We start from the raw sequence: 61,246 nt of genomic DNA, 5'->3' as shown, positions 1-61,246 counted from the left end.
GCCGCACCGCGCGGTGAGAATGTTTACACCATGTGGACCGCGGGACGGCACGCGAGCGCCGCACCGCCGCTGGTAAGAATGCTTACAAAGACTGTTCAGGAATTATGAGCACGCCCGTGTGACCGAGAAATTCAGACAGAGCTCCAAAAAGCTACCTCTTACGACAACTTGTCAAGAAAGCCTGTCTTGTTTTGACCTCGATTTGCATTTGTTTAGTTTTAACTTCAATATCTCGCCAAGGTCAGTATAATCAATTGCAATCGTTAGTAAGCTGCCATTGCCTAACAAATCATCTCAAAATTTTATATTGAGTTATCTAATGCCGTTGTCGCATCTGCTTACAGTTTCCCTGATAAGTGTGTCGGCTCGTAGCCATGGCCTGACTTTAACCTGCTGCAGGTTAGCGATCTTAAGAGTTATGCCAATTTTATGTCAAATATCGTTCATCCAACTGCACACAGCTATGTAAAGTTTGGCGTGTCTGCGGTGCACTGTTCGGGAGTTACTCCGGAAAACCACCGGAGGGGGGGGGGGGGAGAGGCAAAGTGATTCCTTGCCTCGCCAAAGGTATACAATAAGTACGTGTGAGAATCAGGCGTATCTTCCGTTCCTTCGTGCCGGTTGCCGAGGCCGCTCTACAGTGTACAAATGAACAGCCAATCGGGCGGCACGCATCAACCACGTGACACGCGGTCATCAATTTGGCGGTTGACGTTTGGAACCCGTCGCAACGACGCGACCGGCCAGCGAGATGGCAGACACAACGTGCTGTGTCGGTAATTGTATTCAACGTCTAGACGAAGCCATGGTATTGCAGCGAGCAGTGTATGCACAGGTGTGAATGTTCCATGGCACGCCCATTGTGAAAAGAAAACAACTTGCAGGCAGAGCAGCAGCCCAACAAACCAGCGTGAGCGTGACGTGTGACTTTTGAGACGGATCGCTCGCCGCGTATGGGTCGCCAGTGCTCCAGCCATTCAGACCGACTCTGTGCGCTGCGCGCGCAGGGACGTGTCACATGCGGCGACCACCCAGCTAGGGGAGGAAGGCCTCCGCCGGCGGCGACACGCACGTGTACCGGTGGCTAGCGGAACAGAAGCTAACGCCCACCAGACCGGCCTGACTGTGCGTGGTGCAGGCGCCCAGACTGGTTATAACCGACGTTTCGACGCGCTTGACGGGCGTCCAGACCACCTCGCCGTCTGCCAGCAGCTGCGAGCCAGCTGGCGTGCCGCGTCCGCCTCCGCCTGCACGCTGAAGGCGCTGTCGTCAGCGGCGCTCAGGTTGAAGAGGCGCTGGCAGGCGGCGGCGTAGTCACCGCTCTCACCGCCGCCGCTCTCCTCCGAGATGGCCACAAAGCGCGAGCAGACGCGGAGCGCCAGCGACGGCACGGTGGCCGGCCACCAGCTGTACCAGAGCTGGCCCGGCTGGTCGGCGGCGAGCGGGCCGCTGCAGCCGCTGAGCTGGCAGCTGCCGTCCGGCCGCCAGCTCAGCGCCGTGCAGCTGGGCAGGTGGCCGCAGGCGGCAGCGCACGCCATCAGGCCCGGCCGCTGCTCACCGCTCCCGGCGGCACCACCGTCCGGCTGGCGGCGGTACAGCCGAGAGGTGACGCCTGGCTCCACCGCGTCCGGCAGCAGCAACAGCAGCAGCAGCGGCAGTCGGAGCAAGGTCAGCATTACCACCACCGTTCCAGGACGTGTCCGCCCAGCCTGAATCCTCCGACGCGACTCCGGGGCGCCTTCTTAAAGGCCGGGTGTGGGGCGGCGCTTGGTAATGGCAAACAGCGGTCCTCGGGGGTTGGGGGGGGGGGGGGGGGGCGTAAAGCTACCGACCTCTAAATATTGACTAAGAGGACAGCAGCAAAACGAGTATTTATTGAGATCCCGAGGGAGTTTTACTACCACGCAAGCACACATGCGTCGGAAAATGGCACAACAGCCGTGTTCCGAGCCCCATCCACTTGCGTACGGCAAAAGGCTAAATATTTGGCATAGACGTCCATTTCTCTGGGGATCCTTTGTTTTCGCCAGCAGCCGAGAGGCGTTCCTGAAGCATATTCCCGTGGGGAAATCACAAACGTAACGACGGCCACATCAATGTGACTGCCGCGCCGAAACATTGAATATGTTTGGCTGTTTTGAAGCACATTCATTGTGTGCCTCAAGGTCAGGTAGTCATACAGCAACCGAGATAGGTACGCCTGAATGGCGAAAACAGGAACCCAGCACCCCGAGATGCGGTTTATCGCCCTCATCTCTTATCATAAACGTTCAACTGGATTGAGCTTGACAGGCAGCCACCGCTTGCCCCCAGACCAGGGGCACAGCTAAAGCCTTGGTAAAGTGTGGGAGAGGCGAGGATTGACAAAAGGGCCCCTGATGATGACAGCTCCTCCCTTCTCTCCAAAGAGGAGAGGATCGCTAGATGCGGCTCACTTCATTTCGAGGCTGCACTATTTTCTATGTCTTATTTCTTTAATTTTTTAAACTGGTGCAGAAGCCAGAGGCCACCGCGAGTTGCAATTCTGTTCCTATCTTACAATCAGTAAACGATCTTACAACCAGCGCCAAAATGACGTCATGGAATTCACGGCCAGCGCTATGAATTTGCAATGGTTCAGTAACCTATTTTCCAACATATAACGCTCAGGAACTTTGCTATGATTTTTTTCTTGACTGCTGAGTTATTCACGACTTCGGGAAAGTATATCGTAGACAGAAGTGGGGCCACCAGTTTGTGTTAGTATGGCCAAATCATGCTCGTCTGGGTATGCTGGGCCTCATTCCAAATCAAGTGGCAAAATCTATATAACATAGTTTTGAACTTCGCGCTGGCGAGTCTAAGACATCAACCGACCCCCTGCGCTGCACCCTGCCGGACAGCCTGCGCGGCGCCGGCCCGCAGCTTACACCAGGCGACGGCCGGTGGGTAGACGAAAATGATGACGCTTCCGACAAAAACGCTTTGTTTGAACGCTTTAGAACATCAACCTGCACGTTCAGAAGATAGTCCGGGTGCATATTTTACCTGTACGGTCACGGGAGGATCAAGGACTTCGACAACGAGGGGGGGGGGGGGGGGCACGAGACATTGTGAGGGCCAACTGGAGTTTGGTGTCCACTCCCAAAAATAGCCTTGCATTTCGGTCATAACATTTCAAGACAAGTCGTATGTAATATACACATCAATATATATATATATATAATATATATATATATATATATATATATATATATATATATACTGATATAAGTTTATATTTACTTCCCCATTTATTTACTAAATACGGAAACCCGTCTTACTGTGCACAGCCCTATAAAGCGTAGGCGTGCCACATGCATACACATAGAGCTCACTCATGTTCTACAGATTATTTCAAATGCTGTGATTCTGAGGCAAGTGTTTCGGAACAGCAGGCAAAACAAACTTGAGTTGGCTGCTAACAACCATCAAACCAAGCATGGGCTTGATTTCTAGCTTACGTTTTTATGGCTAGCCGGCTGGGTGATGTAATCAGCTAATGGCTCATGACTAATGCAGCATTTATCCCTTGTTTTTAGGAGTACAACGTGTTAAAACATTTAAAATATGTTAATAACATGATGCGCTAGTAAAGTGAGTGGCACACACTAAACAGCCAATGGAAATGACACATACGACGTCGGCGGCATGTAAAACTACGTTCGGCAATCGCGCGTAAATAATTTATCGGCGCATATTCGACTGCTGCTCTAAGGCGAAGGCACCAATGCTAACAGGGACGGAACCTGAGCGATCATGGGTGCCGCAGGATGCCAACAAAGTGGCTCTCGTCAACAAGTATAGGGCCCTCAGAGCAAGCAAAAGGAACGCAAGACCAACGTGGTGGCCCCTAAACGATAGGTAGTCCCGGCAGGCTGACACATAAGGCCCTGGTCATAGCACAAGGACCCTCCGAGCAAAGGGGAATCAGTCAAGACCATAAATGAGTACCCCTGTGAGATCAAGAGTGCACGGGCAGGTTAGCAACACGAACCCCGATAGGAGGGGTGCCGGAAGTTAGTTTAGTGGTTAAAGCGTCTGCTTTGACCATTGCGCGTGGGAGAGACCAGAGGTACGGGGTTCGAATCCTCCCGGTGCCGTGCCCTTCCTGCCAGGGTGAGAGGCAGGCGATGCCATATAGCATCAGCAGCTAATTACGTCGTAAAAGTCCCAATGACGAGCAATGAGAATATCGCAGGTGTGTCGGCAGGTTGACCGGACGAGATCCACGAAAAGGACCCCTGAGCAACCGAGAATACCCCGGCAGGTTAAGATATGGGACCCGGCTATACCTCACGGAGCCCTTCTGGCGAATGGAAAGAATCCGTGGAAGGGCCCGCGATTGACAAGAGTGCCCCGGCACGTTCATAGGAAGGGCTCCAACAACAGCGCAGTGCCCTCCGAGCAAATGCAAAGAAATGAACGGCAATGTGGAATGCTCCTTTACGATTGAAATGATCCTACAAGGGGGCATATGGGTCTCCCGGAAAGGGCATGGGCCTCTAGACAGTGTAATGAAGCTTAAGATTTCCAATTTACAACTTTTACCAATCAGTGAATAGCTATTTTCCTTCTTCTCATACGGCCTTTACTTTCGCTTAGATTTGTTCTTGGTCGCATGGAAGTGCAGAGATACCCAATTTTGTTGTGTTTTGTGTTTAAAAGCTGCACCTGTTCCGCCAGCGATGGCCCCCTCGGAACCAATGGGCTCCTTCGGGGCCCAAAGGGGGCCATGACCCCGTGCCCCTTCCCTCCGGATCCGCCCCTGATGTAGTGCAAAAGTAAGCCAAAGACAGCTTTAATCTGAAAAGTGGGCCAGCCAGTTAACACTTCCCCCCCCCCCACCTTGAAAAGTGGGGGCATGGCCACCTGCTCCCCCTCCTGTTCCTACACCCATGCGACCACGGTATGAAATGACCACGGCGTGAAATGGATGCTCATTGTCGCACAATGAAGCCCTTACTCGTAGCAGTTTTGGCCCACCATTTTCCTCTGGTGTCGCGGGCAATAGAAGCTGCCATATCCATAAAGTCGCCGCAACAGCGACAAATAATGGTAGTGTTGAAAGTGCCTTCGAAATCGCATGCACTTCATGCCTGTTCTTCGCCTTGCTCCTAACATTTCGTTGCGATCAATGATTAAGGTGGGGTGGCGGTGGGATTGAAGTGCGGTGTTGTAAGATACATCAAACTTCATTCCACTGTAAGTGTTGGGCGTGCATAGAAGCGTAACTGTATGAAGTTGCCGTTTCATAAATAGCCATTACCTGTGCAAGTAAAGTACTGCAAATACCACGAAATTCCCAACATTGCGACCGCAAACAAGCATTGGCCGGCTGAGCCCGATGTTAAGTGATAGCCCACGTGATATTCAGTTACGCTGCACTTGGCATAGGGCAGTGGTTAGCATCAGCAAATGCTGAGAGAGGTTACGGTACACATTGGTACCTGATGTTACCAGCCTCCACCCCTCACTTAAGCTCCAACAACTCCAGACCTCTAAACTGTGAAGAAAGTGGGCAAAACTTAGGGAGACATATTTCCTGATGTATTTTATGGCCAGCTTGTCATCTTTCACTGTCCAGGCACCCAAATTTATTAATTGGAATTGTGCCCCTGCACTCTTTCATAACTGTCATGTAATCAGCATTTTTTGAAACTTTTGCCAGGTGATAAAACATGAAAAAGTACACTTTCCAGGAATCAGAAGTGATGCACATGAAAATGCTAAATTGCTATGCTTGACAGCCAGCAAATCTATGCAGGATCAGTTTTGATTCTTATTTGAAGGTGGAACCAGTATCAATTCTATAGTACAGCCACACAAAATGAGTGACATTTTGCCTTCTGTCCATGCATGTCCAGCTTAGGAGCATAGCTATGGTGAGATATGAACTATGCTATTAATCCAGTAACTTTCTGGTGAATGGTAAGTGGATATTTTGTTTTCACAAATAGGTTTCTGTTCTTTATCAGTGACCTTTTTTCAAGGATAACTTGAGTACCTTGAACCATGGACTACCCACAATTCCATGCACTAGGTAATTCATGCCCAAGCTGTGAACTGATCTGATGGGCAAATGACATTCTTCAGAGTCCTAATGAGTCTTTAAGGAGGCTAAGGAGACTCCCTTCTGTTTTTCTTCAGTGCCAGTGCCAACCATAACTGACATGAGGACCTTTTCACCAGCACTGGCATGGAGTTATGCAGCACAGTCATTAATGGCAGTCCTTTCCCCTGACAATGACCCAGTAGAAAAGTGATGATGCACATAAGAACTGTGTACTAGCAAACAATACTGTGTGTGTTTATGACAATCATTTCCATGAGGTCATTGTGATTGAGCCCCTCTGCAGACAGCTGGTCGCCTTACGCTGGTCCGTCTCAGATGCGCCGTCGGAATGCCAGTGGTCCAGCGCCTGAACACGCGGCCCAGTACCACCGGCTGACGGCCGTCGGCGACGGGCAGTTCTGCGACGAGCAGGTTGGAACAGCGAGTTATGGTCCGCTGGCCCAGCGGTCTGGTTTGCGGTACACTTTGTCCCAAAAAGACTCGTTGCGGCTATAAGAAATGGAACCACATCGGGAACGGCGTGAGAACACTGTGCTGTCTGCTATGGGTAGTTATGGCTCAGCTATGTCGAGGTCGTTCAGCCACTGTTCGGCATGGAGGCCCACCGGTCGTGCTCCGCTGGCCGTTCGAGCTGTGGCCTGCTGGCCATTCGACCTGCGTTCCGCTGGCCGTTCGAGCCGTGTCTGTCCGCTGGCCGTTCGAGCCGTGTCCCGCTGGCCGTTCGAGCTGTGCGTCGTCCGTCTCACGGACGCTGGCCGGCGTAGTTTCAGACAGTGCGGAAGCCGATCCCGTGGAAAAGCATCTTCCTGGCGTCATTCTTGTTCGCCGGCGGCACCACACTGCTCGTCATGGGCAGCTTGCTTGTATCCGGCTTTTTCGACGAGCGGGTAAGCGGGCGGGGGTCGGGACTCAACCCCGTCCGTGACGTCGGCGGACGGGCTGTTCACGGTCCACTGACCGTGAGCATCCGTTCGCGGACACGCAGCTGCGGTTGGTCGCCGCTTCCCCCGCCCTGATGATCAGCGAACTGTTAGTGCTGTCCATATGTGCGCCGAACACCGCGTGTTTTTATATTAGCGGCCTGTGGGGTTGTCGCAGCCGGTGTTCCGTACGTGTGCGGGCCACCCAGGTACAGTGACGCCATATGTTTCCGCAGTACGCCGACCGCACCTGGCCCCTGATCGTGCTGGGCCTCATCATGTTCGTGCCGGGCGCCTATCACGTGCGTATGGCATACCTGGCCTACATCGGCTACGACGGCTACTCATTCGAGGACATTCCCAGCTTCGACTGAGCCGTCCGGTGTAGCCGGCTCCGCTGGCCGGTGGCCGGCTGCCGGAGGGCACGCCACCGCTGGCCGGTGGCCGGCTGCCGGAAGACACGCCACCGCTGGCTGGTGGCCGGCTGCCGGAGGGCACGCCACCGCTGGCCGGTGGCCGGCTGCCGGAGGACACTCCACCGCTGGCCGGTGACCGGCTGCCGGAGGGCACGTCACCGCTGGCTGCATATAGCTGCGATGCAGCTCACCAGTGACATCCAATCATTCTGTAGGTACCGTTTTGTGCACGAGGCTGCTGCTGAGGCTGCTGAGGCTGCTGACAACTGGCTACGGTATGATGGTCTCCGTGTTTCTGTTCCATCAGACGGGCATGGACGATGTGCTGAAGTGTGCGCGCTCAGGCCCGTGTTGTGAGGTGCGCTCAGGCACGTGTTGTGAGGTGCGCTAAGGCACGTGTTGTGAGGTGCGCTCAGGCACGTGTTGTGAAGTGCGCTCAGGCACGTGTTGTGAGGTGCGCTCAGGCACGTGTTGTGAGGTGGGCGCGGGCCAGTGACGGAAGCGGGGCGGAGCGGTTATCGGCGGGCGGCGCTCCTGTCCATGTGGTACTCACGCCGCCCGCACCGCCTTACCCGTCGAGGCCCGTCTCTCGTGGCCCTGGTGATGGCGCCATCAGCTGCTGAGCTTGCGGTCGGCAGTTAACGGCCTTTTTATCGACGTCATGCTCGGTGCTTATTTTGTTTAGTGTGCTTGTCTGTAATGAATATGCGTATTGTGCCTCCTAGACCGTTTGTATTGTCATTCGACGGGGCCACACAGTACTGCATGTTCATTCTTCCCTTTCTCCGTTCGCACATTTCACTGACTGGCAAACGGAGCTGCCCAAATCAGTGGAACGTGGTCCGAGACGCCGGCGAAACGTACAATGTGTATTGGGTTTTACACTGGCAGTATGTAAGGTAGCGGTTTGATCGCAGGCTTGCAACGGTTGGACACGGCACTAGCACCGCCCAATTATGCACATGATCAAGTTTGGCCACAGCCATTCTGTTAACAAAAACATTGGTGTTTTCAAAACCGTGATTCATGGTTATTACTGGGAGCTATATGTGATCACACTGCACGTTGCCATTGTCCGCAAGCTCCTCCACACGTGATGTGAAGGACGTGCGCTGTCGCATCTGGGCGAAACGACCTGACAATGAATGAGCGGTCTTGCATTGGATCAGACAACAAGCTGACCAAGAACGCAGTTTGAGAGGCGGACGTGTCTAACGTCATCTTATAAGGGGTGTCCGTGACCTGAAGCGATCATGAACCTGGAACAGTCCCGTTAGCACAACACACGATATTAAGTCTCCAACAGACAAGGGATGAAGCATCAATTTTCGGGGACACGGGCGCTACAGGGTCTTTCTTGTACATAACACCGTTTCATTTCCTGGCGGTAATCTTTGGTGCACATACAGTGGGTAATATACATCCACAAAGCGGATTAATATATGCTGTAAGGGGGCCAAACTTCCTCATTTCACCGAATTAGAACAATATAAACACATGTATTCGGCATATACTTTGTCGCCACACGGTTTCTCTGACTGCAAACGAATAAGGATTACAATTTTGAGGCCATTTTATCGCCACCACCGCCTCTTCCCTTTCGGTTAAGCTTAACACATGATACAGTTCCTACTCCTAAAATACATCACCAGGTGCCAAAAAACGGCTGCCACGCCATAGTCGTGTACCACCGCTTGCCGGGCTTGTGGTAATTTTCCTGACATTTTGTCGTATTCACCGAGCCCTCCAACCCGAGCCAAGTCCTTACGGGAACGGTGCATGAAAATGCCTGGTCGATCGTCGAGAAAAGCCTCAGATGACCCCACATCTAGGATCCACGTGTTCTACAATAGAACCTAACGTGTTCCACGATAGGGCCTACCGTGTTCTACAATAGGGCCTACCGGTCACAGTTTATGAAAAATCACAGTTTGAATTCGTCTAGAAAGCGTGGCCGCGACCTGTCAGCGCGCCGCCGGCCACGCGGGCCTCCGTGCCGCTGGTGACGCTGCGTCACGCGCGGCGCCCAGCGGCGTGCGTCGCACGCATCGACCGTACATGGAAGTCACGCTTGAAGCGGACCGACATAATGCGAGCGCGCGCAGCCTCCGGCGCCCGCCGCCGTACAAATACAAAACAATGCGCTGCGGCCGCCGTCGGCGGAGGCGGCCTCACCCGGCGCCCGCCGGACGGCACGCACCTGACGCTGACGGGCCTGGCCGTCAGGCGGCTACGAGTCGGCCGGACCGGGCTTGGTCAGCCGCTTGGCGCCGCGGCTGGCCGGGCCCTTGGGCTTGGCGAACTTGGGCCGATGCAGCATCTTTTTGGGGTGGATCTCGTCCATCAGGAACTGCTCGGTCAGCTCGCTGGGGTCATCCACCTCGATCTGCCGATCAAACGGAAGGGTCCAGTCGCAGACGCCAGACTAAGGCATACGGCCAGCAGGTGCGCCGGCGGCGGGTCGTCCCAATGCGGCCATAAACGCGCCACTGTCTATTTCAGGAGGCGCTGGCGTGGCTGTTACCCCGCTGCGTGGGGGGACACAGTGGGAGCCTACCGATCCGGACTGGTCAGCCGTGTCTACCTCACACTGACCAGCCTGGACAGGGCGCGTGAGCCGAAGACAGCGCCCACCAGCCGAACACAGGACAGGCACATGACATCACGGCGGCCGGTTCACAGCTCTGGTCACTTACAGGGAGACCATGGCAACGTCCAGGTGGACCGATCCCGCCCACCTTTTTGGTGATGCTCAGCTGGCACTGGTTCTCTATGACGTCGATGACTGAGGACTTGCAGCTGGAGTACAGCATGCGCTCCCGGATGGAGCAGTTGTAGCCGGGCATGGAGTAGATGAACACTGGCGGGGCGGCACACAGGTCGGCACGCGTCCGTCTCAGGCCGACCGCGGCCGTCCGCCTCAGGCCGACGCGGCCGTCCGCCTCAGGCCGACCGCCGCCGTCCGCCTCAGGCCGACCGCGGCCGTCCGCCTCAGGCCGACCCGCCGTCCGCCTCAGGCCGACCGCCGCCGTCCGCCTCAGGCCGACCACCGCCGTCCGTCCCACACAGTCGGCATTCCTCCCCCACCCCCTCGCGTACGGAGTGGCTGCTCGGCGCCCACGACAGAGCTGTGGTGGTCTTCCTTTGGCATATAGCGGGCCTTACAGGCGCCAGTCCAATACACACTGCGTCAGGCACCGGCGCCCGCGTCCTCTAAAATTCCGCGCAGTTCAAGCGCAGCTCTCGCGGGCAGCAGGTTGAGCCTACCAAACATATTTCTAGCTTTGTGCTTGTCAACTTGAGGGAAAAATCACGAATGACGGCTTTTTCAGAAAATTTCAATGAAGAATGCGGCAAACCCCAGCACTTTTGTCCAAACGTCACATCACACGGTGGCTTTATGTCCGGCTACAACGCGGGTACCAAAGCCCCATAGTGCCCATACGCAAGCTTAAGATTTCAAAAGCATCGCAACGTAAAGACCACGAGACGAACACGAAAAAGCAGGAGATGTCGCGTCTCCGCCACTAAAACTAAATGACATTTTTTCAGTGAGCAAGATTTACTTTCACAACATCGCTTTAAAAGTATAAATTTCCACTCAGATGTCTCGACATCAGATTTAACAAGGCATACCTTGCTCTTTAAGCTGAGACGAATCGATCAGCATAGACGGCAACTCGGGGTGATCTACACCGCCGCAGCTTGCACCGTTGTGCAAATAGGATAGCATGTATGGCCTCAGAGCCTATGCGGCCGGCTCGTATCGCCGGCGAGTTCTGTGTTCAAACCTGGCAACTCCATGACGACGCCGGTCCCGCACAGTGGCCAGCACCCACTCACCGAGACTGTGGAACTGGTCACCCTCGTACTGGTGGCTGAACACGTACAGGTGATAGCGCGCGTGGTCGGTGGGCACGTGCCGTGCGAGCGCCGCCGCCGGCGTGGTGTCGGCCGCCGCCAGGTTAATGGTCTCCTTGTCCAAGTCTGCGGCAAGCGCGCCGGAGCCCGGTCACACGCGCCCGGCCCTGTCGGGACTGCGGTGAACCGCTCTCGACAGGGGCTGACAGCCAGGCGGCCCACAGGGGGGGGGGGGTCGTCAGCCCGGTCACAGGTCACCAGGCGGCTCACACGAGGGGTCGTCAGCCCGGTCACAGGTCACCAGGCGGCTCACACGAGGGGTCGTCAGCCCGGTCACAGGTCGCTGGCCGGCGCCGAAGACGACGGACGGCGTCATACGGAGTGGGCCGCGCTCCACAACACGCCCCGCCCACCACCAGAGCGCGTTTCCTTCATCCGGGGGAGGGGGGGGGGGGGAGGGCGGTCAGATGGCCGGGGACAGACTGCCTGCTACACAGCGGTACATCCGGTGGGCAAAATCTGCACAGTGCCTGTCCCAACGGGCCACTTGGCCGCGCTCGTTTCAGCCGGAGGCGTCCGCCGGAAGCGACACGCATCCAATATTGATGGGAGTTGTACTGTGATGTTGCAATGACACTGCGAATTGGAAATGGGGTCCTTCATGTGTATTCTGCTACAGAATTCAATTCATCGTTGTTCTTGGCGAAGGTTTGGTCAGTTCAACAAAAGGATGATATCTCAGCACAAAAGACTTGCTGAAGTTAGGTGCTGGCACTAGGCTGCACCACCATAATGGGAGCCAGGCTCATGTCGAAGGGAGCGCCCGTGACCCGGCGCCCCGGAACTGACCTATGCTCAGCTGTACGTAGTTCACCCTGCCCTGGGACAGACCGGCCACCTCGTCCAGCGCCTCGCGGCTGATCGGGAAGGACACGCTGCCCATCGTCTGCTGCTTGGTGTCCACCGACACGTCCACCCCCACCTGTCCGCAAGGTGGCACCGTATGTGGACACGGTGCACGGGCGGAGAACGGAGCAACGAGACAAAGAACGGAGCGACATCCCGCCGTCTCAGTGTACGCCTTCTGGCGGCCAGGCGCGCAGGGTACACGGCAAGGGGCGGAGAACGGAGCAACGAGACAAAGAACGGAGCGACATCCCGCCGTCTCAGTATACGCCTTCTGGCGGCCAGGCGCGCAGGGTACACGGCCAGGCAGACCCGCAGCACCTCAGCCCCTCCTTTAGCCATACTGATTTTCGAAGCATCTGGACGTTTGAACGTAACGTTGAGTCATTCCTGCGCCCATTCATGGGCGGGAAAACCTGTTGCAAATGACAGGACAGCATCAGAACACCTGTGGACTCGCTATCCTAACTAGGGCGCTCCTTCCAGGCTGCCGGCGCTCAGTTTCGAACCTCACCTCTGCCCTCTTGATCTCATCCCTCTCCTCCTCGGCCATGGAGCGAGGGGCGGGCGCCTTCTGGGCACGCAGATGGCGCCGGTAGCCGGTCAGCGTCACGTCCTCCTGACAGCACCAGTCACAACACCGTGTCACAACAGCGTGTCACAACACCGTGTTACAACAGCGTGTCACAATAGCGAGGCCAAACTTCAGATTGGCGTCCAAAGTGCCCCAGAACCCAGAAGTGTCCCAGAACCTAGACACCTTTTAAGCAAAAGATTATTGGTGCTTATTTAAGGTCAGGGATCTTTTTGACCTGTCAGAGGTCATGGCAATCAGAATCCTACAAGGCTTCTTTGAGTCTTGCATTTGAACAGAAGCATCAAAGTTTGAAGCCTACGTTCACAAAAACAAAAAGGTTTACCTGAGTCATTTTAGGTCAGTGACCTATCCTGAGATTTAAGAAGTCTATGGAAGATGTATGATATGGTTCCTGTTATCAACACATTTGAAATGAGTACCAGAAACTAAGTCGGAAACCATTCCGCACAGCACGCCCTAGAGTAACAAAACAGGTTGGTTTTGACCCTTGGTCTGAACTTCATACCTGATCCTATGTCAATGGAACTTGTTCATGCAATTTGTGTGTTCCCTAAGAAACTATCTCACAGATGTATGGCTTCATCTAACACTCTGTTGTTGCATCAGCTTGAAGAATTCCCTAGAAATCGTCTTCACTGCATTCATGGCCTGACCTTGGCCTGCCACAGGTCAGCAACCTTACAGGTACATGTGAATTTTGGATATCAAACGATCCATTATTCAATTATCTTCAGGAATATGGCGCGACCGCGCCGCGCTGTTCGGAAATCACGCCGGAAAAACCTCCGAGGGAGGCTAAACTAACGCCGCGAGCGCGTGTTAACAACTAAAGGAAAAACAAAACCTTCGAGGGAGGCTAAACTGACGCCGCGAGCGCGTGTTAACTAAAGGCAAAAACCTTCGAGGGAGGCTAAACTGACGCCGCGAGCACGTGTTAACAACTAAAGGCAAAAATCTTCGAGGGAGGCTAAACTGACGCCGCGAGCGCGTGTTAACAAGTAAAGGCAAAAACCTTCGAGGGAGGCTAAACTGACGCCGCGAGCGAGTGTTAACAACTTAAGGCAAAACCTTCGAGGGAGGCTAAACTGACGCCGCGAGCGCGTGTTAACAACTAAAGGCAAAAATCACCTTTGTTGTGCCAAAGACTTCATCCTTGATCTGGGCCCCACCAAATTCCTTCTTGAGTGTGGCCTTTGTAGAGGCATACAGCATCTTCTGCCTGACTGGCGAGTCATCCGGTGACCATGTGATCAGCAGCCACTCAAAGCCCATTGAATTCTTGGAGTCTAGCCTGCAACAGTGCCATTTATGTTACCTTTATGTGGGCATGTGCTATGTACACTGAAGTCACTTCAGCTACAACCATATGTTAATGCTTTTGCACATCAGTGAGTGCTGTAACATCACAGCCCACCATCACAGCCCTGTAATGGGCAATACTGTCCCCATGACAAGATGCATGGTTAACAAGGTTGAATAGAAATGGCAATGAATGGACTTGAGCTTCTCATTTTGCAGTATCATGAGTTACAAATTCTGACAATGACAGCTCCATATATCCAGTTTCAAAAAGCTGGGAGGTTGCTGGTTTAACAACTAGCAAACATGGGTAACACTACCCATTCCACAAGTTTCAGGCTATGCCCATGCATCATAGCAACACTCAACCTGCCATGCCAATGTTCAATGTGTCAAGCTATTTATGCAACACAAACACCACTTGAAATATGATTCAGGGGTGTCATTTACTTTTCAGTCAGGGTTCAAAGTGGGGTGGAGGCTATATTTATGCTCCAGCTTTCCCTGCACTTCAGGAAGAAAATGGCCAATGGAGCAAATCAGGAAAAAGCCATTTTTGGGCATATTTTGAGGGCAGGGTTTTATATTTTTTGCTGTCTCTCCCCCCCCCCCCCCCCCCCACTCATGTTGTGAAAGCATGCCCCTGTGCTGACTTGTTACAATATAGCATTTGAATTGAACATTTCATGGATAGTGTTGTTTGGCCGGCAACTCCTGTTATCTACAAAACACTTTTGCAGGTCTAGCCATTGATAAACAGACCTATACAGGATGTATGTCGGCTGCTTGTCATCTGTGAGATCTGGAACTGTGCTGTCCCAGTCAGTTTCCCAGGTAGACTCAGCAGGAACATGGGTGTGGAGGCTTAACTGCTCTGCAAGAACAATGATGGAGTTACACCACTTCAGCATACACACATGAAAAATGCAAACAGCAGCTCACTTTTTTGCACAATGGTGCAATGTGTCTCAAGACATTATCCTTGTGTCTGAGATGAGACTGCTTTCCAAAGTAGCTTTATGCTTCTCAAGCATCAAGATGCCAGTGGCTGTGAAAATGATAGTGATGAGTGTGGTCTTTACACAAAACTCAGCACACAAGTTGTACATGGTTGTTGTGATTACTTGGTGGTGTAGGAGAGTTGTGCAAGAAGTCATCCAATGTTCATCCACTTACAGGAATCACCTGATCCATGAACATTTAATGCATCCATGTTTCTTTTGCTTACCATCTTCAATGGATATTTTGATGGCCCTGACACTTCCATTTCTGCAGCTGCCAAAAAATGTCATCAACTCCTGGTTGGCTACAATCCCTGTTTGGTGGGACATCTTTCCTCTGTAAAGAATGAAGAAAGTGGTCATGAGGAGGATTTCCTTACATCATCATTCTCTGTTGGCAGTCAGCAGCAGCCACCAACCTGAAACCATATTGAGGCAATCACACCTCCCTCCTTCCTTGTTCTCCTCCTCTTCCCCGCTCCATGGCATGGTTCTAAAAATTATCAATGGTTGGTTTCTAGCATCAAATTTACAAAGCTTAATAATCTTTTCATCGAGACCTGCTGCAGAGAATAGCCAGGTCCCAGGTCACTCTGCCACCCAGCTGAGGTGTTATCCTTGAATGCTGGCGGAACATTTTTGTATGACAAATATTGGTTTGGCTTGATGGTGGAGCCAGACAGCACTGCAGCACGCAGTGGTGTCTTTAAGAACATCTATCATGCAGCAAGACAACTGGCATGCATGAGAAAACGACCCCCGTCGACAATGTTGCCTTAGTTCTGAACTGTCATTGTTCCAGACTACACCAAAGAACATCAGTCCATAACAATATCCCTTGATGTCAATACTTCTATACCCTGCCAGCTACTGTCTCTGAACATGGAATCCTAAAATGCTAATCAGGAGCCTAGGCTGGTAGTCATTGATCATAGGTTTTGGAAACCATATATTGAAATTAAACATTGTCATCATTACTGTAGTTTCAATTATCACCCACTTTCACCCCATTAGTCATTCCAGTGGCTCCATTGTAATAGCCCAGGTGGTTAGAGTGCCTGCCTCCTGATATTTATGTGCTTTCTCTTCAATTTCAGGCCCTCTGGCTGCTTGCTAGTTGCCCTTGACTGTGACAGCCTTTAACTGGTGACTTCAGCCACACTGGAGTTCAGATGATGTCAGAGGGCGGCAAATCCCCTTCTGTGTATTGCTGTATATCTCCAACTCTCTATACACCCCTCCCCTGCTACATGGCTCCATATGTCCAGAAGAAAGCAGGTCAGTTATATATTCACTTAAAAGCCACTGTGCCAATCCTTATGAGCAGGGTAGATCTGAGTACAGTTACATATATACTCAACATACTGAGTGTACTCATCATTTGTCAATCAGACTGAGATGGTGATCAGTCAGTGGCAGCAGCTGAGCTAGAAGTCAGGAGAATTCAGAGGGCAGGACAAGGCACCAAATATTGCAGCACATTTAGCTCTTTTCACAAAACTTTGCTGATGACCAGGAAATGTATTATTATTGGATAGGTCTGGGCTTAGGCAGCACACACTACTTAGCATGGGCTATGACCCCAGAAATCTAGCAATTGAAAATCTTGTCATGCAACATAAGTTTAATGTATTATGCAAGTTTGAATGGGCATTCACCATTGATTCTTCTGTTACCTGTGGACCCAGCAAAAATATTAAAGTCACATAATGTTGGCAACTGCTGTAAGGATATCTTTTATTGCAGTCCAGTTCTTTAGTTTGTTATTTTGTAGTCATTGAACTGAAAGGGCACATCCAGCACAGTTTTGGCAAGACATCCAAAGCCCCTATTAAGTAGTATGGTATTTACTGCTTCCTGATGGAATTGGACCAGGTTGGATCGGCCTGAGCTGAACTGAGATCAACTATACTGTGTTGGATTGCCCTGAGCTGATCTGAGATTAATTGGGCTGGGCCAGTGGCAGTCAGGTTATGCATGTTGGGTTAGTGTAGATTAGCTTAAAGGGACATGGGAGTTCAGGAGCAAGGACTGGTGCCTTAACTTGCCAGAAATATATTCCTGGACCTTTAGGGTGACCAGCATTCAACTGTTGATCATATTTTCATGGTTTCCTCATAACTATGTCCAAAAACAGACCTACACTTAATCATATGTTGTATTTTATTCACTGGCATTTTTTGAGAACACACATAGCAGACAGTTGAGGAATGGTTTGAAATCCTTTTGAATACTGAACTATCATATGCCAAAAAAATTAAACTCCATACACCATATCATCATGTAATGTCATTAGGGCTTTAAGACACTCCTCTGCTCAGGCTATATGGCATTGCCTGTCTCTCATCATAGGCCTTATAGTTGTCTGGATCTGTAACTGCACATGTATGTCAATATGTAGAATACACCATGACTGCTGGTATAGCAAAAACCACATAAAAGTAGCAGAGCCTAGCAGACACAACTTAATAGCAGCAATGTCACAATGAAAAAGGACAGATGAAGGTTATAGAAAAGACAATGGCACTAAGTTCATGTTTCATGCTGGCATTTCATGAAGGATTAGACTGGCTACATTCCAGTGAAATACCTCATTTTAGAAGACTACTTACTTTACTTCAGTTAACACCTACAAAAATATATGTCACACAGAGGACCATTAAACCAGGAAACACTGTCAATACTCTGAACAAAGGATCTTTACAGCAAACAAAATTGAGTGACCGTGATAGCCATGGTTAATTTAAGCCTCCAGGGCAGCCCATCCCCGCCCAGACTGATCGCCAGCTCGTCAATCACCCCTGGACGCTGGATCTCGCAAACCACATCGGAAGCATGAAGGTTAAAACAGCATGCCAACAACGCCTGGGGCATAAATTGCACTCCTCGCGTTGTTTTCCACTTGCCTATGTGTTCAGGTTTCACGAAGTACCACCACTGCCGAACCGCTCCAACGTTTGAAGCAATGCATATGCTATTATTTGTTGTATCGCCTTGTTACAGGCGTGTTACGGGCCTCACGCCTAATGCGCTGGAAACGTCACCGCTTGGCCGGCGCACAGGAGCTTCCATATCCATTTCGTGTTCCCAAATTCTGTCATTGCGCTGAGTTCGTCAAGTGCGTGGCCCAGCGAGCAGGCAAGAAGCTGCCCGGCCATCAATCGAGCAAGCAGGGTCTGTTTAAACAAACGATCATTTAAGTTCTTGCCCTGCTCCTCCCTTAATGTCGTGCTATTCCTGGTCCATGTAGGAATGTTGTGATCCATTCAGCTTCAGGCATTTACTGGCCTTTCCTGTTCACGCGGCCCCCACTCAATAAAATAGATATGATCCTTGAACGTACAATACAAGTGCCATTACTGCCATTCAGATCGCGGATGCTAGGGGTTGCTGAATGTTCCAGTCCCAAGTCATAAAAATTGCTGTCTAATTTGTACCCAGGGATGTGCAAAACTTCTGTATATTTTTTAAGTACCTGCCTATCTATTTTGACCATACTAGTCTGCTTGAAAATCACTTGGTGAGCTGTTGGCAGCATCATTTATGCGATAAATGTGATGCTCCAAAATAATCAAGAGTTATATTTTGATGTGTTGCATGTGCATGCCTTTGTGATTGTGCATGTACTGTTGGTGTCACATGTGGTAGTGGCTCGCATAGTGGTTGCTTGGTGCATGTGGTCGTGGATGATCTTGTTGCCGCAGGCTGCATGCCCTTGTGCTAGCTCCCAGGGCTGCATGTGGTGTATGGCCAGTTGCCATCTGGTGAGTCCCTTGCATGTGTTGCAGAATGGGTGTCTAGTTTGATGGTGTGCTACTTCCTGAATAACCTGCAGGTTGGCAGGCGTCACAGTATAGAAAAGGCAAAAAGGCCATGTTCTGCATTAAAGTGTATGCTTGAAAGGCACAAAATTAGGCATCAGTGTGCTCAAAATTAAGTAACATGTCTGTGTAAGTTTCATGTCACTGTGGGATAGTTTGGCAAATGCAAGCATGCAAACTGAAAACATTTGATGTTTGAAGGATTGTCTTTGGAAATGGCAGAGGTTTCAATTATTGGTTCAGAGGGATGAAATAAAACATGTAATACAAAATACTGGCCTAGGCACTTACCCATATCAGCAAGATCTCATTGGGCCCAGTTCATTCCTGTTGTTTTTTTTCAAAGGCCCAATAGTTCTTAGTATGGAAATAACAGGTGGTCACATCCCACTATCCAAGTTGTGAAAGGAGGCTTGGCAGAATGAGGATTAACATTTCAAGCTGTGCATGCCTCAGCAGTCTTATGTACTGCAGCATGCACCCAGCATGTGCAAGTATCAAAGTTGTGTGGTTAATGCAGGCCTCGACCACCCAGACCTCGCTCTGGAGCACACTGATGGCTGCTGTCGTCCGCAGGCAGGCAGCTGCGATGCGGGTGGTGTTCCTGCACCCGGATCTGGGCATCGGCGGCGCCGAGCGTCTGGTAGTGGACGCCGGCCTGGCGCTGCAGCGCCGCGGCCACCACGTCTCCTACGTCACGGCGCACCACGACCGGCGCCACTGCTTCCCCGAGACACTGGACAGGCTGCCGGTGCGCGTGTGCGGCGGCTGGCTGCCTGGCAGCGTGTGCGGCCGTCTGCGCGCCTTCTGCGTCTACCTGCGCATGGTGTACGCGGCGCTGTGCCTGCTGCTGGCGCCCGGGCCGCCGCCCGACCTTGTCTTCTGCGACCAGGTGTCGGCGTGTGTGCCGCTGCTGCGCTGGGCTGGCCTGCGCGTGCTCTTCTACTGCCACTTCCCGGACCAGCTGCTGACGCAGCGGCGTTCGCCGCTTAAGCGGCTGTACCGCGCGCCGCTCGACTGGCTGGAAGAGCGCTCGACAGGCGCCGCTCACCGCGTCCTGGTCAACAGCCGCTTCACCGGCCAGGTGTTCGCCGAGACGTTCCCGCGCCTGCGCCACCGCCGGCCGGACGTGCTGTACCCGTCGCTGGACCTGGCCGCGTTCGACGCGCCGTCGGACCTCTCGCTGGCTGAGGTGCTCGGCGCGCCGCCGCCGCCGCACATTTTGCTCTCGCTCAACCGGTTCGAGCGCAAGAAGAACCTGAGGCTGGCAGTGGACGCGCTAGCCCGGCTGCTGGAGCTGGCGGACGCGCCGGTCGGCCGCGCATGCCACCTCGTGCTGGCCGGTGGCTACGACCCGCGCAACGAGGAGAACGGCCAGCACCTGGCCGAGCTGCAGCGGCACGTGGCGTCTGCTGACCTGACCGAGCGCGTCACCTTCCTGCGCTCGCCCAGCGACGCGGCCAAGCGGGCGCTGCTGCGTGGCTGCGCGGCCGTGCTGTACACGCCGGACCGCGAGCACTTTGGCATCGTGCCGCTGGAGGCCATGTACTGCGGCGCACCGGTGGTGGCTGTGGCCAGCGGCGGCCCGCTCGAGACGGTGCTGAGCGGCGTCACCGGCTTCCTGTGCCCGCCGGCCGCCGAGCCGTTCGCTGCGGCGCTGCTGCGCGTGCTCCTCGAGCCTGAGCTGGCACGCGCCATGGGTGAGGCCGGTCGGCGCCGTGTCGTTGAGAGCTTCTCCTTTCAGGCGTTCGGTGACCGGCTTGAGAAGGTCGTGACCGAGGTGGTGCACGAGGCGGGCGGCTGAGGGCGCGCGTTGCGTTCGCGATCGAAGGGGGTGATACGGGGCTGCACACGTGGGTGGGGCTGTTCGCTGCAGGGCTGTTATGTAAGGTGCACAGTATGAGCAGGCTCTCGGCTGCACCCAAAAGGTGAAATCGGCACTGTGCCTGAGATGATCCGGTACACGATGAATGTTACATCAGGATGTGGCTAATGACGAGGGCCCAAGCGCACATCATCTGAGCTATCGCTTCGAGTTCTGAGATACCGCAATCACACGCTCTACGTGTTGTCATGTTTTTTCATGTTAAGGTGATATCCGGCATTTATCCTGGGTTGGTTAAGACGTTTGAAGTGATACACAGCATCAGGATTCCGGTGGACACATCACTCGTTGTGGCGGGCAAGTTTGCGTGTCATGCTGACGGAATGACACTGGGGCTGCGGTGATATACAGCGTGTTGTTTGTTTGACGTGTCATTTGTTGACACGTCGCAAGTTGTGTGTCAGACTGACAGGGTAACATTCGAGCCATGTTGAACGGGGCTTCAGTTCGTGAAGAAGTGATGGGGGATTCATAGCCCACAGAAGGGGCTCACACTACATACATTATCTTTGAAAGCTAATATAAATGGTCAAACTTTTGTTTTTATTTCTATTTCCTAACACGGAAACCGTGTGAAAAAACATTAAAGGTGAAGAGTTGGGCGTTTTGCGCCATGGTTACCGCTGTCATCAGTGGTTTCAAGTTTCACCATCACAGACTAATGGAAATAGAGGATGTTCGGAACTACGGGAAGTCTAGGCCGCAAACTGCGTGCGATTTTCGGAATGATGGAACGGATGAACTCGAGCATCATCACAGCCAGTCCGGGTTTCTGAGGTGGCGAGTGCGCCGCGCTGGCGCCAGGGGAGCCGTCTGGGGGTGGGCCGGCGGCGGTCGGGGCGGAGGTGACGCCGCTGTAGCGCGGCCGCCGCCGCCAGGCGTCAGGAGTGAGCCCCGAGGCGCAAGCGAGCTGGTTGAATGCGGTCAGGCGCGTTAGGATTTCGGCTTAATTTCCACTGTTCGTGCTCAATCCGTTCAGTCTTGGGGCTGTTCTCCCATTATGCGTGTTCGTTTCTGAGGGGATTGTGCGTCTCGTTGGCTGCCCTGCGGCGGCTGCCGGGCGCGGCTCAGCCCGGTTGCAGTGCTCGGCCTCGAGCCGGGCCGCCGGCCGCCGGCCGTGTCCTGCAGCAGACTACCCACCAGTGCAGTTAGGTCTTTTGGTAGTGGTTTCGGCCATCACTGTCTGGCCTCTGAGCGTTGGCTGCGGCGCCAACGCCCAGAGGCCGAGGCTGCATCGCCGGAGACTAGCGGTTTGGCGCCAGAAGATTTGTTTGGGGCATCACTAGACGCTGCACAATTTGATTACTTTGTTTTAAGTCACGGGAGCTAAATGGGTGCTGTTGGAGGTCCGGGGCCACCAAGTCACTATACCGTTATAAGTGTTAGCATGGTGTAACCGTCTTTAAGTGTAAGTGTTTTTGCACTGGCTGATCAGGATCATGTCATAGCCGAGCCAATGTGCATCCTGTATAAAAGAAGGAATGAACACGTTGCCGTCGGCGTAGCGTTTTGTAGCGGCTGCTATGGTGTCATCGTTCGAAGTCGGGTGCCGAGGGATTCGTCAGCGTTTGGAAACGGTGCGTCACTCAGACGCGTTAAATTGTTGAGCATGTGCAACTAATGCACGCCCGTGGTAAGTGCAGACGTGGGGGCGCTAGTTTTCGCAAGGAAAATATGAAATTCACAGTTTCAGTCATTAACAGCGGGCCGGACTCCAGGCCTCCATCTCGGCAAGGGATATCACAGTGAGTCCAAATTACCGCACCTATCACCATGCAGTTAAGTTTGTAAATCATGAACTACCAAACGAGTAAGAAAGGAACGGGCCATCGCACTGGCAATGGTGTAAATCGATGCGCGGAGCCGAGCGAGCACGTTCGCACTTTCGAGCACGCTCGCTCCAAGACCCCGGATTTGGCGGTTTTCAAGCACTTCAGCATTGCCGACACATTTCTGCGGCCCAGTCAGATGTTTGCCTGCAACCGCACTCGCAGGCACGTGCACTGCGCCGGCGCGGTGGACTGACTGGTGGCATTTGGTCAACTCCAAGCATATTCCAGCGCGTTACTGCTAACCCTATAATAGACTCCCTCGTCCACCCTATCTACAAATTCTGCGATCCTTCTGATCCTTACACTGGCCGTCATATCTCCATCGTTCCAGCCATCGTGGTATGTGCAGAGCGCACCATCCATCAGCAGCTCTACAATGACATACCACATCACCTTCCCTCTCCTAACTAGCAGTTTCCGTTCGACGGAAACCGGACTGATCACCACATTGGACCACATGGCTTCCCTGTGGCGGGGGGGAGGGGGGACAGCTGCTTTGATGTGATTGACCATTCAAAGCGTTTGTCAAAGTAGTCTCCTTGACCTCGGCACATCTTGGTACCCTGCGTACTTTTAAAATCACGCCAAAGGCTTTACTGGCAGTCTGATTGCTGTTAAAAGATGCACCCCTTTATCCAGCAACACCGGCGTCCTTGAAGGATCATCTCTCAAACATTTATTCTACTGCATGTTTGCCAACGACTTCAGCCAGTTGTTCGGTGCGCCGACAACACTTAAATTTTGGTCAGCGGCAAGAAGTCTGAAATTCGAAACGTTACCGTTCACATGGGAAAGTACCGGCCTCCCTCGACATTTAATTCTGGGCAAACGTACTGAAGGAAACGCTGCCAGTACCAAACTGACGTGTTGGGGTAGCCCTCAGAACTGGCCCGCCGTTCCGTGATCTTGATGTACTCCTCATTTGGAAAACCGTTAATCTGGAGCTCAACTTTGACTAAGTTGGGTCTTGCACGTTTCCATGACACGCGGAGCTGTTCTCGGATACTGAGTGTCCTGTCGCATGGAAGGGGCACCTATCACCCGCCATCATCCCCGTACTGGACAATGCCTTGGACATTTCGCAGGTGTGTCATTATATTTCAATATATATGGTAACAGTACGGGAAAGAGCCCATCACTCATTAAAGATAAATCAACAACTCGGTGAAAGTTATGCTCGGCCGCAAAGTTGTAACTATCAGGTCTGGTCAGGAGTCGGCGGCGGCTCGGTCCCGAGAACCTGGCCTGGAGTGTCGCGAGAACCTCGCCTGCAGTGTCACGAGAACCTGGCCTGGAGTGTCACGAGAACCTCGCCTGGAGTGTCCACGAGAACCTCGCCTGGAGTGTCACGAGAACCTGGCCTGGAGTGTCACGAGAACCTGACCTGGAGTGTCCCGAGAACCTGGCCTGGAGTGTCACGAGAACCTGGCCTGGAGTGTCACGAGAACCTGGCCTGAAGTGTCACGAGAACCTGGCCTGAAGTGTCACGAGAACCTGGCCTGGAGTGTCACGAGAACCTGGCCTGGAGTGTCACGAGAACCTGGCCTGGAGTGTCACGAGAACCTGGCCTGGAGTGTCACGAGAACCTGGTCCTGGAGTGTCACGAGAACCTGGCCTGGAGTGTCACGAGAACCTGACCTGGAGTGTCCCGAGAACCTGGCCTGGAGTGTCACGAGAACCTGGCCTGGAGTGTCACGAGAACCTGGCCTGAAGTGTCACGAGAACCTGGCCTGGAGTGTCACGAGAACCTGGCCCTGGAGTGTCACGAGAACCTGGCCTGGAGTGTCACGAGAACCTGGCCTGGAGTGTCACGAGAACCTGGCCTGGAGTGTCACGAGAACCTGGCCTGGAGTGTCACGAGAACCTGGCCTGGAGTGTCACGAGAACCTGGCCGATTGTCACGGGCGGTCAGAGCAGCTGGCTGCGTGTCTCACCACCGTTGCAGAAGTCCAGGGCCGGTCTTGACGGGCGGCCTATCACTGATGTGTGTCACGCCTCCAGGATATTTTGAAACGTGTCATGTTGGGGGAAATCATCCGCACTCGACCATATTCTCAACTCCCTCTCCCCCCCCCCCTCTCAGCCCCGTTTTTCCAACTGATCAGCTATTTTCCTCCACCACTTACGCACCGCAGCTGTGCTAGTCCCGTCTAAGCCCGCTTTCAGCCCCGTCGTATCTATGTATTGCAGTGAAGCTCAACCATTTTTGGAAAGTGCAAAGTACCTTCGTTACACAGTTTGCTTAATACCTGGTAATGGACATAGCGCGAATTTGAGGTAAATTTGACCAACGTAGGAAGGGCGCTTTGGAGCTAAACGAACCACTGCTCCTTATGTTAGACGCCGCAGTCTCCCGCGGTGCCGCGCCTTGTAATCCGTGCTTAACGCCAGGTGAAACCTGCCGCGTGGGAAAGGGGCCATAGTGACGGTGCTGTAAGCAGCGGCGAATCCAGGAAACCACCAGAAAGGGGAGCTCAAAGTCCTGCATGATCTAGCTCAATAAAGGGCTATATGGGCGCGACAAAGCCACATCACAACCACAATAGGTCTATGGGCTATGATCTGCTGTATACTATAACACAAAACAAAAAACCCTCAAACTCCGCCGGCATCATTTTCAGATGGTTTTAATTCCGAGTGTCTGTGGTAAGTAGTGTGCCTCTGAAGAGCGAAATATTGGTTGCAGTGAAGCAGTTTTGCCCTCGCTGTCTCCCGTGATACACTCACGGTCGCGTTGACCACGACTGGTTTCCGGATGTTTCGGTACCCAAACAACGCACGAGTTTGTCCGACAGGAAGCTCCTCCAGCAATGGGCCTGTTGGTTTCGCATGCTGCCTGGTGCGAGACGGTGCCAGTGTTGAGTTGCTCCTCACCGAACACGAATCGTGACGCCTCCGTGACGCGCTTCACGCGCTTTTCGCTGATCTGGGAGCAGCATGGGAAGTCAGGCTGTCATGGGCTGATGTCGGGCGCATCCTTCAGCGCAGTCTGATGTGTTCCGTCACTCACGGCTCAGTGGTTTGTCCTGTCCACGTGATCATGTCAGGGAAGGCCTCCCAGTGCTTCCCACGCCTCCCAGTGCAGCTCTGGAATACCAAGGCACGAATGTTACATAAGGCTCGTTTCCTAACTGAACGCTGTCCGCCGCCTGTTCCCGCGCCACCTTCTGTCCGCTATCATGGCCACGGGCGTAATGTCGGGCTGCGCGAAAATCGCGTTGTTTTGCGCAACCTAACAGGCTAGGTGCTCATCACCTTTGGCTACAGCCTCGACAGTCATGTTCTGCTAAAACAAGCTGATGTTACGCACAGTGGCACAGTGAACATGCTGACATTTGTGTTGGCTTGTTTGCATGTGTGCTACCCCATGTCTAATGCCGTCTGGCAAACAAATCAGTCATGAGTAATTTGGCCATGTTGCCCAAACCTTTAATTTGGCTCTAAGTTTAAATTAACACCCAGTTTGAGCGGGACACAAGCAGCTGTGTCATACACACCGCAGATACTAGCTGTTTTTATGGCAAAGTTTTCAAGCAACATGTCATACAGCGCTTGATGACATGACACCGGGCATTATTGAATCGCATGGACAAATACTCGCGCGATCACGTGTGTGCGTCTTATATTGCCCGCATATCAAATATGAATCGATTGCTACCGACAGCAAGTGATGTGGGCAACTGCTGGTGGGTCATACCTTTCTTGTTTGCAGTGAAAAAAATTCCCTTAATATTCTCACCATTTCCGTATGATTTTGAAGCGAAAGGGTTTTTCGCAGATAAGGTGCCTGAAATCTCGTTCTTATTTTCTAGTAAGACAGGTGTAGCCAGGTGGAGCAGCATAACCCGCCACCGGGCCAGATACCCCATCAATTTGAACGTCGCCCCTTGGCGATTTCTTGGACTCGCCACTGTCCACAGTGTCGTGACTATCGCCGCTTCCCGCACGGTGGGTTGGCCTGGTGCAATGCCAAGGTTGCAACGGCGCGTCACCGTCAGAAATGGCAACGCCTGACGCTGGCAACGGCACTTTACTTAGTGTCAAGGCACCCGTTCTTACGCTTGTAAGCCTAGTCCCAGTTTGTTGGTCATGTTCCTTGCTCAGTTTAGCGCCTTGGCCAACTTTTCCAACAGATGTAGGGGAGTTCCGACAGTTGCCGCAACAGATGGGTGGGAGGCTATTCCGCTGTCGGCATCCGAAATGCTGTACATCTGGCTGCCGCCTGAGCTGTACAGCTGGCTGCCGCCTGAGCTGTATATCTGGCTGCCTCCTGAGCTATACATCTGGCTGCCGCCTGAGCTGTACATCTGGCTGCCGCCTGAGCTGCACATCTGACTGCCGCCTGAGATGTACATCTGGCTGCCGCCTGAGCGATACAACTGGCTGCCGCCTGAGCTGCCGTGGCTTCCTGCGCCCCTGTTTTGTCGCTACATGAGGCGCCGCTCCGATGAGCGGACACCTCTCCGATGAGGCGACACGGGCCCGGTGAGGCGTCTGCGCCGGACTGACGTGGGCTCTTTCTCACCGTGCTGAATAGCGGGTGATTTGGAGTTGTATGCTACAGAGTGACTGCGGTGGGTGTATTTTGCTGGTGTGTTCTGCGGCTGGGTGTATTTTGCTGGTGTGTTCTGCGACAAGGGCAGGTGTAATGGCCGCAGGTCATTGGCGGATAGCCTTAGCATAAGTCTGTACTTATATCTGTATATGCTGTGGGCTGGGCATTCGGCAACCTGTGGTCGTAGGGAACCAAAAGATTTCGTCAGGGACAAGTGAATGCATTAGTATCGGCACATATGCTGCTGCCCTGTGTGCAGCTATCCTCCCGCGGGGGTTCCGAGAGTGTCAGCTCGTGCCGAGAGTCTCAGGTCAGGTCCCGCGGAACCCTCCCGCGGGGGTTCCGAGAGTGTCAGCTCGTGCCGAGAGTCTCAGGTCAGGTCCCGCGGAACCCTCCCGCGGGGGTTCCGAGAGTGTCAGCTCGTGCCGAGAGTCTCAGGTCAGGTCTTCTGCTCTCCACTGCCGGCCAGTGCGGACCACCCGGCGGCGGCACTCTGGTATAGTGCATACGTAATGGAACAAAGGCTCGACGCCCTCGGCCTAACAACAGACTGTGACGTTGCCATGGCAGATACAGCACAACGATAGTAGGGGTGATTAGAGCACAGCCCACTGCTGAGTGGGCTGTGCTCCGACGGCGCTGTTCCACCCGCTGAGCCCTGGCGTTAGGAACGCGGTGCCAGACACCGGGTACAGCTGGTCGTCGTCCCAATCCGTCCGATCTGTGTACGCATCGGGGAAGTGGTGACTGCACTGTTCATTTGTCATGCAGCCAGCCGCCGGGTTTGCAGCCCCCCCCCCCCCCCCACCCGATGCTTATCAGTTTTACGGCCTTATCCGAGCTTTTTGATTGAATTCATTTTTGGAATCAGCGTCCACCCTGAGCAGCGTTTGTTGCGTGAGCCCGGTCTCCTCCGACCGATAGCCCGGTCTCCTCCGACCGATAGCCTGGTCTCCTCCGACTGATAGCCCGGTCCCCTTCGACCGATAGCCCGGTCTCCTCTGACCGATAGCCCGGTCTCCTCCGACCGATAGCCCGGTCTCCTCCGACCGATAGCCTGGTCTCCTCCGACCGATGGCCCGGTCTCCTCTGACCGATAGCCTGGTCTCCTCCGACCGATAGTCCGGTCTTCTCCGACCGATAGCCTGGTCTCCTCCGACCGATAGCCCGGTCTCCTCCGACCGATAGCCTGGTCTCCGATAGCCTGGTCTCCTCCGACCGATAGCCCGGTCTCCTCCGACCGATAGCCTGGTCTCCTCCGACTGATAGCCCGGTCTCCTCCGACCGATAGCCCGGTCTCCTCCGACCGAGAGCCCGGTCTCCTCTGACCGATAGCCTGGTCTCCGCCGACCGATGGCCCGGTCTCCTCCGACCGATAGCCCGGTCTCCTCCGACCGATAGCCCGGTCTCCTCCGACCGATAGCCCGGTCTCCTCCGACCGATAACTCGGTCTCCTGACCGATAGCCTGGTCTCCGCCGACCGATAGCCTGGTCTCCTCCGACCGATAGCCTGGTCTCCTCCGACCGATAGCCCGGTCTCCTCCGACCGATAGCCTGGTCTCCTCCGACTGATAGCCCGGTCTCCTCCGACCGATAGCCCGGTCCTCCTCCGACCGATAGCCCGGTCTCCTCTGACCGATAGCCCGGTCTCCTCCGACCGATAGCCCGGTCTCCTCTGACCGATAGCCTGGTCTCCCGCCGACGATAGCGAACCTTCGGGTGAGCGGCATATTTTGGGAGCGAAGATGAACGTGTCACAATGTTCGTCACGGTCCGTCCTATCCTCAAACGTCATCTGACCTTTATCGTGATCGTCCACTACCGGCCGCAGACTCGGAAGACCGACGGGAATCGGAAGTCAGACGCTCTAACCCACCGAGTTATCGGGAGAGGCCATGCAGCTTAGCCAGCAGCTTAGGCCGCGGCCTGATGCAGACGGTGGGCGCGGTCCGACTGCAAGCTCAGCCGGCGCCAGGCCGTCAGAGGCGGCGGCCGCGGCTGGGTTATCGGCTTGGCCCATAGTGCGCTGCATGTGGCTCTGGGGCAGCCAGGATCAGTATCAAGAGGTTAACATATATGCACCGACAAAATGTGTCGCACGCCTGCTCCTGTATACCAGGTGAACCACGAGAGTTAAGTTTCTTATTTGGTATCGTATTTAAACGACAAGAGGTGTCTTAAGAACTGCACCCACAACCACACCAACTGGTGACTGGAGTCGATGCGTGCGCGGCTCAGAGTAAGGCGCCGGCCAGTCATGCCGAATGTCCTGGCGCCGCACCCTCGACGCCAGCGGTCAGCGGCTGGGACAGAGGAACAGTGAGTAGGCAGGAGCGGAGGCAACACTGAGACTAAGACTGAAACTAAGACTGAGACTGAGACCAAGAAAGAAAGCTACAGAGATAGGGCGGGGGGGGGGGAGAAGGGAGATATAAGTACATACACACGAAGTTGACTGTCTCGCATTGGCTTGAATGGGTGCCTGGCTGCGCCCCGGTATACCACGTCTGACAGGGCTGCTGTAAGCCACTCCAATTGCTGTGTCGCTCCGTTGTATACCATGTCTGACAACGCTTCTGTATGTCACTTAAAGTGCCGTGCCGCTCCGCTGCATACTCTGCTGAACGCACTCATGCATGCCTTGCCCGGCTACTGCCCTGTTTGCTCTGGTAATTGTCCACGAAGACTTGAGGCTTGCTTGAGCGCGTCCAGTCCCATCGCGATAAAAGTGCCCCTTACATACTGCGATTAGCGCGCCCGCGTATACCGCGCCGAGTGCCCCCCCCCCCCCTCCCCTCCGACCCTCCCTTCTGCTATGCACAGTGCGGCCCTGCATACCATGTCAGCGGTGCCAGTATACAGGCTGCGGGCCTCTTTGTGAGCTGCACGGCGGGCTGTCTGGGACGAGGCGCAGCTGGCCCTGTGGAGGCGTGTCCCAGCCCACCGTCCACCGCGGCTGGCCCTGTGGAGGCGTGTCCCAGCCCACCGTCCGCCGCGGCCGGCCCTGTGGAGGCGTGTCCCAGCTCGCCGTCCGCCGCGGCCCCCCGGCCGCCATGCCTGACTGCGCCCCTGCCGGCGGGCTGAACCTTGGCCGGCTCAGGTGATAGCGCCAGTGTGCCGTTGTCCGAGGCGGGCCGCCGTCCGGTCCCCAGCCGATCGATTGAGCGGGTGAGCTGTCCGTCCCTGGGGTGCGGCGCGCGCGCGGTGGATCAGCGTGCAGTGCGGTGCTGTGGCGCCCTTGATCGGATTAGCTGCGCGCAGTGCCTTTCAGCCGCAAGCCTCTGTTCGGAGACAGCTTAACTTGGCCGTAATTCCACTCAACGGAGTGTTTTTCCAAGATTCCACATAAAGAAATGCTGTGCATGTAGGCATGTCCTCATTCAGATAAAGAACGAGAAAAAAGAGAAGACAGAGAACAACAAGAACATTGAAGGAAAGAGGAAGTGTTAAGCCGAGCAAGAGAGATCAAGTGGAACTAGTGATAGCGTTGCTAGCGAGGTGAGAAGAAGGGAAGAAGGAACAGAACAGAGAATAGGAGGAGAAGAAGGAAGGTGAGGAAAGGAGAGAGCAGTGAGGGAAGCGAACAGAAAAAGAAAACAGGCGGGTGGGAGAGAAAAAGAGAGATGAGATAGAGAGAGAGAGAGATAGAGGTATGGAGGAAAGAAGACGAGGGAGAGAGAGAAAGACAGAGGGAGAAAGGGAAGAGGGAACAGATGAAATAGAGAGATGGAGACAGAGAGAGATGGAAGACAAGAGAGAGGGAAGAGATAGCACGATAGAGAGAGAGAAAGGATAGGAGAGTAGGAGACAGGGGAGACAGAGAGAGATAAGAGAGAGAGAGTGAGAGGAGAGAGATAAGAGGAATATAGAAGAGAGAGAGAGAGAATAGTAGAGAGAGAGAGAGAGAGATGAGAAGGAGAGAGAAGTATGCAAGCGAGAGCGGGGTATGTCATTGCGAAGTTAAACTTAGAGTGAGAGTGAGACTGAGACTTGGGGTGAAGAGTGAGGGTAAGGGTGAGAGTGAGAGTGGGCAGTGAGGGTGATGAACAGCTTGTAGAGAGAGGGGAGGGGAAGTTAGAGGAGCAGGAAAGAGTGGAAGGGGGAGAGGAGGCAAAATATTGATAGTGGTTCCATAGTTGGCAGAGGTAGCTGATGTTCCTAGCATTAATGGTTTTTATGCACCACCGCACCCGTCGAGCTTGCATTGGAGATGTAAACTGGGAAGCCGGTCCGGAGCGTGCAGTTACCATTGAGTAAGCTGGGAAGCCGGTCTGGAGCGTGCAGTTACCATTGAGTAAGCTGGGAAGCCGGTCTGGAGCGTGCAGTTACCATTGAGTAAGCTGGGAAGCCGGTCCGGAGCGTGCAGTTACCATTAAGCGGCGGTTTTTGAGCTTCGCCCGGCTATCATTTAGACCGTGTCCAGGCTGCGGCGATGCGGCGGAAACATGTCGCCTCGTTCCGCTTGATGTAGAATGGGTGCTGTAACAATTACAGCATTATATCTTTTGGCTACTTTAAGGTGCAAAACGCTGAAATTCCAGCCAAGAAAGGGTTTCGCGCGTCGAAGTTATTGCATGCAGCTAAGCCCATCACCTTTCGCGATCAAACGAAAACCGATTTTTGGATATCGGTGCTGCGAATGTATCTTTCAAGATTTGCATTTCAGATGCTTCGAGAACATACCTACGTGATTGCTTTGCTTTACTTACTACAGCGCACGTGCTGAGGATGACAGATGCACGTGTAAACGCAGCACAACTGTGAGTCGTGTCTAAAGACGTCTTGAGAAGACATGGAATCAGAAACCATGAGGAAAGCATGACAGAATGCATGAATCCATCCCGTAAATATCCAGTGCTTTTCAAATGTACATTCCGTTTATCCGCAGTCAGCACATTTATTGACAGACAGGCATTCCCGTTGGCTCATTTTTTCCTCGTGATCTTCGTGCTTTTTAACGCAGCGCCACCATCGGCCTGCAACCGCAAGAGGTTTGTCATCGCTTCGCCAAAGCGATGATTGGGAGCAGGCTTAACAAACCGTAATATGACCGACTTCAGCGCCCACCGCGACGGGAGGCGGCGCCCCCCGCGAGGGGAATCCTTATGTTAGGGATCAACAAGCAGGCTTAACATACCGTATATGACCGACTTCAGCGCCCACCGCGACGGGAGGCGGCGCCCGCGAGGGGAGCCCTTTGTTAGGGATCAAACCAAGCAGGCTTAACATACCGTAATATGGCCGACTTCAGCGCCCACCGCGACGGGAGGCGGCGCCCCGCGAGGGGAGCCCTTATGTTAGGATCAACCAAGCAGGCTTAACATACCGTAATATGGCCGACTTCAGCGCCCACCGCGACGGGAGGCGGCGCCCGCGAGGGGAACCCTTATGTTAGGGATCAACCAGAAGTCAGTTTGGCCCCAGGCGCGGGCAGTACGGAGGGTGCCTCACCAACTCGATGCCGCCGTCAGCTAGAGTGTCCGCCGCAACAGCGGCGTGATGGGGTGGAGAGTTGTCGCGTTGAATGAGTCGGCCGCCCGTCTTCCCTGGAAGGTGTTTGACGGAGGACACGTTTAAACGCATGACACTATGTTTAAATGAAATCCTTGCTAAAATGACGAAAACCAAGGAGGCCCCGTAGTGTTCAAAATATGTTTCCCTTTCCTTACCTTTTCCAGAAAGTTTGGCTTCGTGGATAGGACACGTGGGTGGCACGTTACCTTTGCCGGTCACGGCTGAGTGGCTCCTCCGTCACAGCCCGGGGTACCTTCGTGGATAGGACACTAGGTGGCACGTTACCTTTGCCGGTCACGGCGGAGTGACTCCTCCGTCACAGCCCGAGGTACACCTACCAGCTGTCGTCCTGGCGACACGGACAATATGGCGTCACGAGACGCGGATCCTGGTAGATCCGGGGTAGATCCGGAGGCCCCGTGGGATCCTCTGGTCGATCTGGACTCATCAGTCTCCTTACTGTCGTGGGTACCCTCTGGCTGCGGAAGTTGAATCCAGATCGACGCCGGGACCCTCACTGATGCCTCTGGCCGGTGCAGTTGGATCCGGATCGACGAATCAACGCAGGGACCCTCACTGATGCAAAAGTATTCCTTGTATTAAATAGGCTTTAAACTTGTATTGCATTGGTCAGCTTACCAAACGCGGCGTCACGCCAAACGTCCCCCGCAAAAAAAAAAAATAATGCTACCTGCATAAAGCGCGAAAATGTCTTAAATGGACTAGCGGCCATTAGGAAATTGTTGATCTCTTCCTGACAGTTTCGAGCGTCTTCGTGCGAGTAACCTCTGGCGTTGCCGGATTGGAGATAGGTGTCAGATCATGCAGGAACCGAGTGAACTGAAGGTGAAGATCTAAGTGCCTTGTGAAGAACATTGTATTGGCTACCAGATACATTGATTGACATTGGTGCCCACACCATCCTAAACGGGATCGGTTAATCCTGATCGTGTGTCTCCGGGACTACCTGAGTTAGGTCAGCCTAAAATACCTGATATGATCAGCGAACGAGGCATGGTGACGATGCCAAACATGATGTCGGACACTCGGGCGCCCGAGGCGTTCCACTAACGGGTGGTCGGCCCTGCCTTGGTGTCCGTGCGTCCCCCTCAGACCACAGCTGACGGTGTGTTGCAGCTCCCGCGAGAGCGTACCTCGTTCGCGCGAGGGATTATTTTGTCCCGAGCGACTGGCACGTGGATTTCGCTGCCACCAGCCGTTCGCCCGCCTTCCGCCGTCAGCGTCCTGACCTTTATAATTCACCTAGTCATTTACCTGTGATTTCGCTGCCACCAGCCGTCCGCCCGCCTTCCGCCGTCAGCGTCCTGACCTTTATAATTCACCTAGTCATTTACCTGTGATTTCGCTGCCACCAGCCGTCCGCCCGCCTTCCGCCGTCAGCGTCCTGACCTTTATAATTCACCTAGTCATTTACCTGTGATTGAGATAAACATACTTCGCCATTTTATCACCGAGCGTAACGTCGATGTGTTTGTACTTTCGCGTTTAATGCATGTAAGATTGCTGTCGTCCAAACCATGCTGTGGGGGATCGGGGATACAATCCATTTACCAGATATCAAACCTAATGTCAGCCTTGCTTGCATATTTAAAGACCGACCCGTAGTCGCGCTGGTGCTGGACCGGCAAGCGGCCAATGACGCCTCCTGCAAGGCTGATGCTGAACACAATATTGCATGGCCCGAACCGAGAGGGATCGACCAAGTGACCTGTGCGGGCACGTGGCGCTGTCAGTTGTGACCAATGTTAATTAGAAATGTATCTACTCTTGCAAGGCTTCGGTCCCAGCCCCCACACGTTGTGCACCACCGCAGACTGATGGGTTACGTCGGCCAAGTTACCTAGCCCCGGCCGAGCCCGGACACACAGGCAATGAATGCCCCGTCAATGTCACATGTCAAATGGCGTGCAAATACTACCCCATTAGCCCACGCCTGCTGCTCTCTTAAGAAGAGCGAGCTTTCCAAGGCATGGATCAAACCCATTGGTATGGGGCGCCAAAGTGGCAGCTTTGGGAACTTATCTACATGACGACGGCTGATACCTGCCCCCTCCGTTATCGTCTTGACCGTCGCGTGCCTCATACGGCGTCCCGTGCTGACGAGGAGACCGCAGATGTGCACTTCAAACTTCCCAGTACCAGCAGCAGCCGTGCGAGCAGCAACCGTTCCCAGTGTGCGAGCATCCAGCTGAAGTGTGCCGTGCACTGTGTGACGCTGTGTGTGCCGTCCGGCAGCCATGCTGCCGAGTGTGCTGGGCTGGACGGCCTGCCTACTGGGCTGGGCGGCCTGCCTGCTGAACTGGACGGCCTGCCTGCTGGGCTGGCTGCTGCTCCTGGTCATGACGCTCCGGGTGGCGCTCGGCCCCGACGGCGTCGACGCCCTGCGCGCCCGCCTGATGGCCTGGGCCATGAACCGGTTCAAGACACAGCAGGAGCAGCAGCTCGCTGCCATCAAGGCCGAGCTCTTTGAAGAGATGAAGCAGATGCAGTCGGCGGGACCGAACCTCAAGGGAGGCAGTCTGGACATCCTGGAGGTGAGATGTGCCGGGGAGCGGTGCCGGCGTCCGGATGTGCCGCAAGGACCAGTGCATCATCGGTATACGACTGTCTTCCACCTCGCTGTAGACCCGCCCAGCAGCCCTCAACCAGACACGCGTGCTGAAAGATGTTTACCACCGATGTTCCGCGCAGTTACAGACCTCGTTGCCAGGTCTGCAGCAATCACAACGTAGCTTGTGTATCATCTCAGATTGGCGTCGGCTGCGGCACGAACCTGCAGCACTACCCGGCTGGCTCTGTGCTGACCTGTGTCGATCCCAACATCCATTTTCAAGACTACTTCCGGCGAACGTGCGTCGAGCATGCTGCCCACCTCCACCCGGACATCCGGTTTGTTGTCGGTCATGGCGAGGATATGACGGCCGTGAAGGACGGATCGGTGGATGCTGTGGTACTCACCCTGGTCCTCTGCAGCGTGCGGGATCCCAGCAAGGTGGTGCACGAGGTCCAGCGCGTGCTCAGGCCGGTGAGACAGCGCTCCTGCCAACGGCTGGCAGCAGCCGCGGCTCAGGCGGGGATCTGGGCGCCGTTCGACTGCCTGCGTGACTTAATCGCCCGGCTCGTGTCTTACAGTCAGGCTCGTACTGCACGCAGCGCGACTTCCTTCATGCAATTGTCATGACGGCCTGCATTTTCGCTACCCGGATGGAACTGCATTGGCTAACTCAAACGCGTTGCATTATTGAGCTCTCCCCACCTCCCCCCATTATGTTGTGTCAAGAGCTACGTGATGAGACGTAAACCCGTAGGAATTAATGTCTTTTGTCCATACTCTTTTGACATGACTTTGAATATGTTGCCTTCAGGACCCGTCAGATTACTGAACTAGAGCGATTTAAATTTATCATGTCCTAAAAAGTATTCAGTGTCATCAATATCTGTTTCTACTGCAACGGCATAGACTGTCATGACTTGTGATTGTTATCCATGGCCTGAGCTACAAGACTTCTATGGCGTTCACAATATTTTAGTCAGACAATATCGCTGCGATTTGAGAGCTGTACTTCAGTTTTTTTGTGGGGGGGGGGGGCGTATGTGGCGTATGTTTCCTCTGGACATTATTTAGTTGGACTGCGGCAAACTGATATGAGAGGACCCGACCTTACTTCGTTTCATCTGCTCAGCTGGGCTTTTTAGTTAGATGGGCTCGTACAACCAGAAGTTGCACTTTCGTCTGTCTTTCGTCAAAGTCCTTCGCGTAAAAGCTCCGCGTGGCAGCACATTATACCCCTTTAAGGCGAGCGAACATCAGTTGGGGCCAAGTAAGCAACTACTATAAGCACTGATATTGTCAACGTTGGTCGGCACCCGGCTCTCACTGATATTTGAGGCTAAATGAGGAGGTGCCCTTCGATCTCGTACAGCCTGGGTTGACTGATACGTGATCCAGTGGCTCTTGAGGACCTCGCTCAGCCGTTGCAGGCGTGTTGGCTGTGAGGCCGGGCGCGGACCATTGGAATACGGCCTTTTGAAAACTATCTTTCGATGTCAGTTTTCACAGACAGGATGGTATAGTCATTACTCTCAGACAGAGGCAGCTTAACTGTAGCCAACCACGGACAGCGTAGATGCTGCATCTATCTTCTGTCCTGCTACCTTATGTTAGAAAGTAACACTTAAGCGTGAAACGCCGTTACAGCTGTTAGCACCACTACCACACGCTCGCCTCCCGCAGAGTCCGCGTCAAAGCAAAGGCAATGAGGAATTGACGCAGCGCCAAAAGCAAACTCATAACGAAAAGAAAGGCAGGAAATGGCTAAGAAAGTGTTCTAAACTATTTTACGGCTACCAAATGGCAAAACAAGAATTATCAGCACACCTTATCTCTGAAAGGACACGTTTATTCATGAGCCATCTGTATTGTGCTCAGGGCGGCAAGTTTATCTACCTGGAGCACATCGGATTTCCAGAGAACACATTCCAGAGGCGGATACAAGATGCGCTGACCCACAGTGGTGTGTGGCCGTGTGTGATGCAGTGCTGGCTCAACAGGGACCCCCGGAAGGTGAGCGACTCGTCGCCTGGCGCGCGCCACCTGTCGCCTCAACGATAGGGCCGCGCGCAGTCCCATACCGCACCCCGCATTGCCACGCCCAAACCAGTCTGCCAAGTGGTAGGAGTCTGTCTGGAAAACGTCACGTAAATAAGTCTGTACAGGTGCCTGCACAGCTCCTTGCGACAGCACGTCCATCTGCAATTCATCAACTACCTTCTGTCAGTAAGGGCTCCGAATATTAGTTCCGTGTCGCGTACAATGCGTCACATGCTCCGTCTGTCATCGTTATGGAATCTTCCGAGGTAACGTCAGAACGCATACGTCTGAACGTCGTCGTAGGTATCTGTAACGTCAGAATGCATACGTCTGAACGTCGTCGTAGGTATCTGTAAAGTTCTTCCGGCCAGAGCTAGCTTTACATGGTTTAGTCAGTATGTGGTTGCACCGAACCCTTAGGTGAAACCTACCCAATTTTCGCAGATCTTCGCTAAGGCTCGATGTGGTTGAAGGCTATGCCATAGGCTTAGATCAGCCCAAACGACTGGCTGATACCCCAATGAGCTGACAGATGGCTGCACATTCTCCAGCCAAGATGAACACGCTTAGGCGAGGGCAGACTCGTAGCAAATGAGGTCGGAGCATATCTAAAAGCCTTCACGCAGCAGTTGGCTATTTTACTTTACAGCCTCTATTGAACGCGGCTTTTAGGCCAGCCAACTTTGCGACATTTCTCGCGAAACTTGATTCAGATCTGATCGTTTGTAGCATCTAGGTCTGATCGTTTGTAGCACTCAGATCTGATCGTTTGTAGCATTCAGATCCGATCGTTTGTAGCGCGGCTATGCGGGGCACTATGTCAACACCACGACGCGCGAAGTTCTCCATCGAGCCCAGTCTGAGCTTATTAGCGGATGATCGGCAGGGGGCCCGAACAGCATATCGTGCCAGAAGCCAGATTCTGGTGAGGTGGAACAGACGTGCCAGGAGCCAGATTCTGGTGAGGTTGAACAGACGTGCCAGGAGCCAGACTCTGAGTAGGTGGAACACATGTGCCAAGAGCCCCTCTGGTAAGGTGGGGCACACGTGCCAGGGGCCAGACTCTGATGGAGTGGAGCACACGTGTCAGGAACCAGACCCTGATTAGGTGGAGCACATGTGCCAAGAGCCACTCTGGTGAGGTGGAGCACACGTGCCAGGGGCCAGACTCTGATGGGGTGGAGCACACGTACCACTCTCATCGGAGGACAGAAAACTCCCCGGTCAGTTTATTCGAGCCAAGGCGCTTACATTCAACCAGAACATATTTCTTTACAGATTGGTTTTCAGTTGTCTGCGTGCCGACCTCCAAGCAGTGCCTCCTGGAGTGGCGCGCCCGGTCAGCGGCCAGCGTGCTGCTGTGAAGTGACGAGGAAGTAGTGCCTGGACTGAAACCCACTGACGGAAATCGTCCGCCTTAAACCTGATCCGGCTTGGACGCGCGGCCATCGGACGTTGTTTGTAGCATTGAGGCGGCACGGGTATTTGGTTTGGTTTTTCCATGGACGATCACAGGTCTGAATTCAACGGTCAGATTGCTTCCCCCTGAAGCTTCCACCCCACGTCAGGAGGCATGTGCGTTCAGAGCCCGTATTTGCTAATCTGGCCGGTCGCCGAGACGGCTCACGTCCACGGCGACCACGGAGGAGAGGAGCTGACAGAACCTGTCGTCCCCAGGTCATTGAAGCCGGCCACTTCAGGTCCGTGGAGCAGCGCCTGCAGCCGATTGTCGAGCATCTGAGCCTCTGCAGTCCGCTGCACCTGATGAATCGCTGCCTGACGGGTGTGGCTACCAAATGATGTCGGGCAGGGGAGCAAGAAGCCAGGCAGCGGGTGCCTTAGCTCCCGCGTGGGGAGCTCCAGTTCGAATCCCGGTGGTGCCATGACCCCTACACGTTAATTTGGTCACCTTAATTTCTGGCGTCCCATAAGAGGGCGCGCCACGACGCGTGCCACGTGTATTTTACTGACATGCCGTCAGCAGACATGAGAGGTGGACACCGCGGACCAGGCGGCGCTGAGTCCGGCGTCCATTCCAGGCGACGTTGAGTCGTCAGTCCAATGGACACAATGTGCGCGTTGTGAAGTAGGGTGCGACAACGCCGGTCATCTTGATAGAATGCAACAGACAAGGTGCGACAGCTTGGGTCTTCGTGTGAACCGTTTATATGACACAGAGGCGGGTGCCGTATGCATTATAAATATACATAATTTCGCGCTTGTACAATGTAAGGCGTTCTAACAATTGATGCTGATTTATATATAAGGTTTTTACAATAGCATGCAATTAGACATTAGAGGAGACAAAAATTCGTTCCAATGAGAAGACAATTATAGCTGTTCGAGTAGCAAAGGAAAGCAAAAATCCTCTAATAAATAACCTATCTCTTTCGGCCTTCTCACAATTAAGGGGAACAGGCAGTCGTCGCTGTTGCCATGGCAGCCAGCGACAGCACAACGATTTGTAACTGTTCCTGTGCCGTTACCCTGCGCGGTAAGGCACGAATATTCAGGGATGTTTCAAAATGGCGCATCTATCCGTTGTATTGGCTTTCGGCGCTGCAGTGCCGCAGCGACGCATAACCAACACCGTTAAACTCAAGACTCCGGGCCGAAGAAGCAACGACGCGTAAATCTGGAGACGCGCCTCGCGACGCACGCGCTCGAACGGAGCCTGGAAGAGACCTATGGCTTTGGAGACGCGCCTGGCGACGCACGCGCTCGAACGGAGCCTGGAAGAGACTGTGGGCAAAGAGCTGGACAAATACTTCGGGACTTGGCCTGGTGCTGTTGGTCGTGATCCGAGCTTTGGTGCAGCTCGCCTCCCCGCTAGTACGGGCCTGTCAGCAGCGACTCACTGCCGACGAGTGCCGCCATCGACTTCACCAGATGAATGGCGACCATGTTCGTCATCGCCCAGTGCAGCCTGGACGGGTTCGGCATGGCGCCCGGCCTCGCCGCCGCCGGGGTGCAGGTGCGCACGACCTGGACCTGTCACCACCTGACCGCCCGAGGACCACCCCGCCCGCCCGTCCGGAGCAGGAGCGGTGTCGGGACGTGCCGCCGGGGGTGCAGGGTTGCTCCCGCCGGGGGTGCAGGGCTGCTCAGTACTGGAGAGCGTGCAACCACGACACCAGCTGATTGTGCCACTGCCGCGCGATCCCTGCTTCCCAAGCCCCCACTATTGAGGGATAGCTGAGCCGCTGAATCAGGCGTCACCACGCCCTCGGAGACACCGGCTGATGTCATCAGTATGAAGCCGTTTCCGAAGGTGCAGGTTCCGGCCTGCAACGCGAGGCCAGGACCGGACGTTGCCATTCAGGACTTTCGAGGCGATTTCACGACTGTGGTCTTCACGTTCGGGAGAAAGCAGCTCTGTCCGTCAGTTCGATATAGCGCGAGACCGAGCCCCCAAACGGCTGCATCGGACAACGGCTGGTCAACGGGGGGGACGCTTCCTGGATTGGCTCCAGCTGTCAACGATCCTTTCTGGTGCGTCTGTCGCCAACAAAAGGTTTGCTGATTCTCGATAGCCATCGATCGCTCTGCAGCACACAGATCTGGACTCTGTTCCATGAGCATGATGTCACGACTCTGACGTTGTCCTTATGCATCGCACAAACTGCAGTCATCATCTAGAGGATGGATGTAGTCTTGGAACTATAACTTGTAATCATGAGACAATGGAGCTCTTCTCCTTTGGAATCTGCATACGAAAGACGTTTGTAACAGGCTCAATGAACCCAGTCGATCCCGGCTCCAATAAACCTGGTTGTCGGCTGGCTATAGCTTGGCCAAACGATACCCTGGCTATGCTAAGGCTTGGCTCCGGGCTGGCTCGGCTGGGATCAACTGCTGCAGCAGGCATTAGAGCATCCGGGCGCCTCGGCTGCGCGGTCATGCAGTACCCATTTGGGTCGACCGTTAAAAAGAGGTATGGTGAACGGCTTTTCATCCGACACGTTTAAAATCTGCTTGCATTTTTTATAAGTAGATCGAAAACATGTCATAGTTTACGCCGTCCTACGGAATCCTCCCGTCTGCGGCGCATTAAAATTATTTTTAGCGCAAAAGTCTGAGCGTTGTCCCCGTTGCGAAGCCTTGCATCCGTCACCACGCGCCAACACCGAATCTAAGACAAATATGAATCGATGCGCGTTTTCACAACCATCGCGTCAGTGAGGACATGCATGCTTGTTTTATCCGTTACATGCTATAGTCTCATTTGAAACTAATGCCACGTGCCTACGTGCTGCGCTGAGCGCTGGTCAGGGTTATTGATGCCCACGAGGCAATCGTCATAAAAACGCGCGATAGTGCTTCACTAACACCACAGGGAGATAAAATGACAGCCCTTTAACGGTGACAAAGCAGGGCAATAGATACAAGTGGAAGTTATCATCCTGTAGTTATCATTACCTGTGGGCGTAGTGGTATTACCAACCCTACGATATGTTGTCGTCGATGAGATGTTTTTGCGCTGCTGCTACAGCGAAAGGCACACTCCTCGAATAAGAGACAAAGTTGGTCGCCATGAGCCCCAATATGGTGGAGTTCCGTCCTTTGCCGGCTTCTGCAGGGCCGCTGTTGCCCGGGCCGGTCCAGAGGCGCGCGGGCCGGCCCGGTCCGCCGGCGTCCGGTGGCGGCTGCGGCGCTCGGCGGTCGGCGCCGGCTCGGTGCGTGCGCCGGCCGTCCCGCTGGCGCCGCCGCCCACCGCAGACGCGTCCAGTCGGAGGCTGCTGCGGAGCGGCCAGGTCGGCGCGCCGCCCCAGTCTGAGACCCGTCCGGCCGGGAGAGCGCCGACCGACCGACGGAGCGGGTTCGGCGGCCGGCCCGCCTCACCGCCACCCACACCGGTGAGCCGACGCACCATTTGGCTCGTGCCGCTGCGCAGGGAACCGCTGGTCTGCTGTTACTGCTTTAGCACTCGCTTAGCTCAAGCTGCTGTTGACGTTACCACGGGAGTATTTGTGCTGGGTGCGCGACCTTAAAAAGAAGGCATCTGGCGAGCAGGCAGCATGCCCGGGAGTGTTAGTAAAACGCTAGCAAAAGATAATGCAAGGCATGCAAATGTATTTACAGAGACCCAGTGCAGTGCAGTCATGAAAATATCAGCTCATATTGTTTTATGTCTTATGTCTGTCTTATGTCTTATGTCTTTTGTTAAAGTATTGTCTTGTGACACTACTTTAGATGCATATACAATGTTTCGAATATACTACGGTCTGCACCATGCACATATACAACAAACCTCCATTGGTGTATAAGGTGCAGGACTCTCCGAGTAGGGAATGCTGCAGCACTCTTGCTTGTCCAATCAGAGCCAAGTGATCCTTTATTCTCACCTATAAGAATCGCGTATTTTTTAGCACGCGCAAGTTACATTTTGTAGTGAGTTTTGAGTGCCATCGCCGATGGACTGCCCCCAAATTGTACTGTGATATTCAAACCAGCGTCCATCCGTCTGCGTCTTGACAAAGATGCGCCTGTGCGTGACCGTCAGGCCAATAGTCGAGCTGTGGTCATCCTCGATGGATTTGTGTGGCTGGACAGATCGGTGTGGATGCGTTTAGAGGTTTTGCCTACCGGGTTGATAAGGGAGGGTGGTTTCTTGTCGTTTCCTGTCGTGGCGGCTGTCTGGCTTCCGTGCGCGTGAATGGCTCGTAAAGGGGTCTCAGAAATAAACACATTGACAAAGTAGAGCATTAATGCCAACCACACAGCTGTCGTTTCTATCACTGTGGAGTAAGCATGAAAAGTAAATGGGCCATCTCCAAGCCAGGCAACGGACAGATCGAGTCAGCCAGCTCTTCACGATTCAGAAGCGATGTAGCTGGACGTTGGTACTGTAGACAAGGCACCGAATTATGCACTTTCATGCGCATTGTTCAGAACTGTGTAAAACGAGAAGCAGCGGGTATCGAAACGGCTAGCTCCGGTGTTCGCGGAGCCTGTCAGACGCGGTGAGCGACAGCAGCGGGTATCGAAACGGCTAGCTCCGGTGTACGCGGAGCCTGTCAGACGCGCTGAGCGACAGCAGCGGGTATCGAAAGGCTAGCTCCGGTGTACGCGGAGCCTGTCAGACGCGCTGAGCGACAGCAGCGGGTATCGAGACGGCCAGCTCCGGTGTACGCGGAGCCCGTCAGACGCGCTGAGCGACAGCAGCGCGAGTCTTCAGCGAACGGGACCCAGTCCACTCGGAGCGGCGTGACACGAAGGTCCGTAAAATTTCGACAGCCGTTCGCTGACACCCCGGCCTACCGACGACCGTTCGCTGACACCCCGGCATACCGACGACCGTTCGCTGACACCCCGGCCTACCGACGACCGTTCGCTGACACCCCGGCCTACCAACGACCGTTCGCTGACACCCCGGCCTGCAAACCGCCCAAGGATCTAGCCCAAGCTGATACCAAACCGAAATAACTCAAAACGTAGCGCCTTAAGACAGTTTAACGCTTTGTCAAATAACCAATGGAACTAGCGCCAACAAAAGTCATTCAGGCACATAAATCAGTGCAGAAATGTAATTGTTTAACCATTGGACCGCAGGGTTTTGGAGTTTAAGGTCACGAAAAGCATTAAGGATAGAGGCGTACAGAGTACCTACGACAGATTCGTCTGATCCCTGTCGTCGTAGCCATACTTAATGTTTAGGAACTGAATATTTCGCTTTAACCAAAAAAGCACGACACCTACAGCTATCAAAAGAGCCGAACTTACCTTCTTCGGCATTTTATGTGGCACGGCAAACCAGATGACCTTTCCAAAGATCACAAGCCAGCCAGATATTCCACATTGTTCCATGGTGTCTGTTTGGGGCTCCTCAGACAGCCTGGTCTCCATGGGAATGCTATCCAGATACCAGCGCCGATTCCGGCTCGTCTGCCCAGTCCGGGGTCCTCCCTTGAAAGGGCGAAGAACCTATTTCCTACTACCCTTCCCTCAGGCACAGAGCGCTTCACTATGTATGTTTTATCATACATACATATATATATATATATATATATATATATATATATATATATATATGTATTTATATGAACGTATGATCATTTTACCCACCGAACCAGGTAAAAGTCGGTCATAACTTTAATCGAAGAAAACCTGGATGTTTATTTGGTATCAACATAGCCGACTGTGCAAAACTGCTAACTCACATGTTAAGCAAAAATCAAAAGCCTTCAGAAATGCGGTGTAAAAAACAATCGAAACTGGGGCCATGGAAACCGCTGTTAAATATCTTTGTCGCAAGATTTATGCACCGTTTCGAAACATTTCTTCTAGCTGCATGTGATTTAAAACGCATGCTGCACGTGCCTTTGTGCCGCATATCGGTGGCATTTTGGGCATATGGACGCATGGGACGATTTCATCCGTCTAATCACTCCCGCGAGCACCAATGCGGAGAGCGTTCCCTCTGATCATGTTAACGCAATCTAGTTCAAATGGTGCTCGTTTTTTCGTGAGAATGGGTGCCAGGACCACCGAGCGCGGTCGACCACCGCTCCTCCTCGGTGTGACTCCAGATCAGGTCCGCAAGCTGAATAGTGAAATGGTGGAGCAAGCAATTGTCTTTTGTGAAAGCCTGGAGTATAAATGACAACCTGTGCCAAGCAGATGAGTGCCAACGTATGCTTGAGGGATCTATACAGCCTTCCCTAACGTGAACCAGCAGTCATTGTTTTAGGTCTAATCTAGTATCACCGGGTGTTGATCGGGCCTCTTCGACCAGCGTATGACATGGGAACCAATGTGACGGCACGGACGCTCGTGGGAAGGGTATGTCCTTCTTAGCACTGGTTTAGGGAATCGAGAGCTTTCCATTTCAACCTCCACGTTTCGTGCAGCCCTCAGTAAGGTAACTGTGCTGGATGTGGAAATATGCATCAGGAAAAATTTGCATATTAAGTTAACACACACACACACACACACACACACACACACACACACACACACACACACACACACACACACACACACACACACACACACACACACACACACACACACACACCACACACACACACACACACACACCACACACACACACACACACCACACACACACATATATATATATATATATATATATATATATGTGTGTGTGTGTGTGTGCGTGTGTGTGTGTGTGTGTGTGTGTGTGTGTGTGTGTGTGTGTGTGTGTGTGTGTGTGTGTGTGTGTGTGTGTGTGTGTGTGTGTGTGTGTGTGTGTGTGTGTGTGTGTGTGTGTGTGTGTGTATATATATATATATATATATTAATGGTTACTTGATGTCGTTGTTGGACCTGCAGCTCCTGGCATGCTGAACGCCAATTATTTTCAACGCGACAGCTCATTAGTATGAAGGAAGGATAGCAGGCAAGCGGATGGGTTGTGCACACCGAATCCGACCCGTGCCAGGTGGTATGGTACACACGAGTCGTGCGGGTGCCGCACCTGAGGCTCTCCCACCGAATCCGACCCGTGCCAGGTGGTATGGTACACACGAGTCGTGCGGGCGCCGCACCTGAGGCTCTCTCACCGAATCCGACCCGTGCCAGGTGGTATGGTACACACGAGTCGTGCGGGCGCCGCACCTGAGGCTCTCCCACCGAATCCGACCCGTGCCAGGTGGTATGGTACACACGAGTCGTGCAGGCGTCGCACCTGGGGCTCTCTCACCGAACCCGACCTGTGCCAGGTGGTATGGTACACACGAGTCGTGCAGGCGCCGCACCTGAGGCGCTCCCACCGAATCCGACCCGTGCCAGGTGGTATGGTACACACGAGTTGTGCGGGCGCCGCACCTGAGGCTCTCCCACCGAATCCGACCCGTGTCAGGTGGTATTGTACACACGAGTCGCGCCGGCGCCGCACCTGAGGCTCTCCCACCGAATGCGACCCGTGCCAGGTGGTATGGTACACACGAGTCGTGCGGGTGCCGCACCTGAGGCTCTCCCACCGAATGCGACCCGTGCCAGGTGGTATGGTACACACGAGTCGTGGGGGCGCCGCACCTGAGGCTCTCCCACCGGGATCAGTCACCTTTCCGGGTTATCAATGTCGGTCAGCTAGCAGGCTGTATCACATGAGCTTCAAATTTCAGAATTTTGAGGCATTGTTCACATGACGTCACGGGCTTGGTTGCAATGAGCGGCATTTCACGGCGGCATTCACCAAAGTTGGCCGGTCGGCAGGCTCAAGCACATGCGTTTGAGTTGAGAACTTTGATTTGTTGCTTGAAAACCAATACTTGGCTACAGTGTTCCAATACCCAATACTAAATACTTAGTTTTGATAACATGCAATGTCCCAGGATGAGATTATAAACATGCCACGGCACCATTCGTCAAAAGAAAAAAACACTGAGAACGGCGTGAAAATTATCGTCAGGCTTCGGATTTGTCAAAGAACGGCCACGTTAGCAGGCGTTTGTGGATTATCTCGCAGCACTCTCGCCAAAACCAAACATTTTCTGACTGAACGGCTTGTTTCATTAGGTACTTTGGACACTCATTTCGAATCCCTTGGTGCAAAAGTGGTCACCAGGTTTCTTTTTTTGTGTTACTGTGAGAGCGTAATCTTTCGGTCAACGTGGAGCTCGTTCTTGATGATCGTCTGTTACGATGACCGGCCTGGCCGCCCACACCACAGCACCCCTGAAGCTGTCCGTCTTGCGCGAACCAGCCGGCCGAGGCCGAACCTCCAGGACGGGGGTGGGGGCTGCAGCCAAACATCACAGCTGTCAGTGGTGGTGGTGGCTAACCTAAGATGGCTTTAATCAATATTCTGCCTGGAAGAACGCGCTGTCCACGAGTTTGTTTCTACGCTGAGTTTAAATTTTCGAACAAAAATATTCGTGATCGTGGAATCAAAAAAGTTCGCAGCCTCAAAATATTCGCAATCATGCAAACATTTTGAAAGCCAGATAATATGCTGGTCTGAAGTAGCATCGAATGAAATAAATCAAAAATCATCTTAAGGAAAGCGGTCCCTTGATCGTCGGTTCTGGTGGGCCACCCGGGCCCCTCTTCGGACACTGCTCTTGGCTGGCTCGCGGCCCCTTGCAAACACAGGACCCTCTGTTAGGTATTGTGGGTCCCTGACAGGTACAGGGATCCCGGCCAGTGTAAATCGCTGGGCCCAGCTTTGCAGCCGATCAGAGAGTGGGGTCTCAGGTCCATATCGACACGGAGCCGATTGTGCAGTACTGGTGGCGCCTGGCCGACACACATATGCGTATCGACTCGGAGGGTCCGCGATTGGTGCAAAAGGGCCCCTGAATGCCATTTGAGGTCCCATCCCCGCAGGTCGGGACCCCTGAATAAGATCCCGGCCAGTCCTTCGTGTCATTAAGCCCTCCAATTGGGCCCTTGATTGTCGGTTCCGCCGTGTTTTCCAGGCTCTTCAGGCCTCCTCGAACACTGCCTGTGGTCGACTGGGCCCCTTGCCAACATAGCCCCCTTGTTAGGCGCTGTGGGGCCCTGACAGCGCCCGGGCCACGACCACAGTGAATCGCTGGCTCCGGCTTTGTCCCTGTGTGGGAAATGAGCCCTCAGGCCCATGCTGACACCGAGCCGACGGCCCGCTATTAGTGGTGTCTGAACGACACGCAGACATTTATCAACTCAGAAGGCCCCTCATCAGCGCGCAGGGCCGTCTGACTGGTACTAAAGTGCTCGGATCCTTAAAAACGACCTCTGGCCGGCCTTTTGGGTCCTTAATCGTAGGTCCCGAGGGGTCCAAAGATCCCCTAGAAAACTAATGGAGGGTGCGCCCCCCCCCCCCCCCGCCCCATTTGACCCTCCTCCTATCTGCCTGCGTTACTGCCTGTCGGCACGAGAAGCCAGAGGATGGATCAGGATGTGATGTAGGTGCTCAGGGGGCATCTTCTTGTGATGTGATGTGATGTGATGTGATGTGATGTAGGTGCTCAGGGGGAATCTTCTTGTGATGTGATGTGATGTGATGTGATGTGATGTGATGTAGGTGCTCAGGGGGCATCTTCTTGTGATGTGATGTGATGTGATGTGATGTGATGTGATGTGATGTGATGCAGGTGCTCAGGGGGCATCTTCCTGTGATGTGATGTGATGTGATGTGATGTGATGTGATGTGATGTGATGTGATGTGATGTGATGTAGGTGCTCAGGGGGCATCTCCCTGGTTCCTTCCTGGGAACGTTACACGGTTTCTTCCTTGCGGACTTGCGGTGATATCTAAGATTGGGTGCATACTTACTGCAGCCACTGACAGCCGCTGCTGGCCTGTGTCCTTTCCGGCTGTTCCTTGACTGATTCTGGTCGTGCCCTACTCGACGTCGGCTGTTCCTCAGCTGGCCCCGCCTCTGGTGCACCCAGTGCTGGCTTGGCCCTGGACTGAGTCCAGTCGTTCCGCTTTCAGTGTCGTTACCGGGCCGGGTCTATCTGTGCAGCACCCAGTGCCGTTGCCGCTGGCAGGTGTCGGCCTGTCCCCACAGCCGCCTGTCAGCCTCTGGTGTCGGCCCCAGCTGTGACCAGTCTGCTCCCAGCTGTGACCAGCCTGCTCCCAGCTGTGACCAGCCTGCTCCCAGCTGTGACCAGCCTGCCCCCAGCTGTGACCAGCCTGCTCCCAGCTGTGACCAGCCTGCTCCCAGCTGTGCCCAGTCTGTTCCCAAGTGTTGTTCTGGGCGGCAGTGATCGCGGCCGCCGTCACCCCGGGAAGTGATGTCGCCGCCGACCGGCATCTCAGCCTGGTGGGTCACACACCGGTCAGCCTCTCAGCCTGGCGGGTCATACACCGGTCAGCCTCTCAGCCTGGCGGGTCACACGCCGGTCGGCCTCTCAGCCTGGCGGGTCACACACCGGTCAGCCTCTCAGCCTGGCAGGTCACACACCGGTCGGCCTCTCAGCCTCGCGGGTGACACACCGGTCAGCCTCTCAGCCTGGCGGGTCACACACCGGTCAGCCTCTCAGCCTGGCGGGTCACACACCGGTCAGCCTCTCAGCCTGGCGGGTCACACACCGGCCGGCCTCTCAGCCTGGCCGGTCACACACCGGTCAGCCTCTCAGCCTGGCGGGTCACACACGACTATTTCGGAAACCTGTTGTCCGACACGCGACCATATTCGTCAGCCGGTGGGTCGAAGCCAATTCAGGAAGTGGAACCCGTTGACTGAGGCTAATCATTGTTGGGGCGAATTAGGTCATGGTGCAAGCTTGACCATCAGCTGCCCACTCGTGAGTTGTAACGTAGTGGTCATACACCCCGTTTTAAGTTAAATTTGTGAAAAAGAACCAAGACGAATACCACCACGAGCTATTTTGTTGGGCCGGCCGTAAAGCGGTCACCCAATCGGCGCCCGGGGGCCGCCGTGGCTTAAAGTTTGAAGCCCAGACTCTTCTCGTCATAAGCCCCATGTCAAGAGGTTTTCGTGAATTGCTCAGCAAATGATGCATTACCAGAACTTGTGCGCACTTACATTATCAGGGTAAACTTCTTTGAGATACCAATACAGAAATTCGTCCTTAATAGTCTTTCACTTTACATTCTATGCATAATGCTGAATTATGCAGCTGCTTGTGACTTACTCTGAAGCAGCGAGCACCATCAGAGGCAAATGTCCTCCTAATCAAAACTGCACTTGCTTTGTTCATTTCTCGAAATAGAAGTGATTTAGTGTTATCCAACACAAGTACTGGGTTAAAGGGAAGAGCCCGAGGTTTGGTGTAAACGCTCAGATCCGAAAACGGTGCCAATATTGGAGAATGTCGGACTAACTCTGTCGTAACTTAGCATCGGTCAGTAAGCAGGTCTCGCCTGAAGCGATTTTGATGTGCGGGGACTGTGCAGCTCTCTCAGACCATATCCCAGCTGTGTTTAATTTCCCTGAAAGGATTCAGCAGCGCTGCCAATAAGCGCTGTGGTTGACACGGGCGTCCCAACCGCCAGGGGCCGTCAGTGCCGAGCTGAAGCCGTGCCGCGGGGATCAAACCTCCGTGGTAAGCTGGCGAGCACGTGCTCATAAGCTGTGGCGTGTTTTGCCGAACTCCACAGTCTCCCTGCTCAAAATACTATACCGAGGGTGCACTGTAAGAGTGTACACCGTGTGGTGGCTACCAGTCCGCGACTCTGAGAGATGCGAGGCCGCTCGCACTGACACACAGAGCGCTGAGAGGAGGAGCAGGACGCCATGCTGGGAGCTGCGAGGTCGCTCGCACTGACACACAGAGCGCTGAGAGGAGGGGCAGGACGCGACGCTGGGAGCTGCGAGGCCGCTCGCACTGACACACAGAGCGCTGAGAGGAGGAGCAGGACGCGACGCTGGGAGCTGCGAGGTCGCTCGCACTGACACACAGAGCGCTGAGAGGAGGAGCAGGACGCGACGCTGGGAGCTGCGAGGCCGCTCGCACTGACACACAGAGCGCTGAGAGGAGGAGCAGGACGCGACGCTGGGAGCTGCGAGGTCACTCGCACTGACACACAGAGCGCTGAGAGGAGGAGCAGGACGGCGAATGGAGGTTAGTGGGCTGAGATGACTGATAAATGAGCCTAAGGAATCACGGAACTCAACGTGTTATGGGTGTAGAAAATAATCTTTCAATCTAATGAGCATTGTAAAATATATCTATTCCATCGATGTTGATGTCCATCGCCATCAATTTAAGATGGCGAGGGGCCCAAGAAAGCTTTATTTCAAGAACTCGGATACAGAAGCCACAATTTAACGCCTTGTGGAACTGCTAATTTAAGCAGGCTAAGAAGAAAGAAAACGCGGAAATTCAAGCGTTCGACACCTTTTTGAGTAACAGAAACAGCACCGACAAATCAGTCACCACAGAAATGTCTCATTTAAGAAGCCAGAACAGGTGTGGTGAGAGGAAGATGCTCTGTGCCCAGACGTAATCACGGCTACTGTCTTGAGTTACCACCGTCGACGCCTCACCGCTCGGGTCTCACACCAACAGACACAGCGCTGAAGAAAGCAGGTCTGTGTGGCGCAGAAACGTCTTCGGAGCAGCGCTGAGCCGGGGAAGAGAGAGAGAGAGAGGGAGAGAGAGAGAGAGAAAGAGAAAAAGAAAGAGAAAAAGAGGGAGATAAAGGGGGAGAGAGAGAGAGAGAGAGAGAGAGAGAGAGAGAGAGAGAGAGAGAGAGAGAGAGAGAGAGAGAGAGAGAGGAGAGAGAGAGAGAGAGAGAGAGAGAGGGTCGTATTAACGGCAGGTCAAATGCTGCAGTGGGGAAGGGTCGCGAGATAGGGGTGGAAAGCATGAAGCAAGTGGTACGAGACCGTGGCCAGGCCAGGCCAAGACATAAAGCGAACGCATGTGGCCGGCCCGGCGGGGTGCACCGGCCGAGCTGGAGACGAACCCAGCCGGCCCGCCGGCTCGAGCCTGCCGACCGGTCGGCAGGCGGAGACACCACTGCTCCGTCCGCAGTGCTGGGTACCGACGATCACGGAGAGTAGTGTACTTTGCTCATTATGTGAAAACAATGCCTTAACCGTTTACGCTGTTAGTAGCTGCACTTTGGAATGCCAAGCAAGGAAAACAAATGTGTTTCGCTGGGGCGCATTGTCGCTGAAGATTTTTTTAACTGGAGAATTTGTTGAAAGGCTTGCCCAGAACACCATTTTGCTGGATTTGAGGCATTTTGAGTGGAAATAATGTCAAAAACATCGAACGAATATCCTCGTCAAGATCACCCGAAACATCTTGTTTACTTGGGTGGATGACTGATGTCAATATGCAGAAGGTTGAAAATGCATGCTCGTCTATATGCGGTGTGCTACTTTTGTTGCCGTATTACCTACAATTTACAGCGTTACAAGTGTTTACCTCCGTGTCGGTTGTCCCCGTCTCCCTGGTTGCCCTTTGTTTCTTATCCTGCCAGCGGGAAACCATGATGTCTTCCAGACATTCTCATTGTCACATGAAGATGAGCATAGGCGGATCCGGGAGGGGGGATCACGGGGTCACGCCCCTCCCAAAAAAAATCTGAGAGTATGTTTTGGCCCCTTCCCAAAGTATTCCCAGTGCTTCATAAAAGTTTCGTCTACTTACCGTCTGTTTTAACTTTAACTGTTTTAACTGTTTTGTTTTAGCTTCTCTTTAAGATTCAAAAGAATTTCGGTGCTTGAATCGTGTCCCTACTAAGTACTCGCCAGATGCACCATGCACTGGACCTCGGATCCCACTCCAGCCAGCTGGCGACGAACGGTTGCCCCCCCCCTCCCCCCCAAAAAAACAACTTCAGGCTAGATCCGCCCCTGAAGATGAGAATTTATAAAAAGTGTTCTGCGAATTCAGCTGTGCTTTTTCTTGGACAAGATAGTCAGAGTTTGAGTTTTAAAATCGTTGCATAATTTCACGATAGTTTTTCTACTCGATCTTGGCATTGATATGAACCTCCATGACTGAGTTCAGTCATTTCGTGAGAAAGTTGATGCATGCAAAAGTTGGAGCGCAAACACCATGTATATCACAAAGTCAGGCGTCCTTAGAGATTGGGCTTAATATGAGCAAAATCAAGCTTAAGCGTCGCAACCCATTCCGGTACGTATTCACACAACAAAAGATGGCTATTAAGTTGTTATAATGAACCCACCCGCTCTGGACACTGGCTTACCGGAACAAGCGTGTCACGGTGGCTACACTTTTTCACACGGTGGCAGACTCATTTAAATGGGTACAAAAGCACGACCCCAGCAAGAAGTCGCCATGATGTTCAAAGTAGAAGTCGCCTGTTCTATTACCTGAGCAACATCTGCGTTACTGAGTTATCACGACTCAAGTATTACGATCTTTGAACTAAGGTGTCTCATGGGATGCGAAAATAAGCAAATGTGTTACGGTGTGGGTATAATTGAAATGTTCGCATTTCATGTTACCGTGCATGCCATGCATTTTCACTCATGCTTACAGCAATGTGGATGTGCACGATAAGATAAGCGGGAAAGACGTGCCTTGCTGGTCAGCATGACAGCGACAGCACAGTCTCACCGTCTCGTGGCCACCACTGCGGCGGCCGAGGCGCACCCCCGACAGCGTGGCAGCCACAGCACAGACTCGCCGTCCCGTGGCCACCACTGCGGCGGCCGTCCACCCCCACGCGTCAGCCGCTTCCGCCAACTGTACTAACTAGCTTAGTGACGCGACCGACGTCTGATAAGGTCCACTTCCCGGGCTGCCAGCGTCCTGGTCTGACGGACGCCGCAGCTCGGCGCCAGGCAGACCTTGCCGAGCCACCTCGGCGGGGCGACGCGGCACTCTGATTGCCCCCCCCCCCCCCGGAGCCGTGCGGCCGCCGGGGGGGGGGGCAATCAGACGGGAGGCCGGCGCGGCCTACGCGGCCGTGCCAGCGGCGCTCACACAAGGCGGCAAGTGCCGCGACGAGGCGCGGCCCAGGGCCTGTGTGTCCCGGGTAGAGCGTGGCGCGGCGCGGCCCAGGGTCTGTGTGTCCCGGGCAGAGCGTGGCGCGGCGCGGCCCAGGGTCTGTGTGTCCCGGGTAGAGCGTGGCGCGGCGCGGCCCAGGGTCTGTGTGTCCCGGGTAGAGCGTGACGCGGTGCGGCCCAGGGTCTGTGTGTCCCGGGTAGAGCGTGACGCGGCGCGACCGGAACAGCAGCGCTGAGGTCAGCCGCCCCGAACGCAGCGGGAGGCCTCTTCACCGAATCGCAAAGTCTCAAAGCGATCTGCATGCCGAACTCATGGATCGGTGAGATGCTACGTGGCCGCCGGTCGTGGCAGTTGCGGCGAACAGGGGGCTTCATTCCGACAAAGGAGGAAAACTCGGAGTCAAGTCATCTTAAGAGCACTTATGGCCTAGCAGCTGTGACCTCTGGCGTGGGTCTTGAGCTGGTGAGACAGGCGTAACTAAGCAACAAATTAAGGTGAAATCCGACAGCCTCGTAACTGCTGCACATTTACATCTGACGTGAAAACGTCTGGAGACGTCTCGTGCTGGCTGCTGGACGGACGGATAGCTGAAATGATTTCAGCTGATCGCGAGCAGCCGTGCCCAGCAAAGGTGTTCCTGAACATATTTAACCCATTTTTAATCACACAGCTCTGAAATTTCTGCACCCAAGCTGGATAATTGTTCGTTTTCGGGGTCCTAACGTCATTCCCAGATGCGCCTGTAGCTTGTATCTCGTCCACGAGCTCATAAGCGCCGGCGGGTGCAGCCGTCGGCGCCAGTTCAGAGCCTGATCGACACTATTTCCGACTCGGCCCGCCAGCCTCTGAGGAGAATGGGGTGCCGAAGCTTGCAACTGCGGCCACCGCCTGAACCGGCGCCCACCAAACTGCACAGCTCCGCTGGCACACCCATGTGTTTTTTCCAACGAGCTGCTTTCCAAGCTGCTGGTTGGGCAAAAGAGTGGCATATGTTTCACAGTTGATGCATACCCATACCAAGCAGCGTACCGCCGTGTGAAGTCATAGGAGGGTAGCTATTGAAAAACGTTTAATTAACAAAAAACAGTTATTCACATCAAAAGAAAGTAATACATTTGCATGTCATGATTTGTTTTGCCGTTGGCCGTGGTGTGATCTGTTTAGGCGGCACCTGCACGTGGACTGCAGGCCGCACAGATCCGCGAGGTCTGCCACCAAGAGAAGACACCGACAGGGACGAGAATCTACGTCTCCCAGACATGGAACGAATAATTGAGGATTCAAAGGCGCCAGGCTGTCTTGTTTTGTGGTGGTGGATTCACTCCTTGACGACGACAATGGTTTCGGAGAAGACGCCTGATTTAGATCGGGCTACAACCCTTAACGCTATTCTCATGTGATTTAATACAATGGCATGCAGCGGAGGTGGAGCCCGTCGCTTTGAGATCTCAACAGCTATCGTGGTCACTTTGTCCTAAGATATTCAAGTTATGCCTTTGTTTCAACTTCATTTGAATTTGCTTTCAATGTTACTTGCGATGGTCTGAGAGACCGCAGGTGTATCTTGATCTGGGAATCTTGGAGAGATATTGCGTCAAAGGCTAGTGAAAATACACTGATCATATTGCATCGGGCAGGCTGGCAATATATATTGGTCCACACGTGCCCACTCTTGAAGCACTGATGCGTACATCCTGCGCACGTGTCCCTGAAAGACAGCAGCACTGCCTCCCGGGTATTCAGGACACACGCGGGGTGGACGCGCGGGTGCACACGTGGGACTGTAATGCTGCACAATAGCCGCGGCCCGCAGTTCATATCGATCGCCGTGTGGGCGGCGCGGCCGGCCGTCTCTGTAGTTTGGCAGAGGGCTGACGTTCTCTCCGACTCGTCGGCTGAGCGAGGCTCGCGCGCCTGGGGTCAACCGTGGCGCATCCTAATCCAGACCGGTCCTGGCGTGTGTTTTTTTTTTTGTATGACATGGAGATGAGTGCTTTGGTCCCACATTATGCACCATCAGTTTGCAATCAATGATTTGAGAACTATAATTTCGCCAACTGTCATTTGACAAAACATTGGTCTTTGCTTTGCATGTGTGATGAGCATGTACCCGCTGAGCGCTCTAAGCAATCTAAGGCTGGGGCCCCGTCTCCCTGCGCTCAGACTGGGGTCACATCTCCCTGCGCCCAGACTGGAACCCCATCTCCCTGCACTCAGGCTAGGGTCCCATCTCCCTGCGCTCAGACTGGGGTCATATCTCCCTGCGCTCAGGCTGGAACCCCATCTCCCTGCACTCAGGCTAGGGTCCCATCTCCCTGCGCTCAGGCAGGGTCCTTCTCCCTGCTGCGTGCTCTCTTGTGCGGATGGCGAGGGGTGGATGGTGACAATGATTGCCGCTTCAGCGCACCACACCTCCCCGTGGCCGTCCTCCCTTGGGGATGGGTCATGGTGGCCGGCCGTGCTTGACCTACTTGGAGTGACGCGCAAGGGCAAACAGTCGCGCTACAAAAGCCACATCGCATCGATCAACGGGGAATCGGCGACTCGGAACGGCCGCTCGTGAGGGCGGGTCCGCGGCGCCTCCGCCCGTGCAGAGAGCGGGTCCGCGGCGCCTCCACTCGTGCAGAGGGCGGGTCCGCAGCGCCTCCGCTCGTGCAGAGGGTGGGTCCGCGGCGCCTCCGCTCGTGCAGAGGACGGGTCTGCGGCGCCTCCGCTCGTGCAGAGGACGGGTCCGCGGCGCCTCCGCTCGTGCAGAGGGCGGGTCCGCAGCGCCTCCGCTCGTGCAGAGGGCGGGTCCGCGAAGGGAGGCCTTTTGCTGGACCCAGGAAACCTCGCATTAATCATAAGGGTCCTATGATGTATGTTTAATTGCCAACATTTATTTACTTTGGTACTGATACATACAGCAATTTTATAAGGAAGCACATGCTCCTGCTGTCTCCCCCAACACTGTTCGAAAGTACCCCGCCCAGGACGTCCCCTGTGAGGAAGCCACTTTTGTTCAAGGAGGCCCTTGGAAAATGCTGCCCCGGAAACTGAAGCCGGTAGCTCCGCCTCTACTTCATGTGGAGCAATGTTTTATCAGAACATTTTAAGTTGCAAACAATTCATCTAAGCAAAAACAGATTTTATAAAATGTACATAATTGGCTTGTGACAGTGGCGAAGCATAGCTATTGGGTGTGTTCATAAAACAGCGTTTTTGTGAAATAATACGGCCTCTTGATGTGTTAAGGGGCCTCTTGATGTAGAACGCGGCTCTTTCTATTCACAAACGGGTCTCTCAATCCAGCAAATGACCTCGTTACTCCAGAACAGGGCATTCTGATCTGGAACTGCGGCTGTCTGACATCCGGGCTTGCAGTCAGGCGGTTGCACTGGGCATCCGACACCCTCTGAGATCTGGGTTACGCCCCAGTCTTGTTCCCGCAGCCCGTGTACTTAAAGCACAGGGCTCTCAGAGCGACTTGATAGGACCATTCCTTGTGTTGAAAAGCCGTGACGAAGAAGTGTTGGAGTTAGCACTGGACTCATACCAAGCTTGTTGCCAATCGAAAGCCCGCATCAATGGTCGCTGTTGTGTTTTTGTAGATTGCCTAAGATTCGTGCCGAGAGAGGTTTTCTTTCCATCTAAAAATATTTTCAAACTTTTTCATAGCCGAGTGATGGTGGAACGGTTGATCGGTTTAATCTAAGCAGGCAGTAATAACGTATTTCGCGCTATGCACACGCGACAGGATCGCAACCGACGTTGTTTGAACGCCCGAGCTCCCCACTCATCAGGGGAGACAGTGCCAAATAACGGTGCTCGCCAATAGAAAACCTCACGGGTTGGATAAACGTGCGTGTATTGTCAAGGAATGAGCAGCGATCTGTATAGATTTTGGCTAAAGTTTGGCTTTGAACACGTGTGTTGGCAAAACTAACGAATTGGGAGGTAGATACCTCGAATGAATATTGCGCAGTTCTAGTGCTTACGGCTTCTTTTCACCACCATTACCTAGATCCAACTTAGCTTTGCAATAAGCAATGCAAGACAGTAAATTTTAGTGCAAACTTAACAACATCTGTACTTCATTTTAGGCTTAGTCCGGACGCCTTGATTGCATCGATTTCTTGGATCAATTTCCGCACTCTACAGTGTTTGTTGCGAGAGCACTGGCTTCGCCGTCAAATCGCAGAAGTCCGAGTCATTGGTAAGATTTAGCGACCAAAGATTCACGTGCCATAATACTGGGCACGGTCCGTCCTGCCCGCTAACGTCAGCTGAGCTAAAGTGCGGCTGCCGTCACACGCCACGCCACATGCCGGTCAAAAGCAGCTAAAGTGCGGCTGCCGTCACACGTCACGCCATATGCCGGTCAAAAGCAGCTAAAGCGCGGCTGCCGTCACACGCCACGTCACATGCTGGTCAAAAGCAGCTAAAGCGCGGCTGCCGTCACACGCCACGCCACATGCCGGTCAGAAGCAGACGCTTAAAGCGATGCAAACCCAGCCCACCATCGGTGGCTGAAGCGGAAGGCGAACACAAACTAACCGAGTTATCGAAACAACTGGAAATTCTCCTCAATTTTTCCATAGTGATGTAAAAAAACGAACAGGTGGATGACAGGGAGATATCACTAATTACGAAAAGATAACGGGTGGTCGTGGGTTAGAGAGCTTCTGGGGTTGAAAAGCTCACAGGTAGCCATGTAATAAGGGTGACAGGGTGGACTGGTACAGATAATGGGAATGCCATGGGTACCGGCAATGATAAGGCCAGGTAACCATGTAATAAGGGTGACAGGGTGGGCTGGTACGGATCATGGGAATGCCATGGGTACCGGCAATGATAAGGCGGCTTTCGAAATGTCGAATACATTCTGCAAGAGAAGTGCACAATGTTGCGACTTGCCCTTCCTGTGACATAGCGAGCCTGACTCGCACTACTTTTGCAGCTATCAATGCAAAAGATCAGGTTTGAACTTAAGCGTTCCTGAACTGTTCCTTGTTTTTGTAGATAGGCACGTGGAAAAATGCATACGAGTGGGTGACGAATAGGCATAAACGTTCGTACATGGTTATGGCATAGCCCCATGGACAGCGAGCTGATTGGGCAAAGGAAATGTGGCCGGTGAAGGCCCCTATTAGGGCCACCGCTCCAGGCGCAGCCCATGCAGTTGTAAGGGAAGTTGCAATGGTCAGTCCCCTACCGTGCAATCGCCTGGGCAGTACGACCTTCCCCATTCCTTAAGACTGTCACTGCATTTCGGCCCTGCCCCTATGTTCCGCCGTCCTTGCCGCGATGTGTTCCCTCATACTTCTCACGCGCACGATTCTTGAGTGCTTTGAATTATTTATCAGAAATTGTATGTCTCACCCACCCATCTGCCCCTCACAAAGCGGACCCCTGGCCGTCAGTGTGGCGGTCTGCAACAGCCGTTGCTGCAAGCTGTGTCATGAGCTGGTGGCTAATGGGTCTGGAGCAGCAATACACCGTGATCGAATGTGACGCTGCTGACGGGTACGTGAAGCAAGTGGCACGAACAAGCGTGCCGTCGTTTGGTTATCATGGGAACCGCAAAATTTGCAAAACAACAAATATTGCTGGAGGGCGGGCGGTGTGTGGGCTCGCATCTCCGCGACCTAGCTCTGCAGCAAGATGAGATCGACACACATTACCCGAAAAGGAACGAGCAATCGCGCTAGGAACCGTGCGCATCGACTCGCCCGACTGCGCACGCCGGCTCGCCAAAAAGGAAACGACAATAACACGGATTCACCAATTTATAGGGCATTTCAAGATTGATGTAGAGCTCAACGACCAAAGAAATTCTGCAATCTAATGAGCTACACTTGTGGACCAATATAATGTTTACAAATTGCCCAGACAGCCTAACTCTGTTGACGCATAGCGACGCCAGCAATCGTCGGGGAGCAATCAATGTCACGTGTTCCGGAACTGATCTCGGATTCAACACATTGGAGCATCAACGAACTAGGTGGCACCATGCAAATGACACAGGCTTTAAAGCCCATTCACCGAGACTAATATCCATCGAAATCTTTCCAAGTCACACAGATTTTCAGCCACGACGGTTAAAGACCAAGTCAAGGCTTATTCCGATATGGTCGGTGTAAAACGGCCAGCCGGTCTGCGGGTCTCCTACCGACCACGCACTGACGTGTGTTAGACTTGGCATTAGTCATGCGTTGCCACCGGCGGTCATCAGTGGGACGAGTCTTCATTGGCGTGAACGGGCCGGCAGCCGTGGGCCAAAGCCGCGGGGTCCAGTCCGACCGAGTCAAGAACACGTATCCGCCATGCACACATGAGTGTTCCTGGGTGTAGCTGATGACGGACTGAGAAGATCCTATGTGTAGCTGATCAAGGGTTGATGAGTTCCTGTCTGTAGCTGATCACGGGCTGACGAGTTATTGTGTGTAGCTGATCACGGGCTGATGAGTTATTGTGTATAGCTGATCACGGGCTGACGAGTTGTTGTGTGCGGCTTATCTCGGGCCGTGGAATTTATGTGTGTAGCTGATCACAGGCTAACGAGCGCCGTACATGGATTGGCCAACTCCGTCACATATCGTGCGATTCGTCAGCAGCGTCTGCCGGAACGGCCAGATGTGATACGCAACAGTTGGTAAATCCGAGTTTCCTGTCCAGTTGCTGTAATTACGATATTTCGGTCCTTTAACGCCTCTGCCTGTTGGAATCTCAGTCTGAATGTGCCGCGCAGAGCGTTATCAACCCCGCAACATACGCGCAGAGCGTTATCAACCCCGTAACACCCGCGCAGAGCCTGATCAACCCCGCAACACCCGCGCAGAGCATTCTTTATCCCGCAACACCCGCGCAGAGAGCTATTTACCCCGCAACACCCGCGGTATTCTGTTATAGGCGACACCCTGGGGTTTCAAGAATACACCCAAAGCATGCTGCGCCTCAAAGGTACGCAATTTTGCTAACCATAACTATCAAAAACCTGCATAATCCTTGAGTTTTCACTTCGCGAGCCTGCGAGCACAAAAGTCGTTTTCTAGTGATAAACATTTAAGTTGCATGAGTTCAAAGCAAAATGTTGAGATTTTTCCCGAGCTTAGAGGAAAGCCGCCGTCTCCCGCCCGGCTGACGGTCAGTACATGTGGATGGTCCAGGTATTAAGTCTCAGGCATTTGCTTTTCACAGAGATATTTGTGCTCCGGTTGGTAGCTCTGCTGCTGCAGCCTACACATATGTGCGTGGTGCGCCGGGACGACTCATTGATGTATGTGATAAGCTCTGTATGCTTTGGTCTCCTTACAACGCTGGCTGCATATGCCTCATTTTCTGCCGTACAAATATGCAGGAAGGTTGGCTTTTTGCGGCTAAGCTTGATTGTTATGCGGAAGACAAACATGCTTATCGCATCTTGCCCAATAGTCCAGTGTATGCTCGAGCCAACATTGTTAGTGATCACTGTTATCGAGGTCATGGCCAATACGCCAGAGCTCCCCGACTCCTGAGGCCAGCGTGCGTCGGCTCAGTCCTGCGCTGTCCCGGAGGACGAAGGTCTGCAGAGATGAGGGAGACGCCCACTCCAGTATCGA

General features: G+C 53.7%; 4 protein-coding genes across 6 annotated transcripts; 3 read left to right on the top strand and 1 right to left on the bottom strand.

Moving 5' to 3' along the window:
* The first annotated feature begins 5,201 nt into the window (after nt 1-5,201).
* On the top strand, nt 5,202-7,473 carry LOC119112675 (transmembrane protein 230-like). Of its 2 annotated transcripts, none has more exons than XM_037236920.1 (4): nt 5,202-5,223; nt 6,410-6,505; nt 6,859-6,981; nt 7,251-7,473. In XM_037236920.1, the coding sequence occupies exons 2-4, from the start codon at nt 6,410-6,412 to the stop codon at nt 7,386-7,388; spliced, it is 357 nt and encodes a 118-aa protein (XP_037092815.1). In that variant the 5' UTR covers nt 5,202-5,223; the 3' UTR covers nt 7,389-7,473. The 2 variants fall into 2 exon arrangements, with proteins under 2 accessions (XP_037092815.1, XP_037092814.1); XM_037236919.1 differs by lacking the exon at nt 5,202-5,223 and adding an exon at nt 5,904-5,949.
* A 1,983-nt stretch (nt 7,474-9,456) lies between these two features.
* Nucleotides 9,457-18,110, bottom strand: LOC119112674 (twinfilin-1). Its single transcript, XM_037236918.1, has 9 exons — nt 18,002-18,110; nt 15,323-15,432; nt 14,857-14,968; nt 13,924-14,086; nt 12,712-12,816; nt 12,141-12,273; nt 11,274-11,417; nt 10,169-10,290; nt 9,457-9,816 (listed from the first exon to the last, which is right to left on the bottom strand). The coding sequence occupies exons 2-9, from the start codon at nt 15,423-15,425 to the stop codon at nt 9,661-9,663; spliced, it is 1,038 nt and encodes a 345-aa protein (XP_037092813.1). The 5' UTR covers nt 15,426-15,432; nt 18,002-18,110; the 3' UTR covers nt 9,457-9,660.
* Nucleotides 18,111-18,207: 97 nt separating this feature from the next.
* On the top strand, nt 18,208-20,741 carry LOC119112450 (alpha-1,3/1,6-mannosyltransferase ALG2). 2 transcript variants are annotated; one of them, XM_037236646.1, is made up of 2 exons: nt 18,208-18,269; nt 19,493-20,741. In XM_037236646.1, the coding sequence occupies exon 2, from the start codon at nt 19,506-19,508 to the stop codon at nt 20,718-20,720; it is 1,215 nt and encodes a 404-aa protein (XP_037092541.1). In that variant the 5' UTR covers nt 18,208-18,269; nt 19,493-19,505; the 3' UTR covers nt 20,721-20,741. The 2 variants fall into 2 exon arrangements, with proteins under 2 accessions (XP_037092541.1, XP_037092542.1); XM_037236647.1 differs by lacking the exon at nt 18,208-18,269 and adding an exon at nt 18,584-18,615.
* A 9,580-nt stretch (nt 20,742-30,321) lies between these two features.
* LOC119113176 (methyltransferase-like protein 7B) lies at nt 30,322-39,608 on the top strand. The gene is made up of 5 exons (XM_037237524.1): nt 30,322-30,686; nt 34,959-35,257; nt 35,473-35,748; nt 37,153-37,287; nt 38,992-39,608. Exons 2-5 carry the CDS (start codon nt 34,961-34,963, stop codon nt 39,112-39,114), a joined length of 831 nt encoding a protein of 276 aa, XP_037093419.1. The 5' UTR covers nt 30,322-30,686; nt 34,959-34,960; the 3' UTR covers nt 39,115-39,608.
* Nucleotides 39,609-61,246: the final 21,638 nt, after the last annotated feature.

This window comes from Pollicipes pollicipes, unplaced genomic scaffold (assembly GCF_011947565.3).
Source record: "Pollicipes pollicipes isolate AB1234 unplaced genomic scaffold, Ppol_2.1 Scaffold_7261;HRSCAF=8764_pilon_pilon_pilon, whole genome shotgun sequence".
Taxonomy (NCBI): domain Eukaryota; kingdom Metazoa; phylum Arthropoda; class Thecostraca; order Pollicipedomorpha; family Pollicipedidae; genus Pollicipes; species Pollicipes pollicipes.
Note: the sequence above shows the minus strand (reverse complement) of the source record. Positions and strands in the feature narration are given on the sequence as shown.

Coding starts and splice junctions, on each gene's coding strand:
- LOC119112675 (XM_037236919.1), top strand. Junction 6,506..6,858: donor GGCAGTTCTGCGACGAGCAG/GTTGGAACAGCG, acceptor TGGCCGGCGTAG/TTTCAGACAGTGCGGAAGCC. Junction 6,982..7,250: donor CCGGCTTTTTCGACGAGCGG/GTAAGCGGGCGG, acceptor ATGTTTCCGCAG/TACGCCGACCGCACCTGGCC.
- LOC119112674 (XM_037236918.1), bottom strand. CDS start 15,425: ATGTCCCACCAAACAGGGATTGTAGCCAACCAGGAGTTGATGACATTT. Junction 14,969..15,322: donor CAAAATATCCATTGAAGATG/GTAAGCAAAAGA, acceptor TTGTTCTTGCAG/AGCAGTTAAGCCTCCACACC. Junction 14,087..14,856: donor CCGACATACATCCTGTATAG/GTCTGTTTATCA, acceptor GCACTGTTGCAG/GCTAGACTCCAAGAATTCAA.
- LOC119112450 (XM_037236646.1), top strand. CDS start 19,506: ATGCGGGTGGTGTTCCTGCACCCGGATCTGGGCATCGGCGGCGCCGAG.
- LOC119113176 (XM_037237524.1), top strand. CDS start 34,961: ATGCTGCCGAGTGTGCTGGGCTGGACGGCCTGCCTACTGGGCTGGGCG. Junction 35,258..35,472: donor GCAGTCTGGACATCCTGGAG/GTGAGATGTGCC, acceptor GTATCATCTCAG/ATTGGCGTCGGCTGCGGCAC. Junction 37,288..38,991: donor TCAACAGGGACCCCCGGAAG/GTGAGCGACTCG, acceptor TGTCGTCCCCAG/GTCATTGAAGCCGGCCACTT.